The sequence below is a fragment of the Lolium rigidum genome, chromosome 4 (genome assembly GCF_022539505.1).
Source record: "Lolium rigidum isolate FL_2022 chromosome 4, APGP_CSIRO_Lrig_0.1, whole genome shotgun sequence".
NCBI classification, from domain to species: domain Eukaryota; kingdom Viridiplantae; phylum Streptophyta; class Magnoliopsida; order Poales; family Poaceae; genus Lolium; species Lolium rigidum.
Window position 1 is genome coordinate 143,290,779 of NC_061511.1, and position 72,089 is coordinate 143,362,867.

At 44.4% G+C, this 72,089-nt stretch overlaps 1 protein-coding gene across 1 annotated transcript; it reads left to right on the forward strand.

Moving 5' to 3' along the window:
- Positions 1–36,239: 36,239 nt before the first annotated feature.
- Positions 36,240–40,618, forward strand: LOC124705868 (trihelix transcription factor GTL1-like). Its single transcript, XM_047237561.1, has 3 exons — positions 36,240–36,920; positions 37,616–39,260; positions 39,382–40,618. Exons 1-3 carry the CDS (start codon positions 36,526–36,528, stop codon positions 39,754–39,756), a joined length of 2,415 nt encoding a protein of 804 aa, XP_047093517.1. The 5' UTR covers positions 36,240–36,525; the 3' UTR covers positions 39,757–40,618.
- Positions 40,619–72,089: the final 31,471 nt, after the last annotated feature.

Consider the following 72,089-nt stretch of genomic DNA (forward strand, 5'->3'; position numbering starts at 1 on the left):
AGGAGTCAAGGAACACGTGAAGGTTTTTGGTGGCGGAGTGTAGTGCGGCGCAACACCAGGGATTCCGGCGCCAACGTGGAACCTGCACAACACAATCAAAGTACTTTTCCCCAACGTAACAGTGAGGTTTTCAATCTCACCGGCTTGCTGTAAACAAAGGATTAGATGTATAGTGTGGAAGATGATGTTTGTTTGCGAAGAACAGTAAAGAACAAGTATTGCAGTAGATTGTATTTCAGATGTAAAGAATGGACCGGGGTCCACGGTTCACTAGTGGTGTCTCTCCCATAAGATAAATAGCATGTTGGGTGAACAAATTACGGTTGGGCAATTGACAAATAAAGAAGGCATAACAATGCACATACATATATCATGATGAGTACTATGAGATTTAATCGGGGCATTACGACAAAGTACATAGACCGCTATCCGGCATGCATCTATGCCTAAAAAGTCCACCTTCAGGTTATCATCCGAACCCCTTCCAGTATTAAGTTGCAAACAACAGACAATCGCATTAAGTATGGTGCGTAATGTAATCAACACAAATATCCTTAGACAAAGCATTGATGTTTTATCCCTAGTGGCAACAACACATCCACAACCTTAGAATTTTCTGTCACTGTCCCAGATTCAATGGAGGCATGAACCCACTATCGAGCATAAATACTCCCTCTTGGAGTTACAAGTATCAACTTGGCTGAGCCTCTACTAGCAACGGAGAGCATGCAAGAACATAAACAACATATATGATAGATTGATAATCAACTTGACATAGTATTCAATATTCATCGGATCCCAACAAACACAACATGAAGCATTACAAATTGATGATCTTGATCATGATAGGCAGCTCACAAGATCTAACATGATAGCACAATGAGGAGAAGACAACCATCTAGCTACTTCTATGGACCCATAGTCCAGGGGTGAACTACTCAGACATCAATCCGGAGGCGATCATGGTGATGAAGAGACCTCCGGGAGATGATTCCCCTCTCCGGCAGGGTGCCGGAGGCGATCTCTCGAATCCCCCGAGATGGGATTGGCGGCGGCGGCGTCTCTGGAAGGTTTTCCGTATCGTGGCTCTCGGTACTGGGGTTTTCGCGACGAAGGCTTTAAGTAGGCGGAAGGGCAGGGTTGGAGGCATCACGAGGGGCCCACACACTAGGGCGGCGTGGGCCCCTCCTTGGCCGCGCCGCCTTAGTGTGTCGCCACCTCGTGGCCCCACTTCGTATCCTCTTCGGTCTTCTGGAAGCTTCGTGGAAAAATAAGACCCTGGGCGTTGATTTCGTCCAATTCCGAGAATATTTCCTTTGTAGGATTTCTGAAACCAAAAACAGCAGAAAACAACAAGCGGCTCTTCGGCATCTCGTCAATAGGTTAGTGCCGGAAAATGCATAAAAATGACATAAAGTGTGTATAAAACATGTGAGTATCATCATAAAAGTAGCATGGAACATAAGAAATTATAGATACGTTTGGGACGTATCAGATGCCGCCGCCGCCAATCCCATCTCGGGGGATTCAGGAGATCGTCTCCGGCACCCTGCCGGAGAGGGGAATCATCACCGGAGGACTCTACATCATCATGCCCGCCTCCGGATTGATGCGTGAGTAGTTCATCCTTTACTATGGGTCCATAGCAGTAGCTAGATGGTTGTCTTCTTCTCTTGTGCTATCATGTTTAGATTTTGTGAGCTGCCTATCATGATCAAGATCATCTATTTGTAATGCTACATGTTGTGTTTGTTGGGATCCGATGAATATGGAATACTATGTCAAGTTGATTAATTAATCTATCATATATGTGTTGTTTATGATCTTGCATGCTCTCCGTTGCTAGTAGAGGCTCTGGCCAAGTTGATACTTGTGACTCCAAGAGGGAGTATTTATGCTCGATAGTGGGTTCATGCCTCCATTGAATCTGGGACAGTGACAGAAAGTTCTAAGGTTGTGGATGTGTTGTTGCCACTAGGGATAAAACATCAATGCTTTATCTAAGGATATTTGTGTTGATTACATTACGCACCATACTTAATGCAATTGTCAGTTGTTGCAACTTAATACTGGAAGGGGTGCGGATGCTAACCCGAAGGTGGACTTTTTAGGCATAGATGCATGCTGGATAGCGGTCTATGTTATTCGTCGTAATGCCCTAAGTAAAACTCATAGTAGTCATCATGATATGTATGTGCATTGTTATGCCCTCTCTATTTGTCAATTGCCCAACTGTAATTTATTCACCCAACATGCTATTTATCTTATTGGAGAGACACCACTAGTGAACTGTGGACCCCGGTCCATTCTTTTACATCTGAAATACAATCTACTGCAAACTCTGTTCTATGTTGTTCTTCGCAAACAAACATCATTCTCCACACCATACGTTCAATCCTTTGTTTACAGCAAGCCGGTGAGATTGACAACCTCACTGTTAAGTTGGGGCAAAGTATTTTGATTGTGTTGTGCAGGTTCCACGTTGGCGCCGGAATCCCTGGTGTTGCGCCGCACTACACTCCTCCAACAACAACCTTCACGTGGCCTTCATCTCCTACTGGTTCGATAACCTTGGTTTCTTTTTGAGGGAAAACTTGCTGCTGTGCGTATCACACCTTCCTCTTGGGGTTCCCAACGTACGTGTGCTTCACGCGCCATCACATAGTTGTGTGCAATCAAGGCATCCTCGGAAGCCTCAGAAAGCGACCGAGGAGAGAAACTTGGCACCTCTAGAACTCATACATTCTGATCTATGCGAGATGAATGGTGTGTTGACAAAAGCTCGAAATAGATATTTCATGACATTAATTGATGATGCAACTAGATTTTGCTATGTTTATTTGTTGCAAACTAAAGATGAAGCTTTAGACTACTTTCAAATTTATAAGGCTGAAGTTGAAAATCAACTAAAGAGAAAGATCAAGCTTCTTAGGTCGGATCGTGGTGGTCAATATTTTCCTAAGATCTTTGATGAATTCTGTGAGGAACATGGCATTATTCATGAGAGGACGCCTCCCTATTCAGCCCAATCAAACGGGGTTGCCGCGAGAAAAAACCGCACGCTGACTGACTTGGTGAATTCTGTGTTAGCCACTGCTGGTTTATCAAAGGCATGGTGGGGAGAGGCTTTGTTGACTTCATGTCATGTCCTGAATAGAGTTCCTAACAAGAATAAAGATAAAACCCCTTACGAGGAGTGGGTTGGGAGAAAACCATCACTTTCGTATTTGCGCACGTGGGGATGTTTGGTGAAAGTCAATATTCCAATTACTAATATGCGCAAACTCGGACCAAAGACAGTGGATTGTATCTTTCTAGGTTATGCTCCACGGAGTGTAGGCTATAGATTTTTAGTAGTTAAATCTGAGGTACCAGATATGCATGTTGATACTATTATGGAATCTCGTGATGCAACATTCTTTGAGAATATGTTTCCTATGAAAGATATGCATAGTATTGCTAGAATTTCTACTGAGATAATTCCTGAATCTAGTACATCTAATGGGTATTTTGAACAATCACATGAGAATGTTACTGATAATGATGACAATGAAGCTCCTAAACGAAGCAAGAGACGGAGGATTGAAAAATCCTTTGGTGCTGATTCCATTGTGTACCTTGTGGATGATACTCCCACGTCCATTGCAGAGGCATATGCATCTCCATATGAAGATGACTGGAAAGAAGCTGTCCATAATTAGATGGACTCGATTCTCTCTAATGGAACTTGGGAGCTATCAGAACGACCCCATGGATGCAAACCTGTGGGATGCAAATGGGTGTTCAAGAAGAAGCTAAGACCTGATGGTACTATTGAGAAGTACAAGGCGCGACTTCTAGCTAAAGGCTACACATAGAGAGAAGGCGAAGATTACTTCGACACCTATTCACCTGTCGCTAGACTTACCACCATTCGAGTACTACTGTCCATGGATGCCTCCTATGGTCTTATCGTTCATCAAATGGACGTAAAGACAAATTTTCTTAATGGAGGGTTGGAAGAGGAAATCTATATGGATCAGCCTGATGGGTTTGTAGTAAAAGGTGAAGAAAGAAAGATGTGCAAGTTGCTGAAATCTTTATATGGCCTGAAACAAGCACCTAATCAATGGCATGAGAAGTTTGATAGAACTTTAACTTCTGTAGGCTTTGTTATCAATGAGGCTGACAAGTGCGTTTACTATCGCCATGGTGGGGGCGAAGGTGTTATACTGTGTTTATATGTGGATAATATTATGATATTTGGTACAAACATGAAACTAATACACGAGGTCAAGTATTTCTTGTAAAAGTGCTTTGATATGAATGACCTTGGAGAAGCTGATGTGATTCTGAACATCAAGCGTATTAAGAACGAGAGTGGGATTACTCTAACGCAATCCCATTATGTTGAGAAGTGATACGTCCCAAACGTATCTATAATTTCTTATGTTCCATGCTACTTTTATGATGATACTCACATGTTTTATACACATTATATGTCATATTTATGCATTTTCCGGCACTAACCTATTGACGAGATGCCGAAGAGCCGATTCTTTGTTTTACGCTGTTTTTGGTTTCGAAATCCTAGTAAGGAAATATTCTCGGAATTGGACGAAATCAACGCCCGGGGGCCTATTTTTCCACGAAGCTTCCAGAAGACCGGAGGGGAGACGAAGTGGGGCCACGGGGCGCCGCCACACTAGGGCGGCGCGGCCTAGAGGGGGCCCGCGCGGCCCTAGCGTGTGGGGCCCCCGTGGCGCCTCCTGACCTGCCCTTCCGCCTACTTAAAGCCTCCGTCGCGAAACCCCCAGTACCGAGAGCCACGATACGGAAAACCTTCCATAGACGCCGCCGCCGCCAATCCCATCTCGGGGGATTTAGGAGATCGCCTCCGGCACCCTGCCGGAGAGGGGAATCATCTCCCGGAGGTCTCTTCATCGCCATGATCGCCTCCGGATTGATGTGTGAGTAGTCCACCCCCGGACTATGGGTCCATAGCGATAGCTAGATGGTTGTCTTCTCCTCATTGTGCTATCATGTTAGATCTTGTGAGCTGCCTATCATGATCAAGATCATCTATTTGTAATCCTTCATGTTGTGTTTGTTGGGATCCGATGAATATTGAAAACTATGTCAAGTTGATTATTAATCTATCATATATGTTATTTATGTTCTTGCATGCTCTCCATTGCTAGTAGAGGCTCTGGCCAAGTTGATACTTGTGACTCCAAGAGGGAGTATTTATGCTCGATAGTGGGTTCATGCCTCCATTAAATCCGGGACGAGTGACGGAAAGTTCTAAGGTTGTGGATGTGCTGTTGCTACTAGGGATAAAACATCGATGCTTTGTCTAAGGATATTTGCGTTGATTACATTACGCACCATACTTAATGCAATTGTCTCGTTGTTTACAACTTAATACTCGGAAGGGGTTCGGATGATAACCTCGAAGGTGGACTTTTTAGGCATAGATGCATGCTGGATAGCGGTCTATGTACTTTGTCGTAATGCCCTTATTAAATCTCATAGTACTCATCATGATATATGTATGTGCATTATTATGCCTTCTTTATTTGTCAATTGCCCAACTTTAATTTGTTCACCCAACATCTGCTATCTTATGGGAGAGACACCGCTAGTGATCTGTGGACTCCGGTCCTATTCTTTACATCTGAAATACAATCTACTGCAATTGTTCTTTACTGTTCTTTGCAAACAATCATCATCATCCACACTATACATCTAATCCTTTGTTTACAGCAAGCCGGTGAGATTGACAACCTCGTTGTTACGTTGGGGCAAAGTTCTGTGATTGTGTTGTGCAGGTTCCACGTTGGCGCCGGAATCCCTGGTGTTGCGCCGCACTACACTCCGCCACCAACAACCTTCAACGTGCTTCTTGACTCCTACTGGTTCGATTAAACCTTGGTTTCTTACCGAGGGAAACTTGCTACTGTGCGCATCACACCTTCCTCTTGGGGTTCCCAACGGACGTGTCAACTACACGCATCAAGAAGATCTTGAGCCGGTTCGGCTATATTGATAGCATGTCTTCTCCAACACCTTATTATCCCAGTGTGACATTACGCAAGAACCGAAGGATTGCCGTAGATCAATTGAGATATTCTCAGATCGTTGGCTCACTCATGTACTTAGCGAGCGCGACTAGACCTGATATCTCTTTTGAGGTTAGCAAGTTGAGTATGTTCATGTCAAACCCGGGTACTGATCATTGGCATGCACTTGGTAGGATCATGCGCTACCTATGTGGTACAATGAGTTATCGGATTCACTATTCAGGGCACCCAGCTATGCTTGAAGGATATATTAATTCAAATTGGATCTCTGATGTAGCTGATCTCTACGCCACTAGTGGGTATGTATTTACCTTTGAAGGTGGCGCAGTGTCATGGAGATCTTGCAAGCAAACCATATTGACGAGGTCAACTATGAAAGAAGAACTTACTGCTTTGAACACAACCACTGTTGAATCAGAATAGTTGCGTGAGCTCTTGATGGACAGTGTGGTTGAAAAACCAGTACCGGTAATCCTTTTGAATTGTGACAATCAAACTGTAATTGTCAAAGTGAACAGTTCTAAGGATAACGTGAAGTCATCAAGACACGTTAAAAGACGTTTAAAGTCTATCAGGAAATTGCGAAACTCCGGAGTAATAACTGTTATATATATTCAAATGGAAAAAACCTAACAGATCCCTTTACAAAGGGACTATCACGTAATGTGATAGAAAGTGCATCGAGGGAGATGGGTTTGAGACCCGTTGATGTTACACCATAGTGATAACCAAACGTTTGTGATCGAAGATCCCGTGAATTAGGACCTGGGAAGAACAAACTTGTGGTTTAATTGAGGAGAGTATTATGTAATCACTTCTATGTGAAGATGCACAACTCTCAGTTATTGTAAGGCAGGTTGGCAACAAGCCTTAATGTGTTTATGTTGGCTATCTTAGCAAAGATGTTGTACTACAGAGCATTCTTGAAATAACACACCTATATGAGTCCGATTGTTAAACGTCACAATCTATGAGATTTGGGTGATCTCTAGTAAACTTATGAAGAGACCACGAAGTATGACGCATATGCTTCACCCACGGGGTAGGCTACTGGCAGCCATGTACTGGTTATGACTTTGAGTAAAACTTGTTCACGCAAAGCTTGCAATTCAAGACTTAGTTCACTGTTCAAGTGTGAACGGATGTAGCTGAAGGTTTTAGGCGGAAGTTCAACTTAACAGTCTCTGCTGAAACAGTGATATATAAACAAGCAACGAGTATTGGTAAATCTTTAAATGGGCGTTTGAGATCTAGTGGGGGATTGTTAAAATATTGGATCCACTTTTAGTGGTTCACATTAGATTTCAGATTTCCCTATAAATTTCAAAGCCCACATTATGGCAGTCCATGTGAGTTTGAGCCCAAGTGGGTGGCAGCTCACTAGGGAGTGACAAGACGTAGAAAGTTTAGTCCCACATGGAAAGTTCGGAGGATGTTAAACCACCTTATAAGGTGGGTTGTTCCACCACTAGTAAGTGAGTGAGAAGTGGAGTGGTTCACGCGCGCTCCTTCTCCTCCTCGCTTGTTCGTCTCGACTCGACTCGACACGACACGTCACGCGCCGCGCTAGTGGTGAGTGGATTGAGCCTCGAGCCGAGACTTTCCTTACTTTGTGCAGTTCAGGAAAACGAACAGAGTCCTAGATGGACGCGTCGCAGTTAGTCGGTTCGGTCGCTCCCAGACCGTGGGCTATCTGTAACCGACTCGAAACGTGCGCGCGACGTGGGCGTGCCCCACGGGTTTCCTGAGCCTATATAATCTCTTATCCGGCTACCGCAGAAACAAATCTAATACACGAGTTAGGGTTTTTCCATCTCTCTCTGCTTGCGCCGTCAACGTAGCCTTCCATCCAGCGCGCCGACGTGCATCGACGAACGGGAGAGCAGGTCTCCGTAACCGCTCGCCCTTGCGATCCTGTACGGGAGAAGGTGAATTAGGTTTTTGGAAAGCGCTCTGCGTGACTGCTCAGGCTCTTCATCACGGGTCGCCTTCCATCCAAACCGGACGGTGCTGCCTACCGTCGACTTCGACGCCGTGTACTTCGACCCATCGTTCCCATCGTCAACAACGTTACTGCTGCGACATCATCTGCTACACACCTCCACCGCCACCTCCACCGGATCGGTACGTGCGACATATCTCGATCTATTTAGCGATGGCTGTTTTACCGTTTGCGTTGTTATTATTCATGTTGATTAATGCATCTAATATGTTTGAGTTTCACGTGTTAGTATTATTTTCACATTCTTTTTTTTAGATAATGGGCGCTTTATTACTCAAGAGAAGCAATTACACCCGACCTCTGCATAGCTAAGATGCACACAGCCGTTTAAACCAGTCTTAACAATGTTCTGGAACTAAAAACTGTCAAAATACAAAACACTTATGAATGTAAAACGCCTAGGAAGATGTAGGAGGACCAAATTTTTTCACATTCTTAAACGTGTTTGATCATCACGTCTAAGCTTCAAAACCCGTTGAGCCTATTTTGTTTCCTCATCACGTCTAAGCTTCAAACACGTTCATTAGCACCCCGCGTGGCCTCACGTTCGGACACAGAAAGTGGTAGAGATTCAGCCTTTAAATCTAACTCATTAATTATGAGCCGGACACTTTGTTTTGTGACGATCATTCTTCGTCTGTCAGTTCGCAACCTAACCACTCCTCTCTCCACCAGTCGTCTCCAGCTCCCCTTGCGCCTGCTGTTCCGTCCCAACGGGTCACCATCCCGAACGTAAAAATAGCCGCCGCTCTTCCGTTGCGTGCAGCCGGGAAGCAGCTCAGCGATGTGGCCGTCCACAACAGCGACGGCGAGTGGAGTTTGGTTTGACATCTACGGCCGGGCTGCTGCCCCAGTGTTCACAGTTCACCCGGCACGGCAAAGCTCATTCAAAGTATAATAGATAGACGACGACGAACGCGATTACGCGAGCGATGACCGTGGAGCGTATAATCTGCAGGAGGATGGATATATAGCATGTTTTGTGTGAAGACGAGGCAGTTGGAACCTGAATAAGTTTGTGTAAATACGCTTCGATCATCTGCCTCAGTGTTCACATGTTTTGGCAGCGCTGCGTTTGCGTACAGAATCCAATCCAAAAACGTGCACCTGAAGTTATGGAGTCGGGGGAGATGGACCACGCGTAATCTTTTTCCTCCACGGTCATTGATTACCTCTTGCCGTAGCAATCAACCATCAAATTACTGCAGAAAAAACGTGCCCGCCGTCGCTGTTCATCTTTGACCACAACCCGATGGATTACGCACGTGAAAGATAAACAAACTCGCAGTCAAAATTAGCCACACCGGAGCGGACCGATCGAGCTGGCGACCGCCTTTGCTTGCTTGCATGAAGAATTGAAACATTTGGCGCGGATGGCAGTGGGGTTTTCCGATGCCGATCCCCTCCCTGACGTACTCGCACTAGAGCCAGCCACGGCTCTGGACGGACGTACACTTGTACAGGCGCCGCCGTGCTGCCTGACTGCCGGTGCCGTGCCGAGCGAACGCCCTTCTCGCATGTGCCGTGTAGTTTGCCGCGCGCGGTGACGTCTTTCGTCTGGATATTTCAGGCTTAGGTGCTGGATTTCAAGGCTGTACTACTATGTATCCTGGAGTGGTTATGAATGAACTGGACTCTGAACAATGAGTTCAGGCACTCAAGTTTGAGCTCTGAAGCTTTGGCCTTCGCAGCTGTTCAGAAATAAACCAATTCTTCCCTGTAACCAGCTGGTCAGAGTCTTCAACTGCAATCCATGCATGCGGGTGAGATGCCTGCCATGATCAGAACGGAAAGGAAATGGCTTCCCTTTCTGTTACTGAGCCTCCAACGCTTCAGGTCACCCGCGTCTGTTTCTCTCGTCGCCCGCCGTAACCTCACACAACCCCCGAGGGCGCGCGCAACTCCTTTTCCACCTTTCAGTCGTAGAGATACAGTGAAAATTGGCGCGCGATGCTTGGCCCCGGAAGAGACACGTGGGTGGCGGCTAATCAAGGTGGAGACGAGCTGAGCTATCCGTGTTGCTGTGAGGGTGGCCAACAGTGATTGATGCTGCCATTGCCATGCCACGATCCTTTCGGTTGTTGGGGCTCAAAACAGGGAGCAGGGGAAGGTGATTGCGACCACGGAGCATGGTTAACTTTACACGTTTGTCTTAGATGTATACTACCTCCGATTTCAAGGAATAAGGGACACGCGTATTTCAAGATAAAGTTTGACCGTAAAAATTTAGCAACAAAATTTTGATTATATTATATGTAATTAGTATCGTTGGATTCGTATTGAAAAACACTTTTTAATGATATTAATTTCATATAAATATTTTTTATCTATTTAAAGTAATACTTGGTCAATAAAAAAACACGTAAAACGAGGGCGTCCTGCTGACTTTCGTTATGTGCTTGTAACTTATTTTATGATCTGCTATGAAAGTTAACCACGGAAGCTGGAAAAGGATGCACAAACTAATAAAAAGCAGTTTGTTATGCAAATATAGTTATGATAATCCATCTCAATACCAAATGAAAGCTCAATTAAATACAGCCTCCCTTTCGTCTTATATTTAGGGATATAGGTGGTACTCCCTCCGACCCTCCGTTCACAACTTCACAAATATAAGATATTTTAGATCTTTTAAAATAATTAAACTAGATACACATGATCATGAATAATGAATCTACGCACTAAAACTACACTAGATACATACCAAAATAGAGGAACCTATAAAAAAGTTAAAACATCTTATATTAGTGAACGGGGAGATATATGATAGAGTAGGAAATAAGTAAATGCTTCGATTTCTACTTGCAACTTAATTGGGGTTTAAATTTATGCGTAAAGCTTCTTACGTTTACAATAGCCTACCAAAAGTCTCTGGATGTCTCCTTTTCAACAATGATCATGTGTTGACCGTTAAATCATTCATTGGAACAATAGAGATTGACGAAGGATTGCTTTCAAGGAATCCTAGGATCCAAGTGAGTTTATTTATTCTGCAAGGGCTCGTGTCAATAGATTTGGATCAAAGGCACGGTGTAGAACTGTAGATGATGAAAACTCCCTCGGACTTTATTATCGGTGTGAGCTCATGATCGCACAATACTAGTTACAAGATGATTTCGTCGGGCTTATAGATGCACCTGACGAGGTTTACAGATGAATATAAGGGTTAGGACTGTGGAGACTACGTCATCGACTTGTTATAGATGTTCAACTTGGTCTTGTGAACGAATGGTCTTGGGTATATATAGATGTTTGTGGTAGATGTCTCCATGTTGCACACTAGATCTTGGACGTCTTGCATATTACATTGATCATGTGGCCTTCCTTAGATGTACGTCCTGTTGTGAGGGAGTCTCCACAAAGCCTTGGTGTAGCACCGCGGGTTAGGTCAGTTTGAGATGTTGGATGTAGGGATTCATGCAGTGGTCGCCATGGGCGTCGTGGCCTGAAAATGGGGTGCAAGTCTGTGTACCCTAAGGATATGGTCCTTCTCCACCTACATCCTACTAGCACCCGATCATTACCTTTAATAAGCAACTCCAAATATCTCAGCCTATGCCTTTCGGATAAATGTAATACGACAGTTGTTAAGGGAAAGAGAGAGTAGACTAGTTAAAATAGACAGAGAAGCAAACAAGGTTAGCCATGAACTAGCTAAGTTACGTAGAGTCCAAGGTAGAACTGAGTTTTGCATTGGTGAATCTCCTCCAGAGGTTGCTGAACAAGTGTCCACTGATTGTAACCATATCTCCATTTAATAAATTTCTATTTCCCTTGCAAAAAAAATACGGTTAGACGAGTTTTGCCTGGCTACCTAGATGGTCCTATCTATCTTGATATCTGGTGTGCTTTGTCAATCTCGATAGTAAATATTGAGGGCGTTAGTGGTCCGAATATTACGTCTTTGAAGGTTTTTGTGAGTTCAGAAAATAGCTCACGGGACACCAAGGTCGTGTTTGGTAGCCTGAGCCCCCTTGGCTCACATGGGGACACAATTTTTGGCCCGTTTGGTTGTCTGGGATGACCCGCGTTGTTGCATGGCACGATTCTTAATGCACCCTCGGGCCAGGCCCTGGAGGCACGCCCGTATCAGCCGTTTCTAGCGAGCCACCCTCATCTCCACAAAAGTCGACAACGTCGCGTTCCCGTAGAGCCACCGCGGGAGATGGCGCGAGTTGGCGCGGAGCGATGAAATCTCGGCGGGATGAATTCGGTCACCACGCTCCAAATTTTGCCACCGTATATAGGGGCGGCTCTCTCACCACCAAATTCAAATCCCCCATTTCCCCCCATTTCGAACTCATCCACCTTTCCCGATCTAGCGACATGGTCGGCTCTTCCTTACCCGCACGGTTAGAGAGGCTGGTGGCGGCGACGTTGGCTATGGCGGCAGCTGCTCGCCGCAGATGGTCGTCTTCCTCCCCTGCATCGATCACTTCGGTTGTTGTAAGCTTCTGCAAACCATATCCTTAGATCTAGATCTTTTGGGTACACAGGGAGGTCTGAACAAATCCATTGTAGGCAAATCCTTCATCGTCGGTCGAGGTTGTCGAGGTTGTCCAGGTTGCATCTAACCCTACCACGGGGATGGTTGTCGCCGTTGCATCTGACTCTTTCATGGGGACGGTTGTGATGCCTACATCTTCGCTGGGGTCCCTTGCTTTCCCGACCTCGGTGCTACGTGTGGCTCCTCTGACTGGAAGGCCGCTATTTCTTTTCTCGTAGTTCATTGATGTGGTAGTGCTTAAGGATGTGGATATGGTAGTGGTAGTTCATTGATGTGCTAGTGCTTAAGGATGTAGATGTGGTTGTGGTAGTTCATTGATATGGTAGTGCTTAAGGATGTGGATGTGGAAGTGGTAGTTCATTGATGTGTTAGTGTTTGTCATGTAGGCGATCATACCATTGAGCTTCCCTGATCTTTCTGCTCCTACTGTCAATGCTCACCATTGTCTGATTTCAAGCAAACATGCCATGGTTAATTTGGAGACCTGAGGTTTCAGAGTTTGAGTTTGTGCTCAACTGGTTGGTTCAGCTCGTCCATAGTGGCGTTTGCTTTAACCTTGGATTCAAAGAGGAGCAGATGAAGAAGGTAGTTGATGATGTTCTTGCATTCGCTGGCGTACATGTAACCACTCTTTAGATCTACAACCACATCAAAAACTAGAGGACCAAGTGGAGCATCATACTCAAGATGAAATCCGATCGCATTCTGGACTAGAGAGAAGATGGTTGTTGCTTCTATGTTGCTGATGAAGAGACGACGGATGAGTATATTTAGGTAGTAAGCCTCATTGAGTTCCTTCATAGATATGAAAGTATGTCATTGTTATCCGCACTAACAGTTGTTCCTTGTGGATTACAGCGCTACCTGAGGCATCGTCAGTACGTCGGGACCCCGATCACGAACTATGCTCAGATGAAGACGATCTTCACGCCCTAGTTTGTCTGCAGAGCACAGCTGTTCCAACCTAACTTGCTGGTCAGGGCAATCGACTACATTGTAGAGAACAAAGAAGAGTATGCCGAATACCGTAGGTTGCAGCCATCAGAGAGGAGGAGCTAGCTTAGGACCTGACTACGCAAACAGTTTCATGTTTAGTGCTTCTGCTTCCTCCGTCATGATCTACTGATTTTAGGAGGTGCTCTCGTATCCCTCCATTAGCTAGGACTTGGTTGAACCTGGTCCCCGGTCTGTAATGATGAACTTATTTAAGGTGGTATATACTAATCCCTCGTTGATGAACCTGTGATGCATCACGAAATATAGTTGCTTTGCTAGTGAAGCATCACCCAATAGGGTAAGTACTTGTTGTGTATTACCAGCAACTTCTGATGAACTGAATCTAGCTAAATATGTTGTTATTCAGTTAGCAGTACTGGATAACCTCACCATTTTAAGGGAAGGGGTTATCACGGCATGCTCATATCTGCAACCAAACAGGGTGTAGGTTGCACGAGCAGGGCAGAAAGTCGTCTGTGTAGACACACAAACAATGGAGGTTGGCTTCCCTCTCCGGTGTAGAAAAGGCTGCCCAAGCTACCAAATGACACAAGTTTTATGGTCCATAACCCATTTACAACGCGTAAAGACTCTCTTCTCACTGCGCGCCCCAAGGCACAGAATGGTTGGTTCATTAGCCCGGGTCGGCCCTCGTGGCACCAATATTTTTCTGCTTTCCACAGCATATCCAGGCCAAGGTAGAGATAGCCCAGACCATGAACAGAGGCGGGGTAGGGAAATATCTCTAGGCGCAAGGAAGTCTAGGGATACTGCGAATGCCATAAAACGGTGAAACGACAATGTCCTAAGGGCCAACCACGAGGTCAAATTAAGTGACGAACACTTGGTCAGCGACGTCGCATGCATGAGTCCTTGTTCACCGGTCGACTCGAGTCCACGTTTCGCGGCGGTCTCACTAGCCAACGACATGTCGGCGTCTGCTGTACATGCTCGTGGATCGTGATAGTTACTGCAGCTGGGAGGTGCATACTCGTTTTCTGGTAAGAGACCCGTTCTTGGTCAGCTAACGCGTACAGTATGACCGAATTGAAGAGCCGCCTCCGATCCACCGTACGATCGATCGATGGTTTAGCCGCCGGCAGTAGCCGGCTTGAGCGTTGAGCAGAACCGTTTCCCACTTGGAAACACCAGTGGAAATGCAAAATCAAGTTGCTGCAGGTTGGAAGGAAAACCCACTAGGTAGATCGAGTTCTTAACTTTTCGCGCGGACTAATGGTAAGGCTCACTGGTGATCCCTAAGGCCCCGTTCGGTAATCGTGGTTTTGCAGGGTTTGAGGTGTATTTAACCAGGCCAATCCAATAATAAACCTGAAAACTCTGCACACACCGTTCGGCAGGCCGGGATGGGACGGGACTAGCCTGGTGATCCCGCTACAAACTCGTCGGGTTGGAGTGAATCAGAACCGCGAGGGGGTACTCGCGTTTTATCCGTTGGTCACACGGCGGCTGCGTGCGTACTCGGCTTTGCTACTGCCGGTGGTCTGCTCGAGGAGAGCGTGCATGCATAGCTAGGTTGTGTGTGTCAGCTGTCAAAGTTGCGTACGTGCTGAGCTCCTGGCTAGTTACGACATACAGACGGTGGCGTAAAAGGTCAGCTGTTCCCTACCCAATACACTTCTAAAACACTACCGCACCCTGTGTATTGTAATGTTATCACCCAATACACGCCGGATATTACACGGCAAAACGCCCCAGCCGAACAAGCCCTAAATAGGCAGTGTGGTCGAATCTATCGGTTTGGCCCCATTTTCAACCTGAATTTGAGCTAGTTTGAGGGTGGCAGCAGTTGTGCATCCTCGCGTGCCCGCCCTTGGTTATTCGGCTTTAACGGCAGAGGGAGAGAAGCTGACAGCACGCAGTCACCAACCTCTTGTTCCTTCTTAAATGGTGATCCGTCGCTCTCCCAAGGCTCCAACCACTGTAGTGAAGTTTTGCTCGCTAATGCCAATGGTTTTTTACCTCTCTTTGATATTAGAGATTTTCCACATTAAAATTTTGTGTCCCCTGTCGTGTGTTCTTGTTCGTTCTTTATTATTTACCTGCCGCGGGTATAACATCTGTATCCAAGTCTACATGCTCGAAGATTCCGCAAAAACCTTTGTGAAGAAACCTCGGCTTCGTCGCACAGGCGAAAGGACTTTCACCACCGATGGCCACCCCGGCCGCAACAACCACAATGTGGGTCCTCCTCCGGCGTCAGCAGCCAGGCCAATCTGACCACCTCACACACCATGGTCCGATCGTCACCCATCTCCGCACTTGACGACGACCGCGTGAGTGCGTGACGGCCCGACACCCCACGCCAGAGTGAATGTTGCACCGTCGCGCGTCCATTTATAGGGAGGCGCTTCGCAAGACTCCTCACACCGCCTCGAGTGCTCGCCTCCCTCGCACACCGAGAACCCTAGCGTGGTAGACCCACCTCCATGAGCTCGATTGCGGTCAATGGCGAAGGCAGCAACTCCAAGGACGGATTCGGTACAATGAAGTACTAGCATTTTTGCCATTGCCGCCAAGTGGGTACCTGCCCGGATTTCAGCGGCAGCCGAAATCTCGCACTCTGGAAGCTCGACAGAAGCATCGACGCCGCACGCATGCAGAGTTGCAGACACGTACGAGCCGAAGCCGCGCGTGCGTGTGTCGTCGTCAGTCCTTGTTAAATGGAGACGCAACAAAGCGCACGCAGTCACATTGTCAGAGCTTCATGCCTTCATGCATGATTGATGGAGAGATTCACAAGGCACACCAAACTCGGGAGATTCACAGCACAGTAGCGTTTGGATTCCCGGCGATCGCGACGGAACCATCGGCCGCTGAACTTTTTCCTCGTCGCTCGTATCTTCGTCGCCGTTGCTTATGCACGCAAGCGTCGATGGTTCAGACTTCAGATACAGCGCCGTTAGCTAAGCTGTTGGTCAAAAGGTTTGGTTGCGGTGGTAAGCAAGCAGGTCAGGTCAGGTCCGCGAGCGCGCGCAGTTATGGCGCGCGTCAATCAGGTGTGAATCGATGACACTGGTTTCTTTGCTTGCTCAACGTAAACACGTCCCCCCCTCGATTCGCGCGTGTAAACAAACAAACACGACGGCCGACGGAGGCCGAACTTATCCTGATCGACAGCAACGTTGCCATTTGCAACAATATCTTTCTTAGCAATGTTACGCGCAGAACGGCAGCAGGCAGCAGCGCGAAATGCTTCCTTGTCATGAAACAAGGGAGTGCACGCAGGCCGTGTTGCTTCGAGCTACGGAGCTTTCGCCAAGTGTGAAAAGTAGGCTGGGAGACCGCTCTCGCCGCTTATAATAACACTCGATCGCACGTTGCGCTAGTAGGGTTTAGGCCTTTCCCAACGAATGTTTTTAGCGCATTATTCTAGTATCTATATATTTTGCTTACGTGCTACAGCCTGCAGCGCAAATGCATATGCATCCTGCTTGTCCTGAAACAAGGAGCAGGCCGCGTATAATACTAGTGACAGTCAATAACCCTTCCACTGTCGCACGTTGAACTGGTTTAGCTAGGGCTTAGGTGTCCCCTGCCTGCTGTGAACTCTGATGTGAAATCTTATGCGACTGCCCTAACCCACAGCGGCTGCGTGCTGCCATTTGGCTGGATTTCGGACAAGGGCGTACGTGGTGGTGCCCTTGATTTGCTGTCCTACGAACGGATCAAACTAGTAACTCTGAACCCCAACCACGAGGGATCCAAAGGCCGTTCTCCCCTTGCAGGCCACGCGCTTCGACGTAGTGGGCCGGCTTTCCCTGCCGCGCGCGCACTCAACTGCCGGGTCGTCTGCTAATTTGGAGGAGCCGTTCGTTATTGCTGCAGTGGCAGACGCAGACGCGGTGCGATTCAGTGCATCCAAAGCTGCGGAAAGGGCTCTGCCAACGTACGGCGTCACGCCGCCGCCCTGCGCTCCTGCCGCTCCTGCTGCCACTCAGGGTGCGTGCCTAGCTAGCTAGGGGTCGTTAAAACCTCTTCCATTCCGAATCAGTACCCTGGCCTTCCTCACGCTTTTCCATTGTTAGACTGTTTTGTCTATTTTACATCGACCATAAAAAATATTGGGCTTTTCGCAGAACTATACAAACACACAAAGATTGTCGAGACATACATAAGAAATTTGTTGTCTGAATATTTGACGATTAAAAATGTGTTTTCTTAGGTGGTGGGAGCATATGCAACCTGTAGCCGAACTAAATTTCCACTCTAAAAGATGTTCAAAACATTTTCTCTCCTCTCCCAAAACATGTAAGATTCGGGGAGATTAGGGAAGAAAAGGTAGGGTCCACATGTAAATGTAATAAAAAAATGGGAGTAAGATTTTGGGAGAGTGAGGTAGACAAATTATCAAAACCTTCTCTCTCCTCTACCAAAACACTTCTTTGGGATTCAATTATTCTCCTTCCGTTGGAGATGCTCTCGATACTCCGATGAATTGCCATTCCGAATGAGGAGTCCAAGTACTGCAACTTGCTCAATCTCACGGTACCCAACGAACCGCCAGAGGGAGAATATTTGGGTACACACAAATGGATCCCGAGCTCCAGGACATCGTTATTCGAAAGAAAGAAAAACAAATGACATCTTAAATTTTCACAAAAATCAGAAAAATTCTTAAAGGTAGATAAACTTTGGTGCAAAAAAAATACAAAATTCGTCGTACTTTAGGCTTAGAAAAAATGTCAAATTTGTGGATCGCACCAGAATATAACTATTTTTGAACTAGGATTTTGTACATTGTTAGAGTTCAACACTATCCGCGCGTGCGATTTTTATTTCTGATCTTTTGAAACTTAGAACTATCAATTTCGAAAATTTTGAAAGAAAAACGCCACCGTGGAGCTCTTAGTCTCCGTTTGTTGTTTCCGGGGAATGCATATTTTATTTTGGAGAGACGCCGAGACTGTGACTCAACTGAACCAGCTGAACTGAATAGACTACACACAAGTTGAAGACGTGCTTAAACATAGTAGCATCTCCCCGTTTCCTTTCCTTTAACATAAGAAGCTAGCACCGCACATCACATCCGAAGTGAACCGAGAGGAACTAGAAAACGACGATCGCTGCGTGTGAAACTAATAATTGATTAAGCTGATGGAACCTGAGGATTACATCATCCATGAACTGCAACCGAAATAAGGAAAATGGGGGAGAAGATGCCATCGGTGATAATTGGAAGCTAGATGCGACGCTAACTGAATAACTTATGGAAAAATGATAGAGGGAACGAGATGATGACGCAATGCGCGGAGGTTGTGTGGGCGTTCAATTTTTTTAATTTATTATCAGAGAAGATATTCAAAAGTTAATTTTCTCGTGCGCTGATCCGATCTAAACGTACTTTCTAGCTTAGAGGTTACTACTGTCATTGTTCTGATTGAGTTATTATGGTAATATAAACTGCCATTGACGTGCATGAATCGCATCGCTTCAGAAAGTGACGCCGCATCGCACCTAAATGGATGCTGGGTTAAAAAGTTGCTAAAAACGCAATTAAAGTCACTAGCAGTTGTGGATTAACACGCCGCCAATACGGTCAGGAAAGTTGGGCATCTACTTGCAGATGTGTGCGGCCCACGTTTGATCGATGATAAGGAGTAGATGGGGTTAAGGATTTTGTTTGCGGAAATTCCGTCGATCTATTAATAATTATTAATAAATTTTTTTAGAAATACAGTACAAACGCAGACGCTTATATACACGCGTATACACTCACCCATATGAACGCACACACGCACATCCTACCCCTATGAGCACCTCCAGAAGAATGAGCCAGCGGATTGGATCTTGAAATTGACGAAATCACCACATGCGCCTCGCTATCAACGGGAACGTCGCCTCTCACTGAATGAATATTCCGCTTTTATGAGACACACAGATGTCAAACCTAGAGTTTGAACTCTGGTGGGCTGGGGGTACAACTACCCTCCTAACCACCCAACCTCAGGTTGGTTCTCAATAATATTTTTTTAAGTAATAAAAATTACAAATAGGTTATCGGACCACCTAGCGATGACGACAAATACTAGCACGAGCTGAAGGCATGCCGTTGTCCTTGATTGTCCATCAACGAAACCGGGCAAAACGTGTTATGATAGAGGTTGTTATAGTAGACAATTTTGAAATTGTCATGCTAAAATACCAAAAGACCAACACACTAGAACACCAATCATCACCGACGATGACAATCGTAGATTGAAAGAGACTAACGAGAAACAACATCAATGAGGGGATGACTTTATTCTAACTTCAAAATATCACCGCAGCCTCACCATCCTAAAAAAACATACACAAAATATAAAAACAAGAAACAAGAACACTTCCGCTGGAGAGAGATCGGGATCCGTTGTACCTCAGAGGCCTAAGAGGCCATTAGAGGCGGGCAGACCGGCACTGGCAGATGGGGACGGAAACCATAGCCCCTGGGACCGACTTTGTTTTCTAGATTGGATGAAGGGCCTATGGATATGATTGTGCTACTATGTAATTTATAAATTTCTGAGGAATATGTATATGTAAATTGGTTCATTTTTTTTTTTTTTTTGCTAAACAGAGTACTATATGATACTTGGTCAGATTTGTAGGCTGGGTACACTGGTACGTACACCGTGCTGTGTGACAGATAGTACTTGACAATTTATTTCTCACAGCAGGACACTCTTTCGCTAGAATGTTCATTGGTAAACAAACTCACATCCCACATCTTAAAGTTCAGATCATATCAGGTATTACATGATTAATTATTTTTTTTAGATAAAAGGCTCACAGAGCCCGACTTTAAATTAATAAAGCCCTCAACCGGCTAGGATACAACGGTGTTGCATACACACACTTGAACAAGTTTAAAAGAAAAGCAAAGCCCTATAGGAACTAAAAGCACCGGGCGCCGCAAGCAGGGCCGAAGCAACAGCAGCAAGTCCTAGAGCGCCCTGCGCATCCAGTGCAGGTTTGGACATTGGCAGGAATTAACCTGCGTCCCTAGACTGCCCAACCTCTGCTGAGGAGGAGACTGCACATTGGCACTCGGAACCGAATTCCATGAAGCCGCTCCATCAAAACACCACCTTGCACAAGCGACGAAGAACTGCCACGGACGGGAGGGACATGGGCCAAGCGAAGATGAGAAGCACCAGCGCCAAAAGGATGAAGAACCGGCTCAAAGACCACCTCGCCGTGCTGCTGCCGGAGGAGGGACCCTTCCCTCCTCACCCAGGCTCGAGGGTGTCGACCCACCAGCAATCACAGGACAGAGAGGTGGTTTAGCACCCCAAAAAGCTTTGAACTTGCTGGGAAGCGCCTCCGACCTTGCCAACACCATGCCCACACCGCACCATCGTCAAAGACTCCATACTGTCGACCCCTCCGTCCCCCCATCCAAAAGCGGCGCCTCCAAGGAGGAGAACGACGCGGAGCGCCGTCGTCACTCGGCCAAAGCCTAGGTTTTCACCCGGGGTGGAGGGGAAGGGAGAGGTAAGGTAACCTCATCCGCCCTTCAAGAAGGAGAACGGCAACCGGAATCGTCGTTGCGGATGTGGCTGACAAAGCCAGCCAAGGGTTTCCCCCGGAAAACCACCTGCACGCCTCGCACGGATGCGGATCAGTCCGTCCGAGGACCAACTGAACTGGATCTGGCGCGGAGAAGAAGAGCCATGGAGACATCAACAGAACAGACATAGAGAGCGCCAGGGCACCACTACGCCGCGACAAGACTTCCGCCAGCTCCTCGCCGTCCACACGACCAAGAAGACCAGCCAACACCAGCAAGCGCCACCCGCCTTCCGGTCGACGCCGCCACCCACCTTCCAGAGCCGCCGCCCTGGGAACCACGCAAGGCAACCCTACGAACTGAAAAGCCCCGGTCTTCACCGCCGTGAGGTCTCCGGGGACCGGAGATGCCGGAGAGGGGATCCCCTTCCAGATCAACGAAAAACAGCCCCCTTGGCTGCCAGCGTCATGGATCTGGGACGGAGGCAGGCAAGCACAAGGGCCCAGGGCCCCTGCCCTGGCCCTGCACACGGCAGCCAGAAGACCACCTTGCCGGCCTCGTCAGAATCGCCGCCCGGAGCAGCCGCGCCGCCAAGGCCGCGCACGCCCCCGCGTCGGGTCGGAGCCGGGCCCCCGCAGATCGATCTGGACCCTGCGCGCGTCGCCCGCCGTCGACCGCACCGGAGCGCCGCCGCCGTCACGAGCACGCCCAGCACCTGGGGCCTCCACACCGCGGACGAGCCGCCGCACCACCGCGCCCCGACCGGCCACGGCGCCCCCGGCGACAGCCTCGGCCCGCGCCGCCGCCGCCGCGCGAGGGGGAAGGAGAGGCCTCGCCGCCGCCGGCGCCCCGGGGCTTTGCCCGGCGACGCCTGCTGGCGGCGGCGAGGGAGGGAGGAGGAGGCGGAGGGTGGGAGGAGGAGGCGGCGCTAGACCAATAATTAAAACAAAGGGGAAAGGAATGGTTGATATTCGAATCTTACATGATTAATTATCATCAGAACTAAGCATTCAGTTTCACCTCACATGTTATTCTTCGTCGGGCAGCTGAAGATTTGTGGAACTCGGGTAACCAGCTACCGGCCTCATCAACGCCTACCAAGTCTAACAATTGTTCTATCAGTAGTTTGTTGTAATTAGATAGGGTCAGTACCGGTTTAAATAATCTGGTGATCAGCGAGCGACGGTGGCTTTTTACGCCCCTCAAAGCATCATCAATCATTATCTTCCTCCGGCAGATCATGGGTGATGCAGGTGGGATCGTGTGCCACCTAGACGGGAAAGATTCCTCTTTCTCCCACCCTTGATTTCAGCATATTTCCTGCCTACGGTAATGCTACACGCACAAGAATGCGTTACCAGCATAAATATACATTACTCGTTTTGTATGTAAATAGATATGACGTCTTAGGCATTTGCGTGCTTTCATATATACGTACAGATTTCCCGGTTACTTTTGGTATAATTGTGTGCTGCAGTAAAAAATACTAAGGGGGTATAAATTCAATGACAACTATTTTGACATGACCAATCCAAAGTTGAAGTAGGAGAAATTTGGTGGCACAGTGTCTACGAAGTCGTCGCTTACTACTGGAGAGACACATGCATGTTCATCCTTTTCAGAAGAAAAACAAATATAGCACTAAAAACATGTGTTGAGTGTGTTTTTTCTGATCCGGAGACTTGGAAGAGAGGGCCTTGGTAGAGAGACTTGGTGATACCGTAAAATATGGTTGCGAGACCAAGCTTGATACTCAAGCCGGGATTGAGGGCGAAAAGGTTGTCTGGTCTACATGCGCATATCCGCCTCCTCTCACGCAAAGGATAAGGAACTAAAGTGAAAGAGTTTCAACCTTCCGTGCGAAAAGATGGTGTTTTCTTGTTGGAGTGGAGAGCTACGGTTACAAAGAGGAATGCGTTTTCACTTTCTATGACTTGCAAACCCCTATAGTATCGGTTATGGTTGACACATTTTGCATCCTCCAAGTATTCTATATTATTTTCCGAAACAGAAGGGAAATAATATTTCTTTTTCTAAATCAAGAAGATGGTTAGAGTCAGTAAAGTGAAACTAGGAAAAACCAATTTCCATTAGGAATGTAGCGCACAATGAACAAAGTAGTGTCGAAGGAAACAAATGAAGAAAACGAGCCAATAAAAAATTGTTCCTTCAAACTAACCTACAAGGTGAGAAGTAGCAATGTCTACTGCCGGAGAAGAGTAACCGGGATGCTCCAATAGTGGAGATAAACCACACATTTTGTGTGAAATATCGACAAGTCTGTAGCCAATGTCAATGATGACCCACAAGTATAGGGGATCGCAACAGTCTTCGAGGGAAGTATTACCCAATTTATTGATTCGACACAAGGGGAGACAAAGAATACTTGAAAGCCTTAACAGCGGAGTTGTCAATTCAGCTGCACACTGGAAACGGACTTGCTCGCAAGAGTTTATCGATAGTAACGAGTTTTATAGCGATAGCGAGTAGTGAAATAACAGCAGCGAGTAACAAAGACAGCGGTAGTGATCTTAGTAAACAGCGGGATTAAAATACGTAGGCACGGGGACGGATGACGGGCGTTGCATGGATGAGAGAAACTCATGTAACAATCATAGCAGGGCATTTGCGGATAATAATAAAACGGTATCCAAGTACTAATCAATCAATAGGCATGTGTTCCAATTATAGTCGTACGTGCTCGCAATGAGAAACTTGCACAACATCTTTTGTCCTACCAGCCGGTGGCAGCCGGGCCTCAAGGGAAACTACTTGGATATTAAGGTACTCCTTTTAATAGAGTACCGGAGCAAAGCATTAACACTCCGTGAACACATGTGATCCTCACATCACTACCATCCCCTCCGGTTGTCCCGATTTACGTCACTTCGGGGCCATTGGTTCCGGACAGCGACATGTGTATACAACTTGCGGGTAAGACCATAAACAATGAATATCATGATGAAATAATAACATGTTCAGATCTGAGATCATGGCACTCGGGCCCTAGTGACAAGCATTAAGCATAACAAGTTGCAACAATATCATAAAAGTACCATCTACGGACACTAGGCACTATGCCCTAACAATCTTATGCTATTACATGACCAATCTCATCCAATCCCTACCATCCCCTTCGGCCTACAGCGGGGGAATTACTCACACATGGATGGGGGAAACATTGCTGGTTGATGGAGAGGCGTTGGCGGTGATGGCGGTGATGATCTCCTCCAATTCCCCGTCCCGGCGGAGTGCCGGAACGGAGACTTCGGCTCCCGCGACGGAGTTTCGCGATGTGGCGGCGTTCGGAGGGTTTACGGCGACTTCGACTTCTCCCCGGGCGTTTTTAGGTCGAGGCGAATAAGTAGTCCGAAGGGGGCGTCGGAGGCCGGCCGAGGGGGCCACACCACCGGCCGCGCGGGCCCCCCGGGCCGCGCCACCGGGTGGTGTGGGGCCCTCGGGCCTCCACTTCAATTGCACTTACGGCTCCGTTAGTTTCCTGGAAAAATAGGGCCTTCGCATAAATTCCGAGGTTTTTCCCGAAAGTTGGATTTACGCACAAAAACGAGACACCGAGAGCAGTTCTGCCGAAAACAGCGTTAGTCCGTGTTAGTTGCATCCAAAATACACAAATTAGAGGCCAAACAATAGCAAAAGTGTTCGGGAAAGTAGATACGTTTTGGACGTATCAACTCCCCCAAGCTTAGCTTATTGCTTGTCCTCAAGCAATTCGGTTAACAAGCGAGCGATAAAAGAACTTTCACGAACACATTTGCTCATATGATGTATATATTCTCATGATATGGCTAATACTTAAGCGAGTTCATAATGAGACACATGCAAATAAGATCATCTAACAGCTATGTCAATCATGGAGAGGTACCAACAATTAATAATAAGCATCATGAATCATGTATATAAGCAGGATTGCAATGTTCATAAGAGAGCATGATAAAGTGGTATCTCGCTTGCTCGTATTTGATTGGCAAAACATAAATGCCCGGGCACCTTTGAAGTTCATAGAAAGACTAGAAGTAGTGATTGTCAAAGATAAGAGCATCAAAGTTATACCACAATCAATCATATTTTGAGACAAGCATATTGTACTAAGAATGACAGTTGTGCTCTCAAGATAGTACTCAAAGAAATAATGGAGACACAACATAAAAGTAAAAGATTGACCCTTCGCAGAGGGAAGCAGGGATTAACATGCGCTAGAGCTTTTCATTTGTATAAATCAGGAGTAAAATTATTTTGAGAGGTGTTTGTTGTTGTCAACGAATGGTAATGGGTACACTAACTACCTCGCCAACCGGACTTTCAAGAGCGGCTCCCATGAATTATTTGCATTTTTATGTGGCACTCCTTCCAACCTTTCTTACACAAACCATGGCTAACCGAATCCTCGGGTGCACTGCCAACAATCTCATACCATGAAGGAGTGCCTTTTTATTTAAGTTTTATTATGATGATGACACTCCCCAAACCTTTGCTTACACAAGCCATGGCTAACCGAATCCTTCGGGTGCCGTCCAACAATCACAAACCATGGAGGAGTGTCTATTTAAGTTAATTAATTCGGGACTCGGGAATCCCATTGCCAGCTCTTTTTGCAAAATTATTGGATAAGCGGATGTGCCACTATTCCATATGAGAGTCCGTCAAAAGTAAATGACAAGGTTGAAAGCTAAACACCACATACTTCCTCATGAGCTATGAAACATTAACACAAATTAAGAAGAATTTTGAAGGTTTTAAAGGTAGCGCATGAGAATTTACTTGGAATGGTTTGAAATGCCATGAATAGGTATTTATGGTGGACACTCTGGAATAACTTGGTTTTCATGTGTTTGGAGGCACGAGCAGCGTTCCCGCTCAGTACAAGTGAAGGCTAGCAAAAAGACTAGGGAGCGACAAATCAAGAGAGCAGTAACTGTCATAATCATGCTTGCGGCAAAATAAATTAACAGAGGCATAAAAGTGATACAAGAACTCTGAAGCAATGTAAATCATCGAGGCTTAATTGACTTTTTGTTCGGTCATATGCATGCGTGAGCATGTGCCAAGTCGATATAAATGAATTATTCAGAGGAGGATACCACAATGCCATACTTACTTGTGAATAAAACAATGCAAGCAAACATCCATGACATGCTACTCATATTAATAGATTGGAGCTAAACATGAGAGATCATAAACTACTAGACTTTCTCAAATAACATATACCTCACATGAACCAACTAAGCATGCTCACATGGATGAGTATATGTACAAAAATGAAAACAAATAGAGTTCATACCAGCCTCTCACCACAATCAGATTGTCGTAGATCGTCATTATTGCCTTTTCACTTGTGTAGCTTGGATAATATGAAATGAAAACCACGCTCCAGCCACCGAAGACCATTGAACTCATAAAGAACTTTACAAACCAAAGAAGAACAGCAAATATTTTTGGTGTTTTCGAATTTGAGAACAAGAACAAAAGGAAACAAGCAAACAAAGCAAAATCTTTTTGGGTTTTCTTATAACAACTAGCAACAGCAAATAAAGCGAAACAAATGCAAGAAACCAAAGCAAACAAATGGTGAAGAGAAACAACAGAAATATTTTTGGTCTTTTTGTGTTTTGGGAAAGAAACGAAGTGAAAACAAGAAATAGCAAACTAAAAGAAACACAGAAAAGCGAGATGGCAGAAATCTGCCAAAACCTGACAGCAGTACAGAAATCGATTTTTACAAAAATCTTACGTTACTCAGTTCAAAAAGTGTTCAACTAATGAAAGTTAGATAACAACCTGGGGAACCTGCACAAAAATTTGCAGCTCAAAATGACGCTCTGGCTATTTTTGAGAATTTTTACGGTAACGTTCCAGAATCTGTTTTCAGGCAGCACTTCCCCAAATATCATCTTCCTCTCATTAGAAAACCACTCAAACGAACAAAGCAAGTATGTGCAAGTATCCAGCAACCATAATATGCAAAGAATGAGTGATGCCGGTATACCTCCCCCCAAGCTTAGGCTTTTGGCCTTAGTGGAGTTCAATCCCATCGATCCCATGAAGTAGTGTCTCCGTAATATGAAGATGGGTCGTATTCCGGGTATGTACTAGAAGAAGCACCCGGATATGTGACGGTGTGGTCGTAGGAGGTCCCGACGTCCTCGGAGTCATGTTGCTGGTGGAACTCTTGTATCTTCATATGCTCATCCACCTCCTCCTTAGTGCACGACCATGATTGCCTGTCAATACTTAACAAACCAGGTTGGAGAAGAGGGATTTCCTTCTCCTCTCCGTCAGAAAACAACATTCTATATACCATATTATCTAAAGTAGAGTCAGTTGTAACAAAATGATGACTCTTCATAGCAACAATATCAAGTTTCCTAGGGGCCAATGGCACATCATTAGGATCAATAGGAAGATTAAGAAATGTTAAAACACGCAGTGCAATGGTTCCTCCAAAAATAGGCCCCCTGGTAGACAGGCGGCGAGCAATAAGAGCACCAAGGTGATAGGATGTTTGTCCAGTAAGTGCAATGTTCAAGAAAGCAAGATGGTAGCTAGAGATATTACTAGTGTTCTCCCTACCAAGAATGCTAGTAGCAATGTAGTATGCAAAATATTTAATGGCGGGGAGTTGAATGTTCCTTATCTTGCCCCGCTGAATGGTTCGACAATCATCATCGGTAATCCCTCGGTAGAGCTCCAGCAAGTCCCGGGGGTTGTCATCAATCCTACTTGCTGTACCTACAGGGGCAATATCCAAGGCACAACAAAAATCCTTCAATGGCATAGTCACAGTATTACCATAGATCCTGAACGCAACCGTTGGCTCATATTGTTTGTTGTTGAGCTGGAAACTCTCGACGAAAGTCTTGGTGAGCAAGTAGTATTGCTCCCTTTCATCGCCCATATAGGTGGTTAACCCTGCCCTGTTGACAAGTGTTAAGAAGTCCTCCAATATTCCTGCATTCCTTAGAAAATCAAAGCATGGAAAAGTAGAAGCATTAGGAGGCCCGTTGTCCTCTTCGGGCGCGAAGCTAGGCGCGAGGATGTCTTCATTGTATGACCGCCTAATTTGGGTGGAGGACCTAGAAGGCCTCCCGGTGCTGGTTGTCCCCTTCTTGAACAACTCTCCAAATTTGAACTTCTTCATTTTCTGAAATTTTCAACAAACAATATAAAACTTGATTTGGTGACATATAATTGAGGGAAACTACTATAGGAACTTGCTAGAGTACTAATCATGCATCAAAACTAATTTCTACCAATTAGAACAAGCATGCAAGCTCACCAAACATGTTACCTACAGCAGCAAAATATTCAAGATATACTCAACCAAACGAAATTCTACTTGGATGGGTGGAGGAGTCACATACCGAAGAGCAAATGTGCCAAATTTCAGACAGAAATCTGGGCTGAACAAAGAGATCGAGAAATCTGGAGCTCTGGAGCAAAAACGCGAGAGAGATGAACTTGGTACGAGTTTTTTCGGGAGAGAGAAAGTGCTGGGAGAAAGAGATGGCAAAGTGGGGCAGAGGGGAGCCCACACCACATGGTGGCGCGGTCACCTTGCAGGCCGTGCCGGCCTGTGGTTTGGCGCCCTCTGGTGCCCCACAGGTCATCCTCTGGTGCTCCCAGGTGCCTCGTCGAAAAATAGGACCAACGGTATAATTTTCGCGAATTTTTGAAAACTTTGAAAAATGCACATTTTCTGGGTATTAAGTTTATTATTACTGGCCAGGAAAATTTTTGAAATCTCAAATCAATTAAGAAACTTTGCAAAGTAAAAGTGCTACAGCAACTAGAGCAAGTGGAGGAAGAAAGAGATGTTGTTTACCTCCTCTATGCATATAAGATGTATTTGTTAACAAGGTTGATCAAGTCTTGCCACCAAATAAATTTTATATAGCATATGAAGAAATAAACCTCAAATCAATCATGTTACCTTGAATTGTATTGATATGGATCCAATCACAAGAGTTTGATATTCTTCTTTAGGCTCATATATAGGACAATCGATGGTTCCCACTTTGATAGTTCTCACATTAGAAATAGTATTGACTCCGCACGCTTTTTCAATCCTCTTGGGGAAATAGACGGTGTGTTCCTTATCATCAACATTGAAAGTAACCTTTCCTTTATTGCAATCAATAACAGCCCCTGCGGTGTTAAGAAAAGGTCTCCCAAGAATAATAGACATATTATCATCTTCGGGCATTTCCAATACAACGAAATCGGTTAATATCAAGCGATTAGTAGTAACTTGAACAGGGACATTCTCACATATACCAACGGGAATAGCAGTAGATTTATCAGCCATTTGCAAAGATATATCAGTAGGTATCAACTTATCTAAGTAAAGTCTCTTATATAGAGAAAAAGGCATAACACTAACACCGGCTCCCAAGTCACATAGAGCGGTTTTAACATAATTATTCTTAATAGAACAAGGAATAGTAGGTATACCTGGGTCGCCCAACTTCTTTGGAATTTTGCCATTGAAAGAGTAATTAGCAAGCATAGTGGAAATTTCCTCATTGGGGATTTTCCTTTTGTTAGTAACAATATCTTTCATATACTTTGAATAAGGAGGCAATTTAATAGCATCGGTCAAAGGAATTTGCAAGAATAAAGGTTTCATCCAATCACGAAATTTATTATAGTGTTCTTCTTCCTTTGATTTTAGTTTCTTAGCGAGGAAAAGGCATTGGCTTTTGCACCCAAGGTTCTCTTTCGTTACCATGTTTCTCAGTAATAAAATCTTCTTTAGTATACTTTTTATTTTTAGCATGCTTTTCGAGGTTCTTCTTCAACCTCTTCTTTATCGGGAGTATCATTCTTATCATTATCTTTATCATTATCATGTTCATTACCACTTTCGGTTTCAGCATCGAAATAGAAATACTATTAGGATCATTAACGAGGTTCGAGAGGATTCTACAACATTTTTATGTTTCTTTTTCTTTTTCTTCTTAGAATGAACACTAGGTTCAATGCGTTGAGAATCTTGTTCAATTCTTTTGGGATGCCCTTCAGGATATAGAGGATCCTGGGTAGAGACACCACCTCTAGTTGTTACTTCATAAGCATGTTTCTCTTTAGAATTATTCCCTAACAAGTCATTTTGCACTTTAGTGAGTTGATCAATTTGAGTCTGAATCATTTGAAAATGTTTGACAAGCATCTTAACATCATTGGAGGTTCTCTCCACAATATCATGCAATTGACTAATAGCTTGAGAATTTTCCATTAGATGATTCTCTACTCTCATATTAAAATTTTCTTGCTTAACAATATAATTATCAAACTCATCTAAGCATTGCGCAGGAGGTTTTGAATACGGAATATCTTCCCTAGTAAAGCGTTGAAGCGAGTTTACCTCAATCATGGATGAAGGGGGAATTATCTCACATATATCTTCTATTGGAGGTAGATTCTTCACATCTTCAGATTTAATACCTTTCTCCTTGAGAGTCTTCTTGGCTTCCCTCATATCTTCATCATTCAATTTAATTAAACCCCTCTTCTTCACTATTGGCGTTGGAGTTGGTTCAGGCGTATTCCAATCATCATAATTCCGGCCTATTTTAGCCAATAATTCTTCGAGCGTCGTCCGGAGTTCTTTTCTGAAAACACAACCAGCACAACTATCCAGGTATGCCCTAGACTCAATGGTTAGTCCACTATAAAATATATCAAGTAAATCATGCTTTTCTAAATCATGGTCGGGCAAAGCTCTAATAAGAGAGCAAAATCTCGCCCAAGCCTCGGGCAATTTCTCTTCATCTCCACGATCAAAATTATAAACTCTTCGCAAAGCGACATGTTGAGCACTAGCGAGGAAAGTATTTGCGGAAGAAAACGAGCAAGTAATTCTTTTGGACTTTTAATAGAACCAGGTGGCAAATTATTATACCAAGTTTTAGCGTCATCCTTCAATGAGAATGGAAATATTTTAGCAACAAAGTAAGTACGCTTCTTAACATCATCGAGAAAACAAGCTACTCAAAGTAGATAACTCGGTCATGTGTTCAACGACACTTTCTTTTTCGGTACCACAAAAAGGTGTTTTCTCAACAATAGCTATATGAGATAGATCAAGAGAAAAATCATAATCTTTATCCCTAATGTTTATAGGAGATGTGGCAAATTTAGGATCGGGAGACGGTTTATATCTAACGGTATGTTACGCAAGCAATTTTTTAATTTTTCTTGCATCAGTAGTAGCATGGCATTTTTCAATAAAATCATCATCAAGCTCCACATAATCTTCATCAAGATCATCACTAGAGTATTCAAGTTCGGGTGAATTAACAGGTGTAGTAACATCAGGAATTTCAGCATTTTCAATTTGTCTAGACCTAGCAATTTTAGCATCTAGAAAAGTTCCCAATGAACCACTATCATCAAGCACGAGCAGAAATATTATCGGTATTATGAGAGTGTTCAGATTCAGCGGATGTACCCGCATGCGAAGCATGTGGCGGTGAAACAAGTTTATCAATCACGAGATGGTGAATCAAGTGTAGCGGAGGTACTCGAATTGTACCTTTTCTTGTAGTGGATGGTAATATGGCGATCTTAGTATCGCGAGGTTTACCCATGATGGAGAATTTGCAGCGAACAATATCAATCCAAGTGAACTTCCAAATAAAGCTATGCTCCCCGGCAACGGCGCCGGAAAATAGTCTTGATGACCCACAAGTATAGGGGATCGCAACGGTCTTCGAGGGAAGTATTACCCAATTTATTGATTCGACACAAGGGGAGACAAAGAATACTTGAAAGCCTTAACGGCGGAGTTGTCAATTCAGCTGCACATGGAAACGGACTTGCTCGCAAGAGTTTATCGGTAGCAACGAGTTTTATAGCGATAGCGATAGTGAAATAACGAGCGAGAGTAACAAAGACAGCGGTAGTGATTTTAGTAAACGAGCAGGATTAAAATACTGTAGGCACGGGGACGGATGACGGGCGTTGCATGGATGAGAGAAACTCATGTAACAATCATAGCGGGGCATTTGCGAGATAATAATAAAACGGTATCCAAGTACTAATCAATCAATAGGCATGTGTTCCAATTATAGTCGTACGTGCTCGCAATGAGAAACTTGCACAACATCTTTTGTCCTACCAGCCGGTGGCGGCCGGGCCTCAAGGGAAACTACTTGGATATTAAGGTACTCCTTTTAATAGAGTACCGGAGCAAAGCATTAACACTCCGTGAACACATGTGATCCTCACATCACTACCATCCCCTCCGGTTGTCCCGATTTCGTCACTTCGGGGCCATTGGTTCCGGACAGCGACATGTGTATACAACTTGCGGGTAAGACCATAAACAATGAATATCATGATGAAATAATAACATGTTCAGATCTGAGATCATGGCACTCGGGCCCTAGTGACAAGCATTAAGCATAACAAGTTGCAACAATATCATAAAAGTACCATCTACGGACACTAGGCACTATGCCCTAACAATCTTATGCTATTACATGACCAATCTCATCCAATCCCTACCATCCCCTTCGGCCTACAGCGGGGGAATTACTCACACATGGATGGGGGAAACATTGCTGGTTGATGGAGAGGCGTTGGCGGTGATGGCGGTGATGATCTCCTCCAATTCCCCGTCCCGGCGAGTGCCGAACGGAGACTTCGGCTCCCGCGACGGAGTTTCGCGATGTGGCGGCGTTCGGAGGGTTTACGGCGACTTCGACTTCTCCCCGGGCGTTTTTAGGTCGAGGCGAATAAGTAGTCCGAAGGGGCGTCGGAGGCCGGCCGAGGGGCCACACCACCGGCCGCGCGGGCCCCCCGGGCCGCGCCACCAGGTGGTGTGGGGCCCTCGGGCCTCCACTTCAATTGCACTTCGGCTCCGTTAGTTTCTGGGAAAATAGGGCCTTCGCATAAATTCCGAGGTTTTTCCCGAAAGTTGGATTTCGCACAAAAACGAGACACCAGAGCAATTCTGCTGAAAACAGCGTTAGTCCGTGTTAGTTGCATCCAAAATACACAAATTAGAGGCCAAACAATAGCAAAAGTGTTCGGGAAAGTAGATACGTTTTGGACGTATCAGTCAACAAGAGACTCATCGCTCATAAGACACAATGCCAGTGCCAACAATGTTACCACACTTCAGGTGCAAACCTCTAGCACCGTCCTCTAGGATTGTCACTCCACTATCCATTGTATTTCAAGCAGTGATGTTGTATGATTTGATATTCATGTAGTAAGACACACTAAACAACCACCCATAGACCATAACACCCTCACACATATGAGGAAGCCGGCCAACCTAGCTAGGCGCCTCGATAGGTAGTACATTTCCTTTATCGTGTCATACGTAGTGTTGTCAATTGTTTTCATTATTCAATCATCATATATTAAATTTATATCTTCAATGGGACTATGGGAGTATCTATCATTCTTACTATGGATTACACCATGTATGGGCCCACCATAAAGGTATCTTTAGGCTGATGGTTAGACCAAGCAAGGTCCATTCCATGACTGAACCAGTTGGTTAGTTAACTATCATGCTTGCACGTTGATGAATGACGATAAAGTATAATTTCAACTTAACTTGATGTTGAGAAAATATATATTCAACTTAACTTGATGGAGTGCAAATATTAACTACATATCTTGTTTGATTATAAAGTTTTGTGTAGAAAACATGTATAGTTACGCCTGAATTGTTTGTTGTGTAATAATTGTTCCTATCGTGGTGTAGGTACGTGTGTTCTACGTTACCTATGTGTATAGACAAATGGGTGACGGAAAGAGTGACCTGACACATCTAGTTTCTGCCACACACATATGAAGCTCACATTTATAGAGTTGGATGGCAAGCATGAATGTCATCCCAAGCAAAGAGATAGTAGATGATCGAAGCAACTCCGTGTGCAAGCCGTTCACGCTCTTGGCTCTACGGTAGCGTCCATCTTCTACCCGTCACACTTTATAGCTTGAAATTGTAGCTCCAAGGATATTGAAATTTGCTCAAAAGGTTGTATATGTGACACATGAGCGTCTGCATTAGTATCTACAACATCATGCATTGCATATCTTCGCGACATATATGAGTGACTCAGCGTCGACGACCCTATAATCAATGTTTTGTTATCTAGTGTGCCAACGTTAAAATTGGGTGGCCGCTCAATTTTCAATACATATGTATCTATATTTATGCATCCAGCTGGATAGATAGAGTATATATTGTTTTTATTTAAGCATCTAAAAAGATATGCACCAGCGTATATACAAGAGGTACACATTTACTTTTGTTCCACTAATCGACTTGAGACATTTAATAATTCATCGGCTCATGATTTATGTCAGATACGCGAAATCTTCGATAGCCGAGTAATAACTATATATACTTATTTCTCTCCCTAATGCATGATCAAAATCTTTCCAGTACTATCTCAGATTCGCCATTATTGTTCTATTGCATACATGGTCAAGTTTTCGGTCCACTGGTATTAGTACTCGTGTCGTTTAGTTATTCATTTTGATACGCTCAGTCGAAAGAGACCATAAAATAAATACGGCCACCTGAGTTTTAATTCAGAGGTGTGTGCTCATACATATTTATTCATTTAGATTCGCTCAATCGAAAGAGACACCAAAATATATACGGTCACCAAAGTTTTATTAATTCGTAGTGTGTGTAGATACATGTTTACTGTATTAATTTAGATATGCTGGTATTTACGCGCGTCTCTCCAATCTTGACCGCAAAACCTTAGGAAGAAACTAAATAGTGCCCCCAATAAGTATTTGGCCAAGCAGATTTTTGTGCTGTTGTGGTACAAGTAGTGTGTGACCATATCAATGCTGGAATTCAACTCCGATCCTCCCAATTTGTAAAATGCATATCCATGTGAACGGAAATGCCATCCTGTGCCCTTACATTAGCTTAAGCAGGGGAATGATAATTGAGGTAGTAGTAGTTAACTTAATTAATCACCCAGATTTATTTTGCCTAACCATTAAAAAAAGGTCCACATGGCCATTTATTACCTGGAAAGGGAGGGATTAACCCACAACATGCCAATGCATGGCCATTTCTATACTCTACAGTCTACTCCACGTACACAGGATTCTCCAGTCAGAGCTCATGACACATGGGCCATACCACGCTCCGGGCCCGTTACTCAGTGACGTTCGCGTGCAAGGCACCGCGTCTGGTTATCCCGAGCGAGCGGTGACGAGGGGTCCGCGTTAACCTCGCCGAGCACGTTCTGCGCCTCTTTCGCTCTCCGGGCGGGCCCACTGTACAGCTGTTACAATGTGGCCTTGTCTGCCTCTTCCCTCACTTTGCATTTCTCTCTCCCATTTTCTCCTAACTAACTTTGTTCTCTCCTGCATTTTTGTTTTTCATTTGTTGTCTTTGGAGGTTGAATTGTTGGAGTATTTGTGAAATTTCCACTGCCAGGGAGGAGAAAAAATGAAATCTTACTGTGGTTAATTGTTTGCCTGCCCCTTGGAGTTCCCAATGGTCCTTGCTCACTGTTGGCTAGGTCACAGCTAGCTGCAACCAGTTGCTTCTGTAACTCTCTAAACTGCCTCATGGAAATGTTGTGATGGTGTGTTAGCAAAGGTATAAGTATGAAGTTACTACAATCAAACAAAGTAAATCTTGCGGATGGATGATAGTATATGACTAGGTATTCTATGAGGGAGGAAAATAAGTAAGATGATCACAGGATCCAACATATTCCTCCATGGGGATTGCTGGATGGGTGGTCATGGCACAACGTGCCATGCTATTTCAATGTCACTGAATCCCTGTCCGTTTTGTAGAGGGGTATTTGTGCTCCACTCCCTTTCACCACAAGCCTCTCTCTCTCACCCCCACAGTTGAACATGGTCACATGTTGCTCTCTCCACCGTTGCCCTGCACTCCTCTCCCTCTCCCCCGTCCTTTCGGTTGGTTTTTAACTGCTAGTAGGAGCATTAGGCCACACCCTGACAGCGCGGCATCTCCTTTGTTTTATCTCCCTCATCTCATCTCTCTCTGGTTCTACTCAACGTTTCTCAACTTTCACTTCCTTCACAGCTCTCTCTCTCTCTCTCCCTACAGAGTATTATTTATTGCAGGCTTACTGATGGTATCTTAATTCTTTTTTCCTCTCACCCCTGCAGAGTATTTTTCCTCCTAGCCAGGCAGGCTTCTTGTACTGGTGCTCCTCTATTCTTCTTCTCCATCTTCATCCCTAGCAGTACTACCTCATCTCCCTTTCCCTCTTTTTTCCCCTCTCTCCTCCTACACCTTTGCCTTTGCTTCTCTCTCTCTCTGCCTGTCTTCTTTCTGCTTGTCCTGGCCTCCCATCTTTTTCACCTCCCTCCTCTCCTGTACTGATCATTCCACCACCTCCATTCCCTATGCCCCTGCCCTCTGCTAACACTCGACCTGCACCGGCCGTCTGTACTAGCTAGCATGCAGCAGCAGCCGCAGCAGGGAGGAGGAGGTGGAGGGCCGCCGCAGCAGTTCGGCTTGCATCCGCCGGAGATGCCGCCATTCTCGCCCGCTGGGACCGCAGGGCAGCAGCGGATCTCGATGCCCGAGGGCCCCTCGCCCATCAGCAGCCGCCCACCGGCTCCGGCTCCGGCGCCGGTGCACCAGCACCAGCAAAGCAGCGAGCTTGGCGCCGTGGGCTTCGACGAGGAGGCGCTCGCGGCGGCGGCGGCCGGCGAGGAAGGCGCCAGCGGCGGCGCCGGGGGCAACCGGTGGCCGCGGCAGGAGACGCTGGCGCTGCTCAAGATCCGCTCCGACATGGACGCCGCCTTCCGGGACGCCACCCTCAAGGGCCCGCTCTGGGAAGAGGTCTCCAGGTAATACATCGCAAACCCCGCAAATTGCCAATTACGCACCCGCGCCGGCGCCGGACGCCGGAATTCTCGTCGGCGGAATGCCGCCGCGCGCATGAAATCTCGGCGCCGGTGGCGTGGCGTGATTTTTCTTCGTCATCAGGAGACGCGGGGCGGCTGTTCAATCACCGGGCTAAAAAACACTTCTTTTTTTGCCTTAACTATCCTTCACGGGCGCAGTGACTTTTTCCCATTTTAAAATCATATCGCTCTCCTCCCCCCACCTTTCCCCGAATTGTTTTTGTCCCAGCCATCGCTTCGCTCCACATGAGAGAGTAGTAGTTGCGCCCCAGTAAGCTTCAGATCCATCCGGGAGGCATCAATCCCGGCGCAGCTGTCTCTTGCTATGGACCTCTGAATTTCTGCAAACAAAAGTTGGAATTTTTTCTGTTCCCAGTTGATTTGATTTGATTTTCTTTTTCTAGCCCTATTCTTCTTGGGATTTGCCATATATACTTGCTGCATGTACGCATCTGCCCTTTCTTTTATCTTTTCCATCCTCGGTGCCCAAATCGAGTAAAATTCTACTACATGCATGCAGCTTTTGTATGAGGGTTGCATGATGTGCGCAATTGCGGTTGTAGCGTAGAGCTCCATTGACGAGGTTTTGTTGCTGCCGCTGATGATGACGATGATTAGTGTTTGGTGGTGGTTGGCAGGAAGCTGGCCGAGGAGGGGTACAGGCGCAACGCCAAGAAGTGCAAGGAGAAGTTCGAGAACGTGCACAAGTACTACAAGCGCACCAAGGACAGCCGCGCCGGCCGCAACGACGGCAAGACCTACCGCTTCTTCCAGCAGCTCGAGGCGCTGCACGGCACGCCTGGTGCTGCGCCGTCTCCGGCGGCGCCCCCAGCAGCCACGGCCGTCGGAGTGCCTGGGGTGGTGGGACCCTCGGCCGTCCGGCCCCTAGCCGAGCCGCCGCCGCCAACTGTTGGTGCCACGGCTGGCTTGGCCGCGCCGATGCTTCCGGGCAACCTCAGCTTCTCCACGTCCAACACGGAGGACTACTCGGATGAGGGGGATTCCGACGACGAGGGCACCGACGACATGGCCGAGCTAGGCAAGAGGAAGAGGACGCCGGACGGTGCCGCCGCTGGTGCCGGGAGCGGGAAGATGATGAGGTTCTTCGAGGGCCTGATGAAGCAGGTCATGGAGCGGCAGGAGGTGATGCAGCAGCGGTTCCTGGATGCCATCGAGAAGCGGGAGCAGGACCGCATGATCCGCGAGGAGGCGTGGCGCCGGCAGGAGATGGCGCGCCTCGCGCGCGAGCAGGAGATCCTCGCGCAGGAGCGCGCCATGGCCGCCACACGCGACGCCGCCGTGCTCTCCTTCATACAGAAGATCACCGGGCAGACCATCCCCATGCCGTCCATCGCCGCGCCCGCCATCACCTTCATGCCGCCGCCGCCTCCGTCGTCGCAGAATCACGTCACGCCCATCGCCTTCTCCGTCGCACCGCCGCCGTCGTCACAACCACCCGCTACTACGCACTCGCAGCGCCAACCCTCGCCGCGGCCACAGAAGCTGCCGACAATGCCGCCCACGGCGCCGCAGCCGCAGAAGTCGCCGGCACCCGTGACGCCTCAGCCGCCGAAGCAGCAAGCGCTCGTGGTACACCAAAGCAACACGGACATCGTCATGGCGACCGCCGAGACGCCGCCCGACGCGTCGGGGTACGACGGGTCCGGAGGCGGAAGCGGGGCGGCGTCGTCGTCGCGGTGGCCCAAGGCGGAGGTGCACGCGCTGATCCAGCTGCGGAGCAACCTGGACATGCGGTACCAGGAGGCTGGGCCGAAGGGGCCGCTCTGGGAGGAGATCTCCGCCGGCATGCGTGGGATGGGCTACAGCCGGAGTTCCAAGCGGTGCAAGGAGAAGTGGGAGAACATCAACAAGTACTTCAAGAAGGTGAAGGAGAGCAACAAGAAGCGTCCCGAGGACTCCAAGACGTGCCCCTACTTCCACCAGCTCGAGGCGCTCTACCGCAACAAGGCGGCGCTCGGCTCCCCTTCCGGTGCCGGCGGATCGCCCGCTCTGCCACCTCCTGCCACGGAGAACGCCAATGCAGCTCCGCAGGAACGCATCCAGTCGTTCACTGTCGCGGCGCCGATCTCGCAGACGGCTCCGCAGCCGCAGACCACCCAGCTGCCACCCGTGGCCAAGACCGGCGTTTCCAACAACGACGGCAACGGGCACGGCGTTGGCGGCGTCTCCGTTGGAACGCAGATGCAGGCGAGCAACGGAGGCAGCGTAGCGGGCAACAGGTTCGTCTTCAGCGAAGCCGGCGGCCGCGCGGCGACGAAGAAGGTAATTAAGCTACTCTTGTGCATTCTCGTGTGGCCGTAGCCTATTGGCATGTACATGTGGTACCCTGCTGTTCGCTTCTTCCGTGATCCAATGCTGATTGCATAACACTGCGCATTTAAAGGCAGAAGACATTATGAAGGAGACGACGCCGCAGCTGCAGCTGCAGCCGCAGCCGCAGGTGGCGCAGCAGGCGACGATCAATAGCTACAGCCGTACGGCCGGCGGCGGCGCGGCGGACAGCGACAACATGGACGAGGACGACGAAGATGAGGAAGACTACGACGATGATGAGGAGGATGAGGACGACCTCGACGGCAACAAAATGCAGTACGAGATGTTCCAAAGGCAGCAAGAGCATCAGCATCACCAGCACCACAATGTTGTCCGGCCGAACGCCGGCGCCACCAGCGGCGGCGGTAACCCACCAGGCGCCACCGCTCCCAGCGCAGCAGCGGCAACGACGACGGCCGGATCTTTCTTGGGCATGGTCCAGTAGATCCATCCATCACCGGTGACTCTCTGCCGCCCATACCTCCCTTCAATCAATGGCTTTCTTCATCTTCTTCCTTTTTTCCCTTGTACCATTTGTATCTAGCCACCTACCTATCGCCTCCCCCATACCTTTCCATATCTCCAATTCTCCATACACCTTGAAACCTAAAACCTCAAGAGTCTCCTCCTTCAAGCTCCAGCGCCTCTCCGCCCCTCATGCGCGCATGCACGTAGCGAACGGCATGTCCATGTCAGAATTATTCGCCATGCATGCATGCACATATATGCCTGGGCATCGTCGTCATCGACGTTGCTACTCCGATACATACATCCTCCAGCCATCCCATATACAGCTCGAAGCTGCATCCATTTCTTGATTCGTTACTGTGTCAATTACAGCGCGCGCATGGTCGCGTGGCGGCCTAGATGTTTACAGTAGTAAAAAAATGGTGGTCCGGTTATTTATTGATTTGTCGTGGTAATTAATAAGAACCCTTCCCTGCCGGAGGGGGGTTCACTGAGAGGTATAATTGGTGTGGTGAAAAAGAAGCGGTAATAAGGTCGATCGTGGTTAAAATGAAGAGGGAGTACACATACAAATGGTGTGTGTTGGTGCCAGTACTTTGGTGCATGCGAGTACTGCTCTACAGCGTGGTACTGTAGTACTGTTGCAATGGAGCGGTGAAAAATGAAAAGGAACGGTGGTGTACTCACCGGCCATGAGGAAGAAGGCGCTGGAGCATGCGGATTTTTTTGTTTTACCTTTTTGATGTTTCATAAGTTTTCAATATCTTTTTTGAAACTACCAAAATTGTCCATTATGTATTACCGAGGTATTTTCTTTACTCAAAAAATGTTTTACTGAACTATTACAGTGTATACTTGCGACATATTATATGTTATATTCTTTTTACTCCTGTACCGGCATTCTTCCAAGTATATATGAGCTCAATACATGAATCTAGATAGTGTTTTCTATTTGATGTCTCAAAGGTAGATGCAGGGTTAAATTACATGCACACCTCTGATTATACTCCAGATCTAGTGCTTAAACTATTGCAAGATTTTGGTTTTAGATACCACAGCGACATTCCCTCCAAATTTCCATGCCAACAAGCTTTGTACATATTCCTTACATGCATGCCTACCTACCTATAAAATGAATAGCAAGAGGGGACTCGTACAAAAAATATTACTAGTAGTAAATTCTTAGGACAACTAAGGCACATTCGTATGCGCACAACAAGCAAGTTAATATGATTCCGAATAAAGAAGTAAGAAAGAGCTAGCAGGACGGTCACAACTTCACTCATATGTGCACTTTAGTCACACAAGTTAAAACATCCAGGTACCTGGTCTAGAACTTGGCAAAATAAGCACCTGACAATGTGGACAAAGGAACAATTTAAAGTCATAAAACTTCACAATGAATTAACTAGGACTAAGCAGGGTAACCAAATTATAGCATGTCGATGATTAAAAAACTAAATTGTAGTAAGTATGTATCTAGTCAATATAAAATAACAAGTATATTTAAAAGTTTATAATATACAATGTGAACAAACTAATGATCAATTTATAGTCATAGAACAACACATGTATAAAAACACTAGCTCATTGGCATGATGACCAGTAGCAGAATACCTTGGAGCTCTCGTGGCCACTCCTCCCGTGCGATGGTGAAGGCTCGGGTGTGGGGGAGAGCAATATGATTCTCTTCCGCGCTGCTCGGCGCGCGCGGATCTGGCGGCCTGCAACATCCGCGAATGCTCGGGAGCTCGGGGTGGCTCAGATTTTGCATCGTTGGAGCATGGTAAAACACCTGGTAAACCGGTAGCGCGATGCCGATGTGCCTCTCCTCGCCACTCGGTGCATAAGAATGAGGTTGCGTGGATTCTCAGGAGCTCGATGCATCATTGATCTTTCTATCACATGATTCTCCTAATGATATGACCTCGTTAATAATCGACAACTCATGTCCATGGCTAGGAAACCATAACCATCAATAATCAGCGAGCTAGCCAAGTAGAGGCTTGCTTGGGACATAGTGTTGTCTATGAAACTGTAACATCCCAAATTTTCAAAACAAAAAAAAAATGAATTTCCTTTTTCCAAAAATGAGAACCAACAAAAACTTTTATTAAATTAAGTTTGGTGCATAGTGAGCATGCTTATATGTTGTGATATTGCCATGATTGTTTATTTATGGCATTGAACCTAGTTCCAAAACCCTAAACCCTAATCTTCTCAAAACTAAATAGTATCAAATAAGAAGGAACTAAAATAAATAAAAAGGCATATGTGGGCATATAGCCCTAGTATGCAAATACTGACTAATACCATTCTTACTTTTCTAAATAAGGGTGAACCATTGAGATACTCCACTAAACCCTAAAACTCACCCCTCTTATCACCATCCTAGTTAAAATAAAATAAAAGGAAATTAAATAAGAAAAAGGCATATGTGCCTATGGCTATTTTTATAAATCTTAACCCTAGACCCTCCTACCTTGTTTAGAAGTTTGGAAAACCTTCATACACTCTACCTAGCACTTATCAAACCAAATCCAAAGTGAAACCAAAGAAACTAAAAAGAAACTAAAAATGCCATAGAGGCATATGAGAGTAAAATGCAAATTTATGAATTTGGGAACCTTGACCCTAATATTTGTTATGAATGGTGGGATCACTCCTATATACCATTTCAACACTCAACCACACCATTTGGGTCAAGCCAAGTCAAATTTAAAACTCAAATGCAACATATGCATATAGTGCCTCACCTAGTTCCTTACATTGAGTGATTCCTTTTGTGCAATTGCCATGATGAGTGTTAGCATGCTTAACTATTGCTATGTGAACCATAATCAAGATCACAAAACCCTAACTTAAGGAGAAATAAAGAAAATGGGAAAAACCCATTCATCACTCACATATACTTTATGTAGAAATGCAAATTCTTCACCAAGGCCATAATTACTTGTTTCCTTGCTTCTAAAATACTTCAATGTGATAAACTAACACAATTGCATCATTGGATCAAGAATCAAATCAAAGAAAATCAAGATTTCAGCTTACATATGATAATGGTCATTTGGGCCAAAATTATTTTCTTCACCACTTTACCCCCTGTATTTCCCAATTCCTAAACTAAACTTTGTCAACCAAAGCCATGTCATCCAAGACCATGTCAAGGTGAGTACTTTTCATGTTGACCACCATAGCTAGAGTTGACTAGGTTGACCAGAATTAAATTGCCAAAACAGGATCTGAGAAGAAAAACAAGATCACCTCAAATTTGAAACTCTGCAATTCTTTTCCAAATTGAGTGCCACCACCACCAAAACCTCACATTAATTATATCATTAAGATTCACCAAAAAGAATTTCAAAATTTGAAAATTTTCTTCATGCGGCCATTGTGTCGAACAGTGTGGCGAGCATGAATTCAGTTTTGTGTTACACTCCTTTGTCCAGCAGATTCTTCACTAAACCACTTTAATCCGGTGATCATTTGCTAGTTCTAGCATCCCTGCATCATCCCTGTACTGGCCCTGGTCGATTAAAGTGAGAGGAGGGAGAGAAAAACTCTAAAACAACTCATGCCGTGGCCATGCCGGCCACTTTGTGCACCTCTCTCCCTGGCCACTCCCTTGTCGATTCTCCATGTCTTTGAGCATCTCTGCAGCACAAGGACTCCCCCTGTACCGCTCACTCGATCGCCCGTGCCTCGCATTGCCCGGAACGGCCGTGTCCGGAACCATACCAGGCACGCGCCCATGCACGCGGTGAGCGCGCACTGGCTGCGCCGGACGCCACGCACTCGATCGCCGCCGTCCTCGCCCCGCATCCCTAGCACCGCGTCGAGTAGCTCCTCCATGACCTCTACGCACTAGACACACTCAAGCACGCGCGAAGCATGGTCACCGTCGTCCTCGCCGTCGACGTACCGCGGGTACTGTGATGATTTCTGCAAAAGCTCGAGCGATCCTTTCGTCCCCTCTCTGCGCCAGCTAGCTCTCGAGCACCGCTAGGACGACGCCTACCCACTGCCGTCCTTGCCTTGCCCTTTCGCTCGCCACAGGAGCCGCGCCATGGCCGCGCCCTTGCAGCACCCCACGGCCACCATGCCCATCTATAAATAGAGCTCCTCAGCCCACGATCTCTTCACACCATCTGCTCCTCTCCCTTCTCTGAACACGCTCGCCACATCAATTTCACCCTTAGTCGCCGGAGCTGCTCGAATCGAGAGCTCGAGTCCGCCGGAGTCCGCGGATCGCCGCCACCGATTGACGCCTCCCCAAGCGACGCCGCGACCACCGAGTACACTCCCCGTCCTCGACAACCCCGCTGTGCATCGACGCCGTTGATCACCGGAGCTTCAGCACGCCGCCGACCCCAACCTCCGCCGCCAGCACGCCCTCCTCCCGCCGGAGAAGAAGACGAACCTCAACCGCCCGATTCAATTCTAATCCGACGGTCGACGTTGCCAGGTACCGATTCGGAGTTAAAGTGAGACTGACACGCAGGCCCCACCCTGTCAGTTGGCCCGCGGCGTGGTCAGCACTAGTGGGCCGGCCCAGTCTGTTTAGTCTGTTTAGCCCGTTTACTTTCCCGCCTAAAGCCCAGAATTCAAATTCGTTTAATTCTTTTGTGGTTTAAATTCAATACTGGTCTGTCCTATAAATTGAATAGTTCAAATTCTACAAACTCAAATTTAGCAAATCCAAATGTTCTGGAAAGCTTATGATTTGCCCTAACTAACCCCACTGGATTCAACCTCATATGTTGTGTAGTTTTTGAATAGCAAAAATAACAAGTCAGAGACTTTTCTGTTTTCAAATAAATCCTAAAAATCAACCATTATGAATTTTGAAGTGAATCCAATTGCAATAATTCACATTTAGCAAACCCTAATTTACTATGTAAAAAGATGATAGGTGTTCTGTACATGATCATGGGCTAGAAGCAAATATTGGCTATGTAGTCAATACTAGCCCATTTAAACTATTTCAAATTTTAGGAATTTAAATCTATGAGGTGTAGCACCTCATTTAAATCATTCTCACAAGTAATATGAAGTAATGTGATGACCCTTGTTGCTTGGTCTCATATTTGCTCACTTAAGATTATTAAATGATTGCCATAGTAGCATTTAAATTGTTCCAACTAATTATTAAATCATATGAGAGGTATCCCTCTCATTTAAACCTTTGTCTCAAGTAATTCTACATGAGGTAGAGACCATGGTCTATTAACTCTCATATGGAATTATTTGAGGATATTAAATCATTACTATGTGGTATTAAATTGCATGAGGTGTATTCCCTCATTTAAATTATGTTTCTCAAATAATAAGTGTGAAGTGTTGACCTTAGTCAACATGTGCTCATACCTTAGTATTTGAGGAAATTAAATCTTAACAATATTTAATGAGAGGAGATTAGTTCTCCAAATAAATAAATAGAAACATTAATTAATATTGTAATGAGAGGAAACTATTTCCTCCAAAGCATTAAAGAGTTATACTAATAAATAATTATAATGAGAGGAAATTTTTGTTTTCTTTAAAACAAAGTAAATCACCATGCTAATAAGATGTGATGCTAGCATAGGCTTGTGTGAATCTTTGGTGTGTTTAGTCTAGCATGCAAGTTTTGTGTGGTGATTGTATCCTCGTATTCGTTTATAGACGCTAGTACCGAAGGCTACGAAGGGGACGACGAGAACATCTACGGAGAAGAAGGAGGAACATTTTGATCCATACACCAACCAAGGCAAGCTAATATTCTTGCAAGATACCCTAAGGCAAAGCTCTACAAGAGCAAGGCCTCATCCCCATTTAATTTATGCTTAATGATCCTATCCCAAGTTTTTACCTTACAAGTTTTTACTTTACAAGCTTTTCTAAAGTTTGTTTATCAAAGTTTACTTTTTGATTCATGATTCACTTGGTTTAGATATGGAGTAGGGCAAGAGCATCAAAGTTAGCCTAGAGCAAGAAAAGCTAGTTAGCACCCCTCATGACTAGTTGCTATTGCTAAATAAATAAAATTGACTACTCTAGATGGGATCATATGAAATGAAATGACTTTGAAAACCTTGGAATGATGATTCATTCTATTGAAAGATTTTGAAGGTGAATATGACTGGTGAATGACTTGGTGAATTTTACGAAAGCTGATGGTTGGGTTCGGATGCGATACCATTCCAATTTACAAGTACCCCCACAATACCTGATTATGGGTAGGGCTTAACTGGAAATTTATGTGTCTTAGTATGGGTTCCCTCTAAACAAACGTCATCGGGGTTATGCCAAAAGCTGCCTCCACCACAACACAAAAGAAACGACGATAAAGATGAGGTGAATGTCCGGCCCAAGCCCCGTGCGGTTCCCGGGTTGATTGCGGTTTTCACCGGGAGGCCAAGCTCATGGGGAGAGGTGCTCATACTAGGTTATGTAAGTAAAAGGTTATGGTTGATGATCCGCGTATCGAGTTACGATTATTCAGGGTTACCCACGACGGATGTAATCAAAAGTTGTGGCACAAGTGTACAACCTCTGCAGAGTGTAAACCTATTCGAATAGCCGCGTCCACGGTTAAGGACGGTTGGAAAGGCCATACTTGTTCCGTCATCGGACCATTTTCAAAAATGTGACATATGACTCGGTGTTTTAAATTTTGAAAGGTAAATGGTGGATTTGAATTAAAATCACAACCAAGTTGTGGGAATGACACTAATGTTCCCACTTGAGTTAGTCTAGTGATTCAAGCATCTTTACTAAATGTTTATGAAATAAACTTGGCTTTATGCAAATAAACCTAGAGCTTAGTATCCCCTTACTAGAATTGATAGTTCTTACACTAGTATTAGTTTGCGAGTACTTTAAAGTACTCATGGCTTTGTCCCTGGCTATTCAAATGGCCAGACTTTGAAGGAGAACAACGGTACGAGGAAGATGGACAACAGGACGTCTACGACAACTAGGACCGCTCCTGACGTCAAGCGTTGGCCTGTGGATTAGATAGCCACTACTACTTCGCTTCCGCTATTTGTGATGTTCGTTGATCGATAGATCAACTACTATTGTAATATTGGATCATGTGATCTACCTTTGTAAGACGATTATGTGTTGTAATAAATGATGACTCTATGATATTCAACTGTTATGTCTCGCAACAACAATATTCCTGGGATTGCGATGTATGGCATAATAGGCATCTGGACTTAAAAATCCGGGTGTTGACAAGTTGGTATCGAGCCATTGTTTGACCTTAGGAGACCCTAGTTAGAATGGACGTCTGAAAAACTTAGTTTCAAAACCAATGAAGTGAATATTTATGAAAACTTATTCTCTCTCTTATCCTTGAAATCTTTTCAAAAAGAGAAGTCCATGCTCTACTTTTCCTTGAAATTCTACCTAAAATTTTGCACACTTGATCACTTTAGTAGAACTCACACCTACGCAAGAGTTTGTATCGGGATCCCCTTGTATCGTAGAGCGGTGAATGGTTCTTAAAACCAACGGTGTGTTAGCTTTGTAATGTGTGATGTTTGGTATGAATGAAAAAGTGTTGTTGGTTTTACCCCCTCAACACTACTCAAGTTTTGAAACTTTTCAAGTTTATCTCAAACAAACCATAGAAATTTCCCGCTTATCTTATGATCCACCTTATTATTCGAGATGGCCCCTCCTACCCGCAACAACCCCCGTGCCCAAGCCAACCAGATGCACCTTGAGCACGCCAAGATGACTGACACCATCAACATCCTTGCCATGGAGCGCAAGGCACTTCGTCATCAACACGCCAAGAAGGACTACCTCATTGCTCGCCTCCGCGTCCGAATAGCGTCACTGGAGCAGCTCATCCCAATACGAAACCATGCCCCCGGAGGCAAGTCCACTGTGACTTGCTATGAATGTGGTGTTACTGGTCATTACTCTAGGAAGTGCCCGATAAAAGCCGCCAACAATGCCCCAAGGACTGGAAGCAATGCTGTACCCATTACCCAAAAGGACAAGTCAACGGTAACCTGCTATGAATGTGGAACTATGGGTCATTACTCCTATGAATGCCCCAAGAAGCTTGCTAGGACTGCCTTAAATATCACTGCAACTGCCCAGCAGCAGCACTGTGCCACAACAGGAAGGAAGTTTGCCCCAAACTACCCAAACAACCGCAACGGTCGTTACTACCGCCTGAATGCCACTGAAGCTCAGGAAGCACCACAGACCATGCCAAGTATGTCTTCCTGTTAATAAATGCTCAATCTCTCTTAGGAACCTAACTTTTCTTAAAATCTCGGGACGAGATTTGTTTAAGGGGGAAGGGTTTGTAACATCCCAAATTTTCAAAACAAAAAAAAATGAATTTCCTTTTTCCAAAAATGAGAACCAACAAAAACTTTTATTAAATTAAGTTTGGTGCATAGTGAGCATGCTTATATGTTGTGATATTGCCATGATTGTTTATTTATGGCATTGAACCTAGTTCCAAAACCCTAAACCCTAATCTTCTCAAAACTAAATAGTATCAAATAAGAAGGAACTAAAATAAATAAAAAGGCATATGTGGGCATATAGCCCTAGTATGCAAATACTGACTAATACCATTCTTACTTTTCTAAATAAGGGTGAACCATTGAGATACTCCACTAAACCCTAAAACTCACCCCTCTTATCACCATCCTAGTTAAAATAAAATAAAAGGAAATTAAATAAGAAAAAGGCATATGTGCCTATGGCTATTTTTATAAATCTTAACCCTAGACCCTCCTACCTTGTTTAGAAGTTTGGAAAACCTTCATACACTCTACCTAGCACTTATCAAACCAAATCCAAAGTGAAACCAAAGAAACTAAAAAGAAACTAAAAATGCCATAGAGGCATATGAGAGTAAAATGCAAATTTATGAATTTGGGAACCTTGACCCTAATATTTGTTATGAATGGTGGGATCACTCCTATATACCATTTCAACACTCAACCACACCATTTGGGTCAAGCCAAGTCAAATTTAAAACTCAAATGCAACATATGCATATAGTGCCTCACCTAGTTCCTTACATTGAGTGATTCCTTTTGTGCAATTGCCATGATGAGTGTTAGCATGCTTAACTATTGCTATGTGAACCATAATCAAGATCACAAAACCCTAACTTAAGGAGAAATAAAGAAAATGGGAAAAACCCATTCATCACTCACATATACTTTATGTAGAAATGCAAATTCTTCACCAAGGCCATAATTACTTGTTTCCTTGCTTCTAAAATACTTCAATGTGATAAACTAACACAATTGCATCATTGGATCAAGAATCAAATCAAAGAAAATCAAGATTTCAGCTTACATATGATAATGGTCATTTGGGCCAAAATTATTTTCTTCACCACTTTACCCCCCTGTATTTCCCAATTCCTAAACTAAACTTTGTCAACCAAAGCCATGTCATCCAAGACCATGTCAAGGTGAGTACTTTTCATGTTGACCACCATAGCTAGAGTTGACTAGGTTGACCAGAATTAAATTGCCAAAACAGGATCTGAGAAGAAAAACAAGATCACCTCAAATTTGAAACTCTGCAATTCTTTTCCAAATTGAGTGCCACCACCACCAAAACCTCACATTAATTATATCATTAAGATTCACCAAAAAGAATTTCAAAATTTGAAAATTTTCTTCATGCGGCCATTGTGTCGAACAGTGGCGAGCATGAATTCGGTTTTGTGTTACACTCCTTTGTCCAGCAGATTCTTCACTAAACCACTTTAATCCGGTGATCATTTGCTAGTTCTAGCATCCCTGCATCATCCACGTACTTGGCCCTGGTCGATTAAAGTGAGAGGAGGGAGAGAAAAACTCTAAAACAACTCATGCCGTGGCCATGCCGGCCACTTTGTGCACCTCTCTCCCTGGCCACTCCCTTGTCGATTCTCCATGTCTTTGAGCATCTCTGCAGCACAAGGACTCCCCCTGTACCGCTCACTCGATCGCCCGTGCACCGCATTGCCCAGAGACGGCCGTGTCCGGAACCATACCGGCACGCGCCCATGCACGCGGTGAGCGCGCAGCGGCTGCGCCGGGACGCCACGCACTCGATCGCTGCCGTCCTCGCCACTGCATCCCTAGCACCGCGTCGAGTAGCTCCTCCATGACCTCTACGCACTAGACACACTCAAGCACGCGCGGAAGCATGGTCACCGTCGTCCTCGCCGTCGACGTACCGCGGAGTGCTTGTGATGATTCCTGCAAAAGCTCGAGCGATCCCTTCGTCCTCTCTCTGCGCCAGCTAGCTCTCGAGCACCGCTAGGACGACGCCTACCCACTGCCGTCCTCGCCTTGCCCTTTCGCTCGCCCCAGGAGCCGCGCCATGGCCGCGCCCTTGCAGCACCCCACGGCCACCATGCCCATCTATAAATAGAGCTCCTCAGCCCACGATCTCTTCACACCATCTGCTCCTCTCCCTTCTCTGAACACGCTCGCCACATCAATTTCACCCTTAGTCGCCGGAGCTGCTCGAATCGAGAGCTCGAGTCCGCCGGAGTCCGCGAGATCGCCGCCACCGATTGACGCCTCCCCAAGCGACGCCGCGACCACCGGTACACTCCCGTCCTCGACAACCCCGCGTGCATCGACGCCGTTGATCACCGGAGCTTCAGCACGCCGCCGACCCCAACCTCCGCCGCCAGCACGCCCTCCTCCCGCCGGAGAAGAAGACGAACCTCAACCGCCCGATTCAATTCTAATCCGACGGTCGACGTTGCCAGGTACCGATTCGGAGTTAAAGTGAGACTGACACGCAGGCCCCACCCTGTCAGTTGGCCCGCGGCGTGGTCAGCACTAGTGGGCCGGCCCGGTCTGTTTAGTCCGTTTAGCCCGTTTACTTTCCCGCCTAAAGCCCGGAATTCAAATTCGTTTAATTCTTTTGTGGTTTAAATTCAATACTTGGTCTGTCCTATAAATTGAATAGTTCAAATTCTACAAACTCAAATTTAGCAAATCCAAATGTTCTGGAAAGCTTATGATTTGCCCTAACTAACCCCACTGGATTCAACCTCATATGTTGTGTAGTTTTTGAATAGCAAAAATAACAAGTCGAGAGACTTTTCTGTTTTCAAATAAATCCTAAAAATCAACCATTATGAATTTTGAAGTGAATCCAATTGCAATAATTCACATTTAGCAAACCCTAATTTACTATGTAAAAAGATGATAGGTGTTCTGTACATGATCATGGGCTAGAAGCAAATATTGGCTATGTAGTCAATACTAGCCCATTTAAACTATTTCAAATTTTAGGAATTTAAATCTATGAGGTGTAGCACCTCATTTAAATCATTCTCACAAGTAATATGAAGTAATGTGATGACCCTTGTTGCTTGGTCTCATATTTGCTCACTTAAGATTATTAAATGATTGCCATAGTAGCATTTAAATTGTTCCAACTAATTATTAAATCATATGAGAGGTATCCCTCTCATTTAAACCTTTGTCTCAAGTAATTCTACATGAGGTAGAGACCATGGTCTATTAACTCTCATATGGAATTATTTGAGGATATTAAATCATTACTATGTGGTATTAAATTGCATGAGGTGTATTCCCTCATTTAAATTATGTTTCTCAAATAATAAGTGTGAAGTGTTGACCTTAGTCAACATGTGCTCATACCTTAGTATTTGAGGAAATTAAATCTTAACAATATTTAATGAGAGGAGATTAGTTCTCCAAATAAATAAATAGAAACATTAATTAATATTGTAATGAGAGGAAACTATTTCCTCCAAAGCATTAAAGAGTTATACTAATAAATAATTATAATGAGAGGAAATTTTTGTTTTCTTTAAAACAAAGTAAATCACCATGCTAATAAGATGTGATGCTAGCATAGGCTTGTGTGAATCTTTGGTGTGTTTAGTCTAGCATGCAAGTTTTGTGTGGTGATTGTATCCTCGTATTCGTTTATAGACGCTAGTACCGAAGGCTACGAAGGGGACGACGAGAACATCTACGGAGAAGAAGGAGGAACATTTTGATCCATACACCAACCAAGGCAAGCTAATATTCTTGCAAGATACCCTAAGGCAAAGCTCTACAAGAGCAAGGCCTCATCCCCATTTAATTTATGCTTAATGATCCTATCCCAAGTTTTTACCTTACAAGTTTTTACTTTACAAGCTTTTCTAAAGTTTGTTTATCAAAGTTTACTTTTTGATTCATGATTCACTTGGTTTAGATATGGAGTAGGGCAAGAGCATCAAAGTTAGCCTAGAGCAAGAAAAGCTAGTTAGCACCCCTCATGACTAGTTGCTATTGCTAAATAAATAAAATTGACTACTCTAGATGGGATCATATGAAATGAAATGACTTTGAAAACCTTGGAATGATGATTCATTCTATTGAAAGATTTTGAAGGTGAATATGACTGGTGAATGACTTGGTGAATTTTACGAAAGCTGATGGTTGGGTTCGGATGCGATACCATTCCAATTTACAAGTACCCCCACAATACACGATTATGGGTAGGGCTTAGCTGGAAATTTATGTGTCTTAGTATGGGTTCCCTCTAAACAAACGTCATCGGGGTTATGCCAAAAGCTGCCTCCACCACAACACAAAAGAAACGACGATAAAGATGAGGTGAATGTCCGGCCCAAGCCCTGTGCAGTTCCCGGGTTGACTGCGGTTTTCACCGGGAGGCCAAGCTCATGGGGAGAGGTGCTCATACTAGGTTATGTAAGTAAAAGGTTATGGTTGATGATCCGCGTACTGAGTTACGATTATTCAGGGTTACCCCTACGGATGTAATCAAAAGTTGTGGCACAAGTGTACAACCTCTGCGAGTGTAAACCTATTCGAATAGCCGCGTCCACGGTTAAGGACGGTTGGAAAGGCCATGCTTGTTCCGTCATCGGACCATTTTCAAAAATGTGACATATGAGTCGGTGTTTTAAATTTTGAAAGGTAAATGGTGGATTTGAATTAAAATCACAACCAAGTTGTGGGAATGACACTAATGTTCCCACTTGAGTTAGTCTAGTGATTCAAGCATCTTTACTAAATGTTTATGAAATAAACTTGGCTTTATGCAAATAAACCTAGAGCTTAGTATCCCCTTACTAGAATTGATAGTTCTTACACTAGTATTAGTTTGCGAGTACTTTAAAGTACTCATGGCTTTGTCCCTGGCTATTCAAATGGCCAGACTTTGAAGGAGAACAACGATACGAGGAAGATGGACAACGGGACGTCTACGACAACTAGGACCGCTCCGACGTCAAGCGTTGGCCTGTGGATTAGATAGCCACTACTACTTCGCTTCCGCTATTTGTGATGTTCGTTGATCGATAGATCAACTACTATTGTAATATTGGATCATGTGATCTACCTTTGTAAGACGATTATGTGTTGTAATAAATGATGACTCTATGATATTCAACTGTTATGTCTCGCAACAACAATATTCCTGGGATTGCGATGTATGGCATAATAGGCATCTGGACTTAAAAATCCGGGTGTTGACAGAAACTACACATGTATTATGTTTCCGGTTAATACAATTCGAGCATGGAATACATAATTATATCATGAACCAGAAATATGATAATAACAAACTTTATTATTGCCTCTAGGGAATATTTCGAACAGTCTCCCACATGCACTAGAATCAATAATCCAGTTTACATTGGTAAATATCTAACACCCATAGAGTCTTGGTGCTAATCATGTTTTTCTCATGAAAGAAGTTGAATCAACGGATTCGCAACATTCGGATCCATGTTTATTTAGCTAATTTTTATGTCACCATGTTCCTCAACATTGCCATTGAGCAACACAACCTTGACATCATTTGGCAAATTTAAATCAAAAAATACAACAATGGCTAGTAGAATCCGAATAGACTTTAACATCACTACGGGTAGGGTGAAAAAGTCTTATCGTAGTCAACTCCTTGAATCTGTCGAAAACCTTTTGCGGTTGTGCTTTATAGACGGTAACATTACCATCAGCGTTTGATTTCTTCTTAACGATCCCTTTATTCTCAATGGTCTTTCGGCTATTAGGAAGGTCAATCCAAGTCCATACTTCGTTTTCATACATGGATCCTATTTCAGATTTCATGGTTTCTAGCCATTTTCCAGAGAAAGGGCTTACCATCATTTCCCCGTAGTTCACAGGTTCATAGTTGGCAAACAACATGGCACTTAAGACATATTTTTCGTACCAATTAGGAGTGGAACGTGCCTGTGTGAAACAACAAAGTTTAGTAGGCTTCATCCGAAGTTCCATGATCATCATCATTGGCTTCCTCTTTAGGTAGCGAAGGCAGTATCCGAACATCTTCTGGCGTTGCGCCACCCTCCACTTCAAGGGAAGGTTTAATAAGCTTGTTTAGCTCTATTTTCCTCCCCTCACTTTTTTCGAGAGAAACTCCTTCTCAAGAAAGGTCCTATTCATGGCAACAAAAAATTTCCCTTCGGACTTGTGGTAAAAGGTATACCCAATTGTTCCTTTAGGGTATCCTACGAAGATGCACTTTTCTTCTTTTGGTTCATACTTATCAGGTTGTAGCCTTTTGACATAAGCATCGGATAACCAAATTTTAAGAAACAACAACTTAGGCTTCTTGCCATGCCTTAACTCGTACATCGTTGTTTCAACGAATTTAGATGGTTCCCTGTTTAAAGAGAATGCAGTTGTTTCTAACCCATGGCCCCAAAAAGATATTGGCAGATCCGTAAGTGACATCATAAACCACTCTACCTGGTCATCCTTTGGGTTGGGCCGGGATTCAGGTCAGGCCTACCAAAGCCCGATGCAGAAAACTCAGGCCCATGCCTAATCTGACCATCGGGCCAAAATTTCAGGCCCAAGCCTAACCAATTAGTGGAAAAGTCAGTTAGGTTTTGGGACGCGGGCCGGTGCTCTTTCCTATTTCACACATTTCAGAGACCCAGGTCTAGCCTGGCCTAACAATCGAGCCTAAAATATAAGTCCTAGGCTTGGTCCATAGACTTGCTCGGGATTTTTCAGGTCGGGCCGGGCTTCCCATGGCCAGGTATATAGTCCGCAACATATCCAATAAAGTATGATTACCTCATTCGGATACACCATTTTGTTGTGGTATTCTGATATGTCCAAAGCATACTTTCCCGAACACTTTTGTTGTTGTTTGCCCTCTATCTTGTGTGTTTTGAATACAACTAACGCGGACTAACGCTATTTTCAGCAGAATTACCCTGGTGTCTCGTTTTTGTGCAGAAATCCAATTTCAGAAAAATTCCCGGAAAATATCGCAAAATCCATATTTCACCCGAAGACTATTCTCATAATAGGTAGCAAGCAAAGCCAAATAGGAAAGGGGGCGACTGCCTTTTTCGTCATAAATCAAAAGGGTGGAATGTGGAGCCAGGAGACGAGACGGAGGGGGGCCACGAGGGGCCCACACCTACCCTAGGCCCGGGCTAGGCCTTGGTTGCGCCTAGGGGTGGTCGGGGTGGTCTGGCCGCCTCGGCCACCCCCTCAACCCCTCCTTCGCACTATAGGAAGCCCCTGACCTGAAAACTGAGGGGGGTTTGATGTTTTTCCAGAAAGAATTTCGCTGCTCCGCTGCCACCAGAAACCCCAATCCGGGGACCAGAAACTCCGTTCTGGCACCCTACCGGGACGGGGATTTGGAGGAGATCATCACCATCGCCAACACCGACGCCTCTCCATCAACCATCCATGATTCCCCCATCCATGTGTGATTAATTCCCCGCTGTAGGCTGTAGGGGATGGTAGGGATTGGATGAGTTTGGTCATGTAATAGCTATAAGTTTGTTCTGGGCATAGTGCCTAGTATCCGTTGTTAGTATTTTTTGACAATGTTGCAACTTGCTATGTGTAATGCTTGTCACTTTGGGCCTGAGTGCCATGATCTCAGATCTGAACATGTTATTGATTCATAATGATAATTATTGTTTTTGATCATATCTGCAAGTTGTATACACATATTGTTATCCGGAACCCGAGGCCTCAAAGTGACAGAAATTGGGATAACCGAAGGGGGTGGCAATGATGTGAGGATCACGTTTGTTCACAGAGTGTTAATTCTTTGCTCCGGTACTCTATTAAAAGGAGTACCTTAATTACCAGTAGTTTCCCCTGAGGCCCCGCTGCAACGGGCTGGTAGGACAAAAGATGTCGTGCAAGTTTCTCATTGCGAGCACGCACGACTAAATAATAACACACGCCTATGGTTATCTTATACTAGGATGCTTATATCATTATCACCTTCAATGCCTATGTCTTGCTATTATATGGACTCTCTCATTCATGCAACATCCGTGCATCCATCCCAGTGCCTACAGTATTTTAATCCTGATATCTACTGCAATCATCGCTACTATTGTTTTTATTTCGCTACTGCTGTTACTTCACTACTACCACTGCAATAAAACTATTACTACTGATAAACTGTTGCAAGCAAGTCTATTTCCAGGTGCAGGTGAATTGACAACTCATCTGTTGAAGCTTATAAATATTCTTTGGCTCCCCTTGTGTCGAATCAATAAATTTGTGTTTTACTTCCCTCGAAGACTGTTGCGATCCCCTATACTTGTGGGTCAGCAAGACTATTTTCTGGCGCCATTGTCGGGGAGCATAGCTTTATTTACAAGCCCACTTGAAAGTGATATTGTTCGCTGCAATTTATTTATTTTGGGGAAGGCTCCTGAATCAAAGTTCTCTATATTTCCATGCACTACAAGAAGAGGTACAACTATGAACACCTCTGTTGCTCTTGATTCGCCATCTGTTATGAGTAAGCTTCTTACTCCACCACATGCTGCTACTTCTGCAGAATCTGATAATGCTCCTGATGATTTTGATGATGCTTCTAATGTGTTTGATAAGAGAGGTTCGTTAGGTCCTTTCCTAGATACTACAATTGCTAGAGCTAAACAAATTGAAAATGCTGAAAATATTATTACACCTGTTAGTTCACCTCAAGCTAGGGGGAATCCTAGTGATGGTCTTGATGAAACTTATATTGAACTTGATGATGACTTTATTGAAGAATTTCATGCTACTAGAGATGCAAGTGCTATGAGAAGTCTTCTTGCAAGACGAGCTGTTAGATATAATTTGTCTCCTAATGCTAAATTTGCCATATCTCCCACAAATATTAGAGATAAGGATTATGATTTCTCTCTGGATTTATCTTACATATCTATTATTGAGAAAGAACCCTTTTGTGGTACTGAAACTTAAAGTGTTATGAAACATATGAATGAACTCTCTACTTTGAGTAATTTATTCTCCGATGATATTAAGATACACACTTACTTTGTCACTAAATTTTTCCTTTTCTCTCTGAAAGGAGCACCTAAAATTTGGTATGATAATTTGTCTCCTGGATCTATTGATAGTCCTATTGGTTTGGTTAATGTTTTTTTCAGAAATATTTTCCTGCTAGTGCTCAACATGCTACTTTGCAGAAAATCTTTGACTTTCTGCAAGTAGAAGGAGAAAAATTATCTGAATCTTGGGCAAGATTTTGTTCTTTAATTAGAGCACTACCTAATCATCCATTAGATAAAAATGAACTCCTTGATATATTCTATAATGGACTAACTGTTGAATCTAGGACATACCTGGATAGTTGTGTTTTTAGGAAAAGAACTCCTGCTGAAGCTGAGGAATTATTGGCTAAAATAAGCAAAAATTATGATGATTGAACTACACCGGAACCAATAGCAACACCGAAGAAAAGGGGAATGATTGAATTAAATGATGAAGTGATGAGGGAAGCCAAGAAATCTCTTAAGGAGAAGGGTATTAAATCTGAATATGTGAAGAATTTGCCACCTATAGAAGAATTATGTAAGCCAATCCCTCGTTCTTCCACGCTCCAACGCTTTGATAGTAGAGATATTCCCTACTCCAAACCCCCTGATCAGTTCTTAGATGAATTTGATAATTATATTGTTAATAAAGATAATTTTAATAAGAGAGTGGAACATCACCTAATGGAAAATTCTAGAGCTATCAATATATTGCATGATATTGCGGAAAGAACCTCTAATGATGTTAAATGCTTGTTAAACATTTCCATATGGTTCAAACTCAAATTTATTAGCTCACTAAAGTGCAAAAAGATTTGCTAGTTAATGCTTCTAGGGAAAAGCATGCTTATGAAATAAGAACTAGAAGTGGTGTTTCTACTCAGGATCCTTTATATCATGAAGGACATCCAAAGAGAATTGAACAAGAGTCTCAACGAGTTGATGATACTAGGACTAAGTCTAAGAAAAATAAGAAACATAGAACTGTTGTAGAATCCTCTGAACCTGCCAAGGATCCTAATAGATATCTATTTCTGATGCTGAAACTGAAAGTGGTAATGAGAAGAATGATGCTTCTGATAAGGAAGAAAGTGAAGAAGAACCTGAAAACCATGCTAAGAATACAAAATACACTAAGGAAGATTTCATTGCTACTAAACATGGTAGTGAGAGAGAACCTTGGGTACAAAAACCAATGCCTTTTCCTGATAAGAAACATAAATCGAAGGAGGAAGAACATTATGATAAGTTTCGTTTATGGATGAAACCTTTGTTTTTGCAAATTCCTTTGGCTGATGCTATTAAATTGCCTCTTTATTCAAAGTATATGAAAGATGTTGTCTCTAATAAGAGGAAGATTCCTGATGGCGTGTAAGACACACGTCCGTTGGGAACCCCAAGAGGAAGGTGTGATGCGTACAGCGACAAGTTTTCCCTCAGTAAGAAACCAAGGTTATCGTACCAGTAGGAGTCAAGGAACACGTGAAGGTTGTTGGTGGCGGAGTGTAGTGCGGCGCAACACCAGGGATTCCGGCGCCAACGTGGAACCTGCACAACACAATCAAAGTACTTTGCCCCAACGTAACGGTGAGGTTGTCAATCTCACCGGCTTGCTCGTAAACAAAGGATTAGATGTATAGTGTGGAAGATGATGTTTGTTTGCGAAGAACGAGTAAAGAACAAGTATTGCGGTAGATTGTATTTCAGATGTAAAGAATGGACCGGGGTCCACAGTTCACTAGTGGTGTCTCTCCCATAAGATAAATAGCATGTTGGGTGAACAAATTACAGTTGGGCAATTGACAAATAAAGAAGGCATAACAATGCACATACATATATCATGATGAGTACTATGAGATTTAATCGGGGCATTACGACAAAGTACATAGACCGCTATCCGAGCATGCATCTATGCCTAAAAAGTCCACCTTCAGGTTATCATCCGAACCCCTTCCGATATTAAGTTGCAAACAACGAGACAATTGCATTAAGTATGGTGCGTAATGTAATCAACACAAATATCCTTAGACAAAGCATCGATGTTTTATCCCTAGTGGCAACAACACATCCACAACCTTAGAACTTTCCGTCACTATCCCAGATTCAATGGAGGCATGAACCCACTATCGAGCATAAATACTCCCTCTTGGAGTTACAAGTATCAACTTGGCCGAGCCTCTACTAGCAACGGAGAGCATGCAAGAACATAAACAACATATATGATAGATTGATAATCAACTTGACATAGTATTCCATATTCATCGGATCCCAACAAACACAACATGTAGCATTACAAATAGATGATCTTGATCATGATAGGCAGCTCACAAGATCTAACATGATAGCACAATGAGGAGAAGACAACCATCTAGCTACTGCTATGGACCCATAGTCCAGGGGTGAACTACTCACACATCGATTCGGAGGCGATCATGGTGATGAAGAGACCTCCGGGAGATGATTCCCCTCTCCGGCAGGGTGCCGGAGGCGATCTCCTGAATCCCCCGAGATGGGATTGGCGGTGGCAGCGTCTCTGGAAGGTTTTCGGTATCGTGGCTCTCGGTACTGGGGTTTTCACGACGAAGGCTTTAAGTAGGCGAAAGGGCGGCGTCGGAAGAGGCACGGGGGACCCACACCATAGGGCGGCGCGGGGCCCACCCTGGCCGCGCCGGCCTATGGTGTCGGTGCCCCGTGGCCCCACTTCGTTTCTCCCTCGGTCTTCTGGAAACTTCGTGGAAAAATAAGACCCTGGGCGTTGATTTTGTCCAATTCCGAGAATATTTCCTTTGTTGGATTTCTGAAATCAAAAACAGCAGAAAACAGCAACTGGCTCTTCGGCATCTCGTCAATAGGTTAGTGCCGGAAAATGCATAATAATGACATAAAGTGTGTATAAAACATGGGAGTATCATCATAAAAGTAGCATGGAACATAAGAAATTATAGATACGTTTGAGACGTATCAAGCATCCCCAAGCTTAGTTCCTACTCGCCCTCGAGTTGGTAAACGATAACAAGGATAATTTCTGAAGTGACATGCTATCATAATCTTGATCAATACTATTGTAAAACATATGAGATGAATGCGGCGATTCGAAGCAATGGTGAAGACAATGAGTAAACAAATGAATCATATAGCAAAGACTTTTCATGAATAGTACTTTCAAGACAAGCATCAATAAGACTTGCATAAGAGTTACTCATAAAGCAATAGATTCTTAGTAGAAAGCTTTGAAACAACACAAAGGAAGATATAAGTTTCAGCGGTTGCTTTCAACTTCAACATATTTATCTCATGGATAATTGTCAACACAAAGTAATATAACAAGTGCAATAGGTAAACATGTAAGAATCAATGCACACAGTTGATACAAGTGTTTGCTTCTAGGATAGAAAGAATAGGTAAACTGACTCAACAATAAAGTAAAAGAGTGGCCCTTCGCAGAGGGAAGCATGGATTACTATTTTTGTGCTAGAGATTTTCATTTTGAAAACAAGAAACAATTTTGTCAACGGTAGTAATAAATCATATGTGTTATGTATCAGATATCCTATAAGTTGCAAGCCTCATGCATAGTATACCAATAGTGCTCGCACCTTGTCCTAATTAGCTTGGATTAACATGGATTATCATTGCATAGCATATGTTTCAACCAAGTGTCACAAAGGGGTACCTCTATGCCGCTTGTACAAAGGTCTAAGGAGAAAAATCGCATTTGATTTCTCGTTTTTGATTATTCTCAACTTAGACATCCATACCGGGACAACATAGACAACAGATAATGGACTCCTCTTTAATGCATAAGCATTCAACAACAGTTAAAATTCTCATAAGAGATTGAGGATTGATTGTCCAAACTGAAACTTCCACCATGGATCATGGCTTTAGTTAGCGGCCCAATGTTCTTCTCTAACAATATGCATACTCAAACCATTTGATCATGAAAATCGCCCTTACTTCAGACAAGACGAACATGCATAGCAACTCACATGATATTCAACAAAGGTGTAATAGTTGATGGCGTCCCCAGAAACATGGTTACCGCTCAACAAGAAACTTATTAAGAAATAAGACACATAAGTACATATTCTTCACCACAATAGTTTTTAAGGCTATTTTCCCATGAGCTATATATTGCAAAGACGAAGGATAGAATTTTTAAGGTAGCACTCAAGTAATTTACTTTGGAATGGCAGAGAAATACCATGTAGTAGGTCGGTATGGTGGACACAAATGACATAGTTTTTGACTCAAGGATTTGGATGCACGAGAAGAATTCCTCTCAATACAAGGCTAGGCTAGCAAGGTTGTTTGAAGCAAACTCAAGTATAAAACGGTGCAGCAAAGCTTACATATGAACATATTGCAAGCATTATAAGACTTTACATCGTCTCCTTGTTGTTCAAACACCTTAACCGAGAAAATATCTAGACTCTAGAGACCAATCATGCAAACCAAATTTTAACAAGCTCTATGTAGTTCTTCATTAATGGGTGCAAAGTACATGATGCAAGAGCTTAAACATGATCTATTCGAGCACAACAATTGCCAAGTATCAAATTATTCAAGACATTTTACCAATTACCACATGCGGCATTTTCTGTTTCCAACCATATAACAATGAACGAAGCAGTTTCAACCTTCGCCATGAACATTAAGAATAAAGCTAAAAACATATGTGTTCATACGAAACAGTGGAGCGTGTCTCTCTCCCAAACAAAGAATGCTAGGATCCGATTTTATTCAAACAAAAACAAAAATAAAAAACAAACAGACGCTCCAAGTAAAGCACATAAGATGTGACAGAATAAAAATATAGTTTCACTAGAGGTGACCTGATAAGTTGTCGATGAAGAAGGGATGCCTTGGGCATCCCCAAGCTTAGATGCTTGAGTCTTCATAAAATATGCAGGGATGAACCACGGGGGCATCCCCAAGCTTAGACTTTTCACTCTTCTTGATCATATTGTATCATCCTCCTCTCTTAACCCTTGAAAACTTCCTCCACACCAAACTCAAAACAAACTCATTAGAGGGTTAGTGCATAATCGAAAATTCACATATTCAGAGGTGACATAATCATTCTTAACACTTCTGGACATTGCACAAAGCTACTGAAAGTTAATGGAACAAATAAATCCATCAAACATAGCAAAACAGGCAATGCGAAATAAAAGGTAGAATCTGTCAAAATAGAACAGTCCGTAAAGACGAATTTTTCAGGGGCACTTAACTTGCTCAGATGAAAATGCTCAAATTGAATGAAAGTTGCGTACATATCTGAGGATCACGCACGTAAATTGGCAGATTTTTCTAAATTTTCTACAGAAGGGGCTGCTCAATTTTGTGACAGTAAGAAATCTGTTTCTGCGCAGTAATCCAAATCTAGTATTGACTTTACTATCAAAGACTTTACTTGGCACAACAATGCAATAAAATAAAGATAAGGAGAGGTTGCTACAGTAGTAACAACTTCCAAGACTCAAATATAAAACAAAAGTGCTGTAGTAAAATAATGGGTTGTCTCCCATAAGCGCTTTTCTTTAACGCCTTTCAGCTAGGCGCAGAAAGTGTGAATCAAGTATTATCAAGAGACGAAGCATCAACATCATAATTTGTTCTAATAATAGAATCATTAGGTAACTTCATTCTCTTTCTAGGGAAGTGTTCCATACCTTTCTTGAGAGGAAATTGATATTTAATATTACCTTCCTTCATATCAATAGTAGCACCAACGAGTTCGAAGAAAAGGTCTTCCCAATATAATGGGACAAGATGCATTGCATTCAATATCCAAGACAACAAAATCAACGGGGACAAGGTTATTGTTAACCATAATACGAACATTATCAATCCTCCCCAAAGGTTTCTTTATAGCATTATCAGCAAGATTAACATCCAAATAACAATTTTTTAATGGTGGCAAGTCAAGCATATCATAGATTTTCTTAGGCATAACGAAATACTTGCACCAAGATCACATAAAGCATTACAATCAAAATCATTGACCCTCATCTTAATGATGGGCTCCCAACCATCTTGTAACTTCCTAGGAATAGAAGTTTCAAGTTTTAGTTTTTCCTCTCTAGCTTTTATGAGAGCATTTGTAATATGTTTTGTAAAGGCCAAATTTATAGCACTAGCATTGGGACTTTTAGCAAGTTTTTGTAAGAACTTTATAACTTCAGAGATATTACAATCATCAAAATCTAAACCATTATGATCTACAACAATGGGATCATTGTCCCCAATATTTTGAAAAATTTCAGCAGTTTTATCACAAACAGTTTCAGTAGTTTTAGCAGTTTCAGGCAATTTTGCACGCTTTGCACTAGGAGTAGAAACATTGCCAGCACCAATTATTTTACCATTGATAGTAGGAGGTTTAGCAACATGTGAAGCATCATCATTACTAGTGGTGGTAATAGTCCAAACTTTAGCTACATTATTCTCTTTAGCTAGTTTTTCGTTTTCTTCTCTTTCCCACCTGGCATGCAATTCAGCCATCAATCTAATATTCTCATTAATTCGAACTTGGATGACGTTTGCTGTAGTAACAATTTTATTATCATTATCCTTATTAGGCATAACTTTCAATTTTAAAAGATCAACATCAGAGGCAAGTCTATCAACCTTAGAAGCAAGAATATCAATTTTATCAAGCTTTTCTTCAACAGATTTGTTAAAAGCAGTTTGTGTACTAATAAATTCTTTAAGCATGGCTTCAAGACCAGGGGGTACATTCCTATTATTGTTGTAAGAATTCCCATAAGAATTTCCATAACCATTACCATTAGCAGAAGGATATGGCCTATAGTTGTTACCAGAATTATTCCTATAAGCATTGTTGTTGAAATTATTACTTTTAATGAAGTTCACATCAACATGTTCTTCTTGGGCAACCAATGAAGCTAAAGGGTCATTATTAGGATCAACATTAGATCTACCATTCACAAGCATAGACATAATAGCATCAATCTTATCACTCAAGGAGGAGGTTTCTTCAACAGAATTTACCTTCTTACCTTGTGGAGCTCTTTCCGTGTGCCATTCAGAGTAATTTATCATCATATCATCAAGAAGCTTTGTTGCCGCCCCCAAAGTGATGGACATAAAGGTACCTCCAGCAGCTGAATCCAATAGGTTCCACGAAGAAAAATTCAGTCCTGCATAAAAGGTTTGGATGATCATCCAAGTAGTTAGTCCATGGGTAGGGCAATTCTTCACCAAAGATTTCATTCTCTCCCATGCTTGAGCAACATGTTCATTATCCAATTGCTTAAAATTCATTATGCTACTTCTCAAAGATATAATTTTAGCGGGAGGATAATATCTAGCAATGAAAGCATCTTTACATTTAGTCCAAGAATCAATACTATTTCTAGGCAGAGATAGCAACCAATCTTTAGCTCTTCCTCTTAAGGAGAAAGGAAACAATTTTAATTTTATAATGACACCATCTACATCCTTATACTTTTGCATTTCACAAAGTTCAACAAAATTATTAAGATGGGCAGCAGCATCATCAGAACTAACACCAGAAAATTGCTCTCTCATAACAAGATTTAGTAAAGCAGGTTTAATTTCAAAGAATTCTGCTGTAGTAGCAGATGGAGCAATAGGTGTGCATAGGAAATCATTATTATTTGTGCTAGTGAAGTCACACAACTTAGTATTTTCAGGAGTATTCATTTTAGCAGTAGTAAATAAAGCAAACTAAATAAAGTAAATGTAAGTAACTAATTTTTTTGTGTTTTTAATACGGAGAACAAGACAGTAAATAAAGTAAAGCTAGTAACTATTTTTTTTGTATTTTTGATATAAGAGCAAACAAAGCAGTAAATAAAGTAAAGTAAAGCAAGACAAAAACAAAATAAAGAGATTGGATGTGGGAGACTCCCCTTGCAGCGTGTCTTGATCTCCCCGGCAGCGGCACCAGAAAACTGTCTTGATGGCGTGTAAGACACACGTCCGTTGGGAACCCCAAGAGGAAGGTGTGATGCGTACAGCGACAAGTTTTCCCTCAGTAAGAAACCAAGGTTATCGAACCAGTAGGAGTCAAGGAACACGTGAAGGTTGTTGGTGGCGGAGTGTAGTGCGGCGCAACACCAGGGATTCCGGCGCCAACGTGGAACTTGCACAACACAATCAAAGTACTTTGCCCCAACGTAACAGTGAGGTTGTCAATCTCACTGGCTTGCTGTAAACAAAGGATTAGATGTATAGTGTGGAAGATGATGTTTGTTTGTGAAGAATAGTAAAGAACAGGTATTGCAGTAGATTGTATTTCAGATTTAAAGAATGGACCGGGGTCCACAGTTCACTAGTGGTGTCTCTCCCATAAGATAGCAGATGTTGGGTGAACAAATTACAGTTGGCAATTGAAAAATAAAGAAGGCATAACAATGCACATACATATATCATGATGAGTACTATGAGATTTAATCAGGGCATTACGACAAAGTACATAGACCGCTATCCAGCATGCATCTATGCCTAAAAAGTCCACCTTCAGGTTATCATCCGAACCCCTTCCAGTATTAAGTTGCAAACAACATACAATTGCATTAAGTATGGTGCGTAATGTAATCAACACAAATATCCTTAGACAAAGCATCGATGTTTTATCCCTAGTGGCAACAACACATCCACAACCTTAGAACTTTCTGTCACTGTCCCAGATTCAATGGAGGAATGAACCCACTATCGAGCATAAATACTCCCTCTTGGAGTTACAAGTATCAACTTGGCCAGAGCCTCTACTAGCAACGGAGAGCATGCAAGAACATAAACAACATATATGATAGATTGATAATCAACTTGACATAGTATTCCATATTCATCGGATCCCAACAAACACAACATGTAGCATTACAAATAGATGATCTTGATCATGATAGGCAGCTCACAAGATCTAACATGATAGCACAATGAGGAGAAGACAACCATCTAGCTACTGCTATGGACCCATAGTCCAGGGGTGAACTACTCACACATCGATTCAGAGGCGATCATGGTGATGAAGCGACCTCCGGGAGATGATTCCCCTCTCCGGCAGGGTGCCGGAGGAGATCTCCTGAATCCCCCGAGATGGGATTGGCGGAGGCGGCGTCTCTGGAAGGTTTTCGGTATCGTGGCTCTCGGTACTGGGGTTTTCGCGACGAAGGCTTTAAGTAGGCGAAAGGGCGGCGTCGGAAGAGGCACGGGGGGACCCACACCATAGGGCGGCACGGGGCCCACCCTGGCCGCGCCGGCCTATGGTGTCGGCGCCCCGTGGCCCCACTTCGTTTCTCCCTCGGTCTTCTGGAAGCTTCGTGGAAAAATAAGACCATGGGCGTTGATTTCGTCCAATTCCGAGAATATTTCCTTTGTAGGATTTCTGAAACCAAAAACAGCAGAAAACAACAACTGGCTCTTCGGCATCTCGTCAATAGGTTAGTGCCGGAAAATGCATAATAATGACATAAAGTGTGTATAAAACATGGGAGTATCATCATAAAAGTAGCATGGAACATAAGAAATTATAGATACGTTTGAGACGTATCAATTCCAAATGAGGAAATTTCCACTATGCTCGCTAATTACTCTTTTAATGGTAAGGTTCCAAATAAGCTTGGTGATCCAGATATACCCACTATTCCATGTTCCATAAAAAATAATTATGTTAGAACTACTTTATGTGATTGGGAGCAGGAGTTAGTGTTATGTCTTTTTCTCTCTATAGAAGACTTGATCTAGAAAAATTAATACCAACTGATATATTCTTGCAAATGGTTGATAAGTCTACTACTATTCCTGTTGGTATATGTGAGGATGTTCCTGTTCAAGTTGCTCATCATTGTATGATAGTATTAACTGACTTTGTTGTGCTAGAAATGCCTGAAGATGATAATACGTCTATTATTCTTGGGATACCTTTTCTTAAAACTGCAGGGGCTGTTATTGATTGCAACCAAGGAAAAGTAACTTTCAATATTGATGACAAAGAACATACGGTTTATTTTCCCAAGAAGATTGATGGGAATTATGGTCTAAACTCAATTATTAATGTTGATACTATCCAAATTGGGAACTTTCATTTTCCTTTGCCCAAGCCAAATAAAGAGAATGGGTCATGATTGGAACTATTCCTGTCGAGATTGAGGTAACATAATCATTGTGTGAAATGCAAAGTTTTGTTTCATATAAAATTGTTTTGATAACAAGACTTCATCAACCTTGTTAACAAAGTAATTTTGAATGAATGAAACTATGTTTTCACCTGTGTACTATTGGTTGACTTTATATTAAAATGTCTTAGAGTTGCTGTAGATTTGGCTTTGAATTTGTTTTTCATCATTCCATAATTGTTTTCCAGCAATAGAATAATTATTCAAATTCTAAAAATTGCCCAAATAAAGTTTCTCAAAAATTCCAGAAAATATATAGAAACTTTTTACGCATAAAAATGGGCAGAGAGGCACCTGGGGCAGCCCAGGGGGACCCACCAGCCAACCAAACTATTTGGAGGCGCGATTGGCACCCTGGCCGCGCCAAGGGCAGGTGTGGGCCCCTTGGCCCTCCACTTGCTCCATCCTCTTCCATTTGAATCTCTCTCCCGAAAAAACGCCTCACCATTGCTCAAACCCGTGTTCTTGCTATTATGAAATTCCATCAAATTGTTACCACTGACTCTTGTGCAGGAGGTCTGGTATATAGAATGATATTTACTGATGGAGATGAAAGGGAGGTTCCCTTGCCACAATCTGGTTTGTTTAGTGTTCACAGGTTGCCGTGGTCGTGCTCAAAGGAGGAGTTGGACAAGCAGCTGCGACTGCTTGGATTCCATTGGCAGCAGCAGTAGGAGGAGGAGGTGGCCACTAATGACTACACCACGCACTACAACGGGCCACCCTTGAGTATCATACCAGGATGAAGGTGCTTCTTCGTCATATTACGGGGGCAACATTTCTTTCGATGCTTGGTCACCCTGGGGTTGATATCCACTTAGGCCAAAAGCCTAAGCTTTGGGGGAGGTATACCAACATCTCACTCATCTACATATCATATTCTGTCGGAACTTTGTATATCCATGTTTCGATTTCTTTTTTTTCTTGTTAGTTTATTTCTGTAATTTCTATTTTATTAAATCTTGGAGGTTGTTACTACTGTAATATCAACATCTCCTTAGCCTATTTATTTCATTTTTATACCAAGTATAGCCTCTAACATGAAGGAGGTAAGAATTTGGGAAGTTGCTGTCTAAAAACAGATTCTGTGTTGTTACCATAAAAATTCGTTTAAATAGCCAGAATGGAATTTTGAGCTGCAAATGTTTTAGCATATAACCCAGGTTGTTATCTAACTTTTTTTTAGTTTAGCACTTTTCGAGCTGAGCTACAGAACATTTTCGAAAAAATCGGTCTTTGACTGCTGTTCTGGGTTGGCAAATTTCGGCCACTTGTTGTGTTTGCTTGTTTATGTTAGTTTTCTTTCTTTTTGTTGTTCATTTTTTGTTTCTACTTTTCAAAATATAAAAAGACCAAAAATATTTCTGTTGTATCTTTTCATTTGCTTCTTAGTTTGCTTCATTTGTCATTATGATTTGCTATGCGAAAATCCAAAAAGATTTTGCTTTGTGTGTCGATTAAAAACCGAAAACCCAAAAATATTTGTTGCTCTTCTTTGGTTTTGTAAAGTTGATGCAGGGTTCAACGGTCTTCTGTGACTTCATTTGAGCTTGGCTATCATTTCATATTATTTAAGTCACATGTCGTCGTGGGAAACAGACAGATGCCATAGGATGGCTTAAGATGGGGCCGAATGGACGCTAGAGGATTCAGGGGAGGGTTTGTGACTAGATGGGATGAACTTCCGGATGCTTTTCTCAAGAACTTAGCCAAGGCTAGAGGTAGAAGAAGAAAGACATAAGGAAGAACTCGCTCTAGATCATCTTCTTTTGTTGATCTCCACAAGTTACAGGTTTCTCAACACAGGAGCTCTCATACGTACGTGCATATATCGTCCCTGTGAAGGGGGCTACCCCCTCTCCTTATATAGGGGAGAGGGTGGCTTACAGGGGAAGAAACCCTAATGGCATCTTTGACTAGACAAACTACTTTACAAAGTTACTTTAATCATAGATGACACCGGGGTCTTCTTTAATCAAGGAGGCTGACGTCCTCCGGCTTCTTTCATCGTCATCCTCTTCTTTATCGCCAGGCCTTCGTTTAAAGCTACTTTGCTTAGCTCATCTTTGTCTTCTAGCTCTGGAGAGAATCTTTGACCAGTTCTGCCGACGTGCTACAGTGCACTTCTTACCGGTAGCCCGGTGTCTTCTCTATCCGGTTCCGGTATACCCCTTCTGGGGACACCGGCTTAGCTTCACTTAGCCAAAAGCTTAACTTCGTGCTCCGGTGTAAACATTAAACCGGAATCTTGATGGCCTAAACCATCCGGTTTTGGCATGCCTTTGGCATACCGGGGGTCATCCCCCCAACATTAGTCCCCGAAGCTGGTATAGTCCGGTGGATCCTATCCGACGGACCATGCCAGGTTCTCATACCTTAAGGTACCGGTTTAATCTTTCCGGCGATGAACTTAGATCTCCGGCATCTTTGCCGAATTTACTTCTTTCCCTCTTTTCAAGGTGCCTCCGGTATCTTATTCCCCGGCATCTTAGACATTAACTCTCTCCTCGGCGAAGTCGAGAATTTCTCGGGTACAGTGCCTGTCAGTGACATGCGCACTGTGTCTGACGCGCCAGTGTCAGAGGTCACTTCCCTTCGGCTTCTGCGCCAGCATTTATGGCGCCGCACCGGATCCTTGCGACCGTTCCGGATCCGTGTGGCCTCCCTGTGGCATGTTATTTTCCGCGCGTGTATTCGCGCGCCACGTGGCGGCCCATGAGGTGAACCGCCGCGGCCCGACGGTTTTCGGTCATCTTCTTCTTCGCATTTGCCCCCATTTTCAGAGTACTTCGAACCCTTCGCCCCTTGCTTCCTCTTCGCCGCCGGTCACCACCAGAGCGCTGCTTCTGTCGATGTTGCGACGCTGCTCTCGCCGCGCCGAAGCTCTTCACCGCGCGGAGTTGCTGCTGCGTTCCCTCCTCGCTGCAGATTCGAGCTTCCTCCGGCGGACTTCGCCCTTCTCCGTCGCCGGCCATCGTTGATGGCCAGGGGCTCGCCATTTCTTCAGTGAACCTCTTCCTAAGCGCCTCCGCTGCTTCAGGTTAGGCCCGATACGCCTTTACCTCTTTTCTCATTGCTTTCCAGATCTTGGGCCGGTAGAGTATTTACTTCCTTTTTATTTTGCTTTTCCTCTTACTCGTAGATCTTCGCGCGAGGGTAGTTTTTGGGAAAACTATTTTATGGTAGATACCGGCGTCCTCCAGATCCACATGTCTAGCGAAGAATCTCTCCTCGCCTCCTCTTCTAGTAGCCAAGGCAGTAGGACTTCCGACGGGCTAACCGAAGATCTCGCCCGGATGGAAACTGAATCCGGCAAAGACCAAGAGGTCGGCACCTCCAGCCGGGCCCCCGGAAAAGATCTTTCCGGTATCACAAGCGGAGCCTGGAGAGGTTCCGATGTAACACAACACGAGATTGACTGGCTCTACCGGTCTAGGAGGATACCGGAGGGGTCTCCTGCCGGCTTCCTGGCGACGAGATCGAACCGGTGCTCGAACCCGGTGAGGTCGTTGTCTTTCTTGCTCACTTTGAGCGTGGCTTCGGCCTTCCTGCCTCCGACTTCTTCCGCCAATTCCTTGACTTTTATCGAATCCAGCCTCACCACCTTCCCGGCAACGCCGTTTTCTACCTCTCTTGTTTTGTTGCCTTCATGGAAGGCTACATCGGCATCCGTCCCGCTCGCGAGACCTTTGCCCGCTTCTTCTCGCTCCGGATCAACTCGGTCCAGGGCAAGGATATTCCCAAGCCCAAACCCCCTGTACAATGCGGGCCTTGTATCATCGGCTCCCGCCAAGGGAGCCCCTTTTTTAAGTTCAACGGCCTTGAGTCTTGCCGGTTGTGGCAGACGACGTTCTTCTACGTGAAGAACGATAGCGCTGCTGACCTCATTAATCTGCCGGCCTTCAATCTGGCGCCGCCCACCAAAGTCAACTGGAACTACAACCCCGGTATGGATCACATAGAGACGAACCGGGTGGTACGCTTCATGGAGAAGCTGATGAAGGAGACCAACATCTGCTCCGATGATATCATCCGCACCTTCATCTGCCGCCGGGTGCTTCCCCTTAAGCGCCGTGCTCACAAGATAAGCGAGATGTACGGCCCTGGCGATCCCACCAAGATCACCGGCCTTCCCTTGAGCAAAGCGGATGTGGTCCTCAAGGCTAATCAAATATGCCAAACGGACATGCCGGATGACTGGGAGTGGGGCTTTCTGCCTCTCAGCTCCCTCAACCCTCCAACCAAGGAAGTAAGAGATTGCGCCCCCCGGTTTGCTCTACCGGTAACTTTTACGCTATGGCTAACTGTTTTTCTTTTTGTTTTTAGGCCAAGGACCGCTTCCCTCGCATCGAGTCAGATCGGCGAGGCCCTTGCCGGAAGCGCCCTCTGGACAAGGTTGATCCAGATCCCTTCGTCCCTTGGTACGATCTCAAGATGGGTCGCATCCCCACTCAGTGCCCTGGTAACGCTTCTTCTGCGGATTCTGGTTCCGACGATGAGCTTACCATGCTTGAGGTAGTTTGCTCTTCCGGTCTCTCATATTTTGCTGCCTATTTCCTTCTGTAGACGCTCCCTCAGCTGGCCCCGAACCACAGGTCCACGAGCACGTGCCTCCCCTGCAGGCCGAGGTCGGGCATGAGTTCCTGGATAAGCTCATGCCCCAGAGCAAAAAGAACAAGGTGCCTGCTGCTGACGCCGGCTCTAGCCAAGCTCCCCCCGCCAAACGCTTCCGGACGGAAGTCCTTGGGGGGAAAGAGACTGGCAGGAGGCGCTACAAGCACAAGCAGATGCCGGTCTCTTCCGGGTAAGTACTTTATTTCTCTATTTGCTTCGTTTTCC

Coding starts and splice junctions, on each gene's coding strand:
- LOC124705868 (XM_047237561.1), top strand. CDS start 36,526: ATGCAGCAGCAGCCGCAGCAGGGAGGAGGAGGTGGAGGGCCGCCGCAG. Junction 36,921..37,615: donor CTCTGGGAAGAGGTCTCCAG/GTAATACATCGC, acceptor GGTGGTTGGCAG/GAAGCTGGCCGAGGAGGGGT. Junction 39,261..39,381: donor GCCGCGCGGCGACGAAGAAG/GTAATTAAGCTA, acceptor GCGCATTTAAAG/GCAGAAGACATTATGAAGGA.